At 37.8% G+C, this 72,089-nt stretch overlaps 5 protein-coding genes and 3 non-coding genes across 8 annotated transcripts; 2 read left to right on the forward strand and 6 right to left on the reverse strand.

Moving 5' to 3' along the window:
- Window positions 1–5,644: 5,644 nt before the first annotated feature.
- LOC110930424 (probable methyltransferase PMT14) lies at window positions 5,645–10,968 on the reverse strand. The gene is made up of 7 exons (XM_022173724.2): window positions 10,649–10,968; window positions 8,945–9,599; window positions 8,646–8,856; window positions 7,471–7,753; window positions 7,001–7,387; window positions 6,223–6,300; window positions 5,645–6,101 (listed from the first exon to the last, which is right to left on the reverse strand). Exons 2-7 carry the CDS (start codon window positions 9,581–9,583, stop codon window positions 5,876–5,878), a joined length of 1,824 nt encoding a protein of 607 aa, XP_022029416.1. The 5' UTR covers window positions 9,584–9,599; window positions 10,649–10,968; the 3' UTR covers window positions 5,645–5,875.
- Window positions 10,794–12,037, reverse strand: LOC110932429. The gene is made up of 2 exons (XM_022175764.1): window positions 11,277–12,037; window positions 10,794–10,965 (listed from the first exon to the last, which is right to left on the reverse strand). Exons 1-2 carry the CDS (start codon window positions 12,035–12,037, stop codon window positions 10,794–10,796), a joined length of 933 nt encoding a protein of 310 aa, XP_022031456.1.
- A 5,978-nt stretch (window positions 12,038–18,015) lies between these two features.
- LOC110930423 (S-norcoclaurine synthase 1) lies at window positions 18,016–20,778 on the reverse strand. Its single transcript, XM_022173722.2, has 4 exons — window positions 20,420–20,778; window positions 19,776–20,020; window positions 18,772–19,102; window positions 18,016–18,437 (listed from the first exon to the last, which is right to left on the reverse strand). The coding sequence occupies exons 1-4, from the start codon at window positions 20,738–20,740 to the stop codon at window positions 18,195–18,197; spliced, it is 1,140 nt and encodes a 379-aa protein (XP_022029414.1). The 5' UTR covers window positions 20,741–20,778; the 3' UTR covers window positions 18,016–18,194.
- A 2,796-nt stretch (window positions 20,779–23,574) lies between these two features.
- Window positions 23,575–23,973, forward strand: LOC110932428. Its single transcript, XM_022175763.1, has one exon. The coding sequence runs from the start codon at window positions 23,575–23,577 to the stop codon at window positions 23,971–23,973; it is 399 nt and encodes a 132-aa protein (XP_022031455.1).
- A 6,713-nt stretch (window positions 23,974–30,686) lies between these two features.
- On the forward strand, window positions 30,687–39,395 carry LOC110932426 (S-norcoclaurine synthase 1). Its single transcript, XM_035988259.1, has 5 exons — window positions 30,687–30,745; window positions 37,026–37,245; window positions 37,288–37,304; window positions 37,498–37,803; window positions 38,609–39,395. The coding sequence occupies exons 1-5, from the start codon at window positions 30,687–30,689 to the stop codon at window positions 38,976–38,978; spliced, it is 972 nt and encodes a 323-aa protein (XP_035844152.1). The 3' UTR covers window positions 38,979–39,395.
- A 1,839-nt stretch (window positions 39,396–41,234) lies between these two features.
- On the reverse strand, window positions 41,235–41,316 carry LOC118491041. The gene has a single exon (XR_004890266.1). It is a non-coding gene; the product is annotated as a small nucleolar RNA Z101 (small nucleolar RNA).
- Window positions 41,317–41,473: 157 nt separating this feature from the next.
- Window positions 41,474–41,568, reverse strand: LOC118491040. The gene has a single exon (XR_004890265.1). It is a non-coding gene; the product is annotated as a small nucleolar RNA Z101 (small nucleolar RNA).
- A 59-nt stretch (window positions 41,569–41,627) lies between these two features.
- On the reverse strand, window positions 41,628–41,716 carry LOC118491050. The gene has a single exon (XR_004890275.1). It is a non-coding gene; the product is annotated as a small nucleolar RNA snoR14 (small nucleolar RNA).
- Window positions 41,717–72,089: the final 30,373 nt, after the last annotated feature.

The following is a 72,089-nucleotide window of genomic DNA, read 5'->3' on the forward strand; positions in this document are numbered from 1 at the left end:
TTAAATATCCAGCGGATTCGCAACGAATGACAGAGTATAGCCCGGATTTGGGCGACACCCAAACATCCTGTCGGAATCACGACGAATAACAAAGTATAACCCTAATGCGGGCATCACTTAAACATCCGTTGGATAGTTTCAATCGATCGGATATTTAATCGTAGCAGCGATCGAGTTATTACCCTGTTTGTCGCGGCAGCGTTTCGTGCGGTGTGTGTTTTGTAGTAAACAGTGTATAACTCAGTGCATGAAGCGAGTTTTAATGTCGAAGTGAGCAAACAGTTCAAGTCCCAAGCCCCCTATTTATACCCGAAACTTGCACCTCCCGCGTGTCGCGGAAGAATCCACGACACTTGCCGCGTGTCGCGGGGCAAGTCCCCCTAGCCTAGAGTGGGCTTGTCACTAGTATAGCCCTGATGAGTCAACGTACGACGAAAATTCATTTTAGACAGCGAATTTTAATGATAATTATCAATTAGGGTTTAACCCCCTTGAGTTTTAGGGGCCCTGATCCTGATTCTGAAGGTTCTGAAAATTTTAGGGTTTATGCAGGATCACTTGGGGGTTTCAATTAGGGTTTTCTATTGGACGAATAAAATAATAAATTAATAGTTTTGGTGAGAGTTGTTACATCCTCCTCACCTTAAGAAAAATCTCGTCCTCGAGATTTACTGGAATAAATGAGGATATTTTTGCTTCATTTCTGATTCCAGCTCCCAGGTGTACTCTGGCCCTCTCTTCGAATCCCACTTGACTTTGATTAGCACAAGTCGTTTGTGTTTGAGAAATTTGACTTTTCTGTCCTCTATTTGCAGTGGTTTCTCTACAAATCTTAACTTTTCATTCACCTCTATATCTTGAACAGGTACTACCAGGGATTCGTCAGATAGACATTTCTTAAGGTTGGATACATGAAACACATCATGTACCCCAGCTAATTCCTGGTAGTTGTAGGCGATAGGCAACTGGTCCTATTTGTTGAATTACTTTGAAAGGTCCTACGTACCTTGGACTTAGCTTTCCTTTCTTTCCGAATCGTACCACTCCTTTCCATGGTGAAACTTTCAAGAGTACCTTGTCCCCGACTTGAAATTCTAGTGGTTTGCGTCGATTGTCTGCATAACTCTTCTGGCGATCTCGAGCCGTTTTTAATCTTTCTTTGATTTGAGTTATTTTGTCTGTGGTTTCTTGCACAATTTCAGGTCCTGATAATTGGCTTTCTCCTATTTCTGCCCAACAAACCGGAGTTCTACACTTTCGTCCCTACAGTGCTTCGAATGGGGCACCTTCGATGCTCGAATGATAACTATTGTTATAGGAGAATTCAATTAAGGGTAAATGATCATCCCAGTTTCCACCAAAATCTATTACACATGCCCTGAGCATGTCTTCTAAGGTTTGAATGGTTCTTTCACTTTGTCCGTCTGTTTGAGGATGATATGCAGTACTTAAATTTAGTCGGGTTCCCATTGCTTCCTGAAAACTAGTCCAGAAATGTGAAGTAAAATGACTATCCCTATCTGATACAATGGAGAGTGGAACTCCATGTAGGGATACTACTTCATCTACGTATAATTTTGCTAATCTTGCCATGCTGAAAGTTTCTTTCATGGGTAGGAAATGAGCTGACTTGGTTAATCGATCTACAATTACCCAAATCGCATCATTACTTTTTCTGGTTTTGGGTAACTTAGTAACAAAATCCATAGTTATCAGTTCCCATTTACAAACAGGCATTTCTAACTGTTGAAGTAACCCTGAAGGTTTCTGGTGTTCTACCTTAACTTGTGAACAAGTAAGGCACTTAGATACATAACTAGCTATATCCTTTTTCATACCTATCCACCAAAAATTATTTCTTAAATCTTGGTACATTTTATTATTTCCAGGATGCATGGTATATCTAGATTTATGGGCTTCTTCTAAAATCTTATTTCTTAAATCTCCCTGTTTAGGTACCCAAATTCTTTTCTTATGGAATCTCCAAATTCCATCAGCTCCTTGTTCCAATTCTTTTATTCGTCCTTTCATTTCTTCAGCATCATCCTTGATTGCTGTAGTTTGAACATTCTTTAATTGCCCCCATTAAATCTAATTGTTGATTTAATCTAAGAGCACGAACTCGCTTTTGTTTCTCATAATACTTACGACTTAAGGCATTTGCAACTACATTTGCCTTTCCTTCGTGATATTGAATATCACAGTCGTAATCACTTAGAATTTCCATCCATCTTCTTTGCCTCATGTTTAATTATTTTTGCGCAAATATGTACCTTAAGCTTTTATGATCTGTATAAACTGTAAACTTACTTCCATACAGATAATGTCTCCAAATCTTAAGGGCAAAAATTACCGCTCCTAATTCTAAGTCATGAGTCGTGTAGTTTTCCTCATGCCTTTTCAATTGCCTTGAGGCATACGCAATTACCTTTTTGCGTTGCATTAACACACATCCTAATCCTAGCATAGAAGCATCGAAATAGACTTCAAAATCTTCTGTTCCTTCTGGTAATGCTAAGATTGGGGCATTTGTTAACTTTTGTTTTAAAATCCTAAAAGCTTCCTCTTGTCTGGGTCCCCACTCAAATTTTACGGCTTTACAGGTTAGCTTAGTTAATGGAACTGCTATCTTAGAAAAATCCTTAATAAAGCGTCTATAGTATCCAGCTAATCCTATGAAACTTCTAACTTCTGTAGCTGATTGCGGGGCCTTCCATTTGGTGATCGCTTCTATCTTGGAGGGATCTACGTGAATACCCTTGTGATTCACCATGTGTCCTAGAAATTGCACTTCTTGGAGCCAGAATTCACACTTTGAGAATTTGGCGTAAAGCTTTTCCTTTCTTAACAAAGTTAAGAGTGCATGCAGGTGCTCACAATGTTCCTCCTGACTTTTGGAGTAAATAAGTATATCGTCGATGAATACGATTACAAATTTATCCAAATACGGTTTACAGATTCTATTCATCATGTCCATAAACGCTGTTGGAGCATTTGTTAATCCGAAGGGCATGACTATAAACTCGTAATGTCCATACCTAGTTCTGAAAGCAGTCTTAGGTATGTCTTCTTCTTGTACCTTCAATTGATGATATCCGGAGCGCAAGTCTATCTTAGAAAAATACCTAGCTCCTTGCAATTGATCAAAAAGATCATCAATCCTAGGTAATGGGTATCGATTCTTAATTGTAACCTTGTTTAATTCCCTATAGTCGATACGCATTCTCATTGATCTGTCTTTCTTCTTTACGAACAACACTGGAGCTCCCCATGGAGAGGAACTTGGTCGTATGAACCCTTTACTTAGTAATTCATCTAACTGTTTCTTTAATTCCAGCATTTTAGTAGGTGCTAACCGATAGGGTGCCTTGACTATCGGTATAGTTCCTGGAATTAAATGAATTCTAAATTCTACCTCCCTATCGGGTGGTAAACCTGGTAGGTCTTCTGGAAAGACGTCTGGGTATTCTGATACTATCGGGATGTCTTCCAGATTCTTACTTTTGGTGTTAGCAACTACCGAAACCATATATTTGCCACTCGACTCATTTCTGTGACTGTGGTCATATCACCCATTGGCTAACTCGTTGTCCAATGGTGAAGATTATCAAGTAATGTATACAAAACCCCACATACCGGCTGTAACTTGGTGATTACAAAGACTTAATCCCTGTTATTATAACTTTGAAATAAATAGAGTTTTGGAAATAATTTGATAAAAAGAGAATGACTCACATTGCAAGTTTAACGGGCAGAGTTTTAGCCTACTGATTAGCCTGATTAACCTAATTCAAATAACAATGCACACGAAAACTAGGTCAGTAACTAATACAACATTTACGATAACTCACGAGATACAACCCTCACAACGAATGACAAAGTGCGATACTTAAATATCCAGCGGATTCGCAACGAATGACAGAGTATAGCCCGGATTTGGGCGACACCCAAACATCCTGTCGGAATCACGACGAATAACAAAGTATAACCCTAATGCGGGCAGCACTTAAACATCCGTTGGATAGTTTCAATCGATCGGATATTTAATCGTAGCAGCGATCGAGTTATTACCCTGTTTGTCGCGGCAGCGTTTCGTGCGGTGTGTGTTTTGTAGTAAACAGTGTATAACTCAGTGCATAGTGCATGAAGCGAGTTTTAACGTCGAAGTGAGCAAACAGTTCAAGTCCCAAGCCCCCTATTTATACCCGAAACTTGCACCTCCCGCGTGTCGCGGAAGAATCCACGACACTTGCCGCGTGTCGCGGGGCAAGTCCCCCTAGCCTAGAGTAGGCTTGTCACTAGTATAGCCTGATGAGTCAACGTACGACGAAAATTCGATTTAGACAGCGAATTTTAATGATAATTATCAATTAGGGTTTAACCCCCTTGAGTTTTAGGGCCCCTGATCCTGATTCTGAAGGTTCTGAAAATTTTAGGGTTTATGCAGGATCACTTGGGGGTTTCAATTAGGGTTTTCTATTGGACGAATAAAATAATAAATTAATAGTTTTGGTGAGAGTTGTTACACAACACACACAAACGACACACACAAAACACTCCTCTCTCTCTGCCTTCATCTACCACCACCACCACAACCATCCGCCCCCACCTCCTCCACCGTCCACCTGCCACCACCACAACCAACAACCACCGTCAAGCACCATCGCTCCCTGTCTCCTGCCGCGAAGCCAAGTACCCCTGCAAACCTAGCCCCCACTCCAAGAACCCACCCCCGTCGCAACCACCACCACCGCCTTCGTCGTTCCACCACCGCCAAGAACATCAAAACCCACCACCGCCGTCGTCGTTCGATTTGGGGGTTTTGTTTGAAGATGAAGAACATCAAACCCACCACTGTCGATCTCTCTCTTCTTTGCATCTCCCTCTCTCTCCTGCCGCTCCCTCTCTCTCTCTCTAGGGTCTCTCTCTTCTTTCCCTCTTATGCAGGTCTGTGGAGAGTGGTGGTGGAGATGTGGTGGTGGAGGTGGTGGCGGAGATGTGGCGGTGGAGATGTGGTGGTGGAGGTGGTGGCGGGGATGCAGAGAGTGGCGGTGGAGAGTGGTGATGCAGAGATGTGGAGAGTGTCTGTGTTTTGAAAGAGAAAAGAGGTGAGAAGAGGTGGGCTTATGTCTGCGTGGGGAAGAGGTGGGGAAGAGGTAAAAGGTGAGAAGTGCTTCTGGAAAACAAACAAGCTGCAGGATCCAAAGGTCTGCTCGTATCTGCGCGACGCAGACATAAGTGGCCAGAAGTGCTTCTGGCCAAAAAACAAACAACACCTAACCCTATCTAACGAGACTCGACCGATTAGAAACGATTCAACCATCGATCGAGGAAAGAAGAGATTAACCCTATCTAACGAGACTCGACCCGTGGACTAACATCCTGGTTAACCACTGTGTCTTCAATATGGATTATAGAATGACTGATATGACAAGGGAGCGGATAAATTCAATAAAAACCCTAAAAAGGGGTGTCTGCATAGCATCACCCTAAGATTTTGGTTCAGTATGTCATCACTTATCGACTAGACGCTCATGTAAGATTGTTATTACACTTACTGGTCCTATAATCACTGCATTTTGTTGCCCTTCAACAATAATGGTCCTTGAGAAAAGAAGAAAACACATACATATACACAAATGCATGGTCCAAATCCAATAATGCAAAATTATTATGAATCTAAACAATAAAAATAACCCTGCTAGTGGAGGTAAAAAGTTTACAAGCACTTGAAATAATTTATGATCATCTACAATAACAGATCCATAAAGATATGCAAGTTCCATTTTGAACCTAGTGCAAATCTTGATTTTCTTGACTTTGACTTATATAAAAAGACTAGTTTGTTGACTAAAATGACTGATTAATTAATAAATTACTCGCTTGACGTGTCGTTGCCAACCCAGTATTGTTTAGAGGCGACAAAGATTTTCTTGGGGACAAAGGGTCCTTCTTCATGGTCCAATAACTTAACATCCCATCTCATGCCAGACGCAATCTTCATCACCTTCGTTAACACGTCTACTTCATCTCTCAGGAGCACTACACCTTCCGGTCTCAATATTCGATCCATTTCTAGAAGGATGCCTTCCAGATCACATCTGTTTAAATAGTGGGTTGGATTAAATGTCAAAACGGGTCTAGTGAAAACAGGTAGTTTTTTTTTTTTTTACATCTGTCACACGTATACTAATACTTCTAATTAACGACCGATATACTTACTTGTTTTCATACAAGCTGAATACGCCATTGCCATGAATAAGGTCATATGTCCTCGGGTAAGTTGAGAAGCCTTCACACCTACAAGACCGACAACAACAATTCGGTAACATCGCACACAACAAATTTAACAATGATTGTATCAATATGTAAATTATTGTACAGATTAAGTAAATAGTATCATATGTAAAGGTGGCAATTTCGAACAATTTCCTATTGGAGGGTCTATTTGGGTTTCGTTTTTTTCTATCTCAAACGGGGTTAATTGAGTCTAGAATATTTTTAAGAATATTGTTTTTTTTCTTCTTATTCATAACCAACACATTAGTTATTTTTAAAAATAGAGTGAAGTACACGGATGGTCCCTGTGGTTTACCGAACTTTTGGATTTGGTCCCTAGCTTTCCAAAAGTACATGGATGGTCCCAGTGGTTTGCACTTTGTACCACATTTAGTCCCCCAGCCAACAAATCTAAAGGTTTCAGCAGGTCCAAGTTAGGGACTAAATGCGTTACAAAGTGCAAACCACAGGACCATCCTTGTACTTTTGGCTAAGTCGAGAACTAAATGTGTTACAAAGTGCAAACCACTAGGACCATCCGTGTACTTTTGGAAAGTTAAAGACCAAATCCAAAATTTTGGTAAAACACAGGACCATCCGTGTATTTTACTCTTAAAAATATCATAAAAAATGGAAAAAAAAAGTGTACATGGGTCAACCCAACCCGGCCAACTACAACCCGTATTAAAGAACATAAGATTTACTATTTTACGATACTCACCAGTCATGATATATACCGATAAGACCTCGTTCATAAACAACACCCAATGTATCCGGAGCAATGGTAGGTACCACATTCATCACCCATAATTTATTCGAGTCAAGTGCTGCAGCAAAACCTCCAAGTCCAGCATTCATATCCATAATGTTTCTATATCTTGAAGTGCCAATTAACCGATTTGCCTTTTTGTAAGTGCCAACGTACGTTTTCCAAAGTTTACTATCTTCTTGATAAGACTCAACAGAAACATCTGGAACTAGTCCTTTAGATACCCGAGGTGGCACTGCTTGTAGCCTTGCTGGGAATTTCTTTAACTCCCCTCCTGCCACTTCATTCGCGTTCTTGACTTTAGGGTACGGAGTTACACATGTTTCCATTTCCTTGTACCTAAATTATATGTAACACAGGTTAACGACTTTTTTGTTAACTACCAAATAGAAAAAGAAAATCTAAGAAGCATGGTGACTCACCAGACGCTATCACCATCACTAGATTCACAGAAATCCGCTGAATTCATTTGGCAGGATTCAGCATTCACCTTTTTTCTCCAAATAGCAATATCTCCCTTCTCGTATTTCTTCTCCCAGCAAAGAGATTCCGCGAGTTTTTCAATCTTTCTTTGCTCTGCCTTCAAATCCTCTTTTGTCCGTTTCCATGTCTGATAATATGTCTTCCAATTGATTGGAGGACCCGACAAAATCCAAAATCCACCAGGTCTAAGAACTCGATCAACTTCCATTAAATACTTCCCATCTGCCCATAAGTTAAAATTCATCATTATAATGTGTATTATGCGACTTGCATACTTTTAACTAGTATACTCTTGGAATTTTCTTTATAACTACTAATAAGGCCCGGGTGCGTTGCGCCGTGGGTACATCGCAAATATTGAATGGATTAGTCCAAGTGTTAACAATACGAAAACGTGTGTTTCAACGTATTCGATTGAACTCAACGTAATGCATTGCGATTGCATCAAAACGTAAGGTAAATCAAATTTATACCGTCCAATCATAATGTATTATATGGGATTAATTAGAGCTTTTTTAAAAACAGAAATAAAAGAAACCACAATTTGACTTCACTCGGTTTGAAACAAAATTTACGAAAACGTACATAAAATAAGCACGAAAACGTATTATATTTGACCTGGCTCGTTTCCCAAAAAAAAAGTTTACGTCGAAACGTAGACCAACTTGAATTGATACAGACACGTACATAAAAATATACATGTAAAATACTAGTTTTTTTAAGAGAAAACGTATTATATTTGACCTGACTAGTTTCCAGAAAAAGTTGACGTCGAAACGTAGACACTCAAATTCATACTGACGCGTATATAAAAATATGCACATAAAAAATATTTTTTTAAAGTAAAAGAACGATAGTGGTAAACGAAAGAAATTAACGAACGGAAGTTATTCAAGGAAAGTTAAATTATTAAAAGGCTAGGGGCTAAAAATGCCAAGTGCTACAGTAGAGGGGTAGTAAAAATGGAGAAGGACTAAAGTTGACAACTCCAAAAGTGTAAGGGCAACCAAATTCGGTGGGAAACCCCACGGACTTTGGTTTTTAAGATAGTATAAATGTCAACAATTTAAAACTGTATATTAGATGTGCAATCACGAGCAGTTAAATTACTCACTGCTCTCGCCCCATGGTATTAAACATCGTGAACACTGAGCCATATCAAATGCTCTTGACGGAAACGGAAGTTTTATTGATCCAAGAACACCGATAATAGCAGGCACGCCACGTTCTAAAGCAAACTGCACTTGTGCTTCATGGTTATCCCTTGGTGCAAATGACATTGCCAACACATTTCTTTTCATCAAGTAAGCACCCCAGCTTGCCACCTATGTTAACATTGTAAATTCAGAACTGGTATCAAGAAAACAAACCCGTAAAAAGAAATTATGTCGAGACAGGTGATGAATAACCTACCCCACAACCAGTATCCAAAGCTGTTCTGACAGAGCCATCTTTAATCGGAATCACTGATGCAAGCTCATCGATATACGCATCTGCCCCTTGAGGGAACATCGTTCCACCACCAGGAAACTTAAAAACGTTGCCCTGATACTCAACCCAATGCTGATTTGCCTTCTCAACAGCTAAATGTTTAAAAGGCACATTAGCAAAGTGAACATAATCGCGCCCTTTTGGCCATGGGAACGGAGTTGTATACCCTTTTGGAGCTGGAATTAGACACTTTAACTTTTCCTCTTGGGGAGGACAGTGTCTTTCTCTATACACCATGTTTTCTCTAGGGAACTTCATGGCCCGGTCCTGTTCATGGCAAGGTGTGTAGTAAGAGTATTTCATATCACATGGTTTGAACATTTTGGCCTTTGGTTTGGAAGAATCGGGAATTGGAATGCTGTGATGAGAGCTGAAATCAAGGGTGGAAAAGTCTTCTTCACACTCGGTTTTCTTAGTTATGTCCATCGCTATACTGTCTCCCTTTCCAAAACCACTTTTCTGCCATGTTCCTAGCAAGTAAAAGAAACAGCAGAGCCCAAAAACAATGATTATAGATAACGGACTTCTTCGTCTATGCGCTGGATTGTTCTTAGACCCCATTATGTGCTTCAGGACCCTAAAATAAAATCAACCGTCAAAAAACATAGATGACAACATGATTTAATGACACATATGAGATCAAGCTAGGTTTCTAAATTCTAACGATATGCGTGTCAAACCAAGCTTGTATACTATGCAGTTAATATCGGTGAATCGGTGATATATCGGTCATATTTGTCCTCTAGTAAACTATCGGTGTCAAATATCGGTACCGATATTATTGGCGATATTGACCGATATAACCGATTTATCACTGAATTATTAGTGTTAAATTGCTATATATATATAAATTCTGCATTATATAAAAATTACTGATATCTCACCGAGATAACCTATATCTCAAATATCGGTCCTTGACCGATATCCGATATTTTACCGCATTAACTGCATAGCTTGTATAGAGTCTTAATATTATTCTCTCCAATCTCCTTCCTAATGCAAATAAAATGTTTGACTAGAAGTGCAGTAGTTTCGATACATGGTCACATAAAAACATTACAGTTACTTAAATATCTGAAATCTCCTTATAAAAAATAACAAAACATTGCATTCACAAACCGAAATCAATCGTGCAAATGTACAGTTAACATTACTAATGCAAATTTAAATCGTACCATAAACAAAAACATTACATTCATTACAACAGACCTAAACCTAACACTGCATTTATTTTAAAAGCATAATTTAAACTTATCAAATCTCTAACATACTTTGCTATACTGCATGCTAAAACAAAAACAGAGATCCAGATGACAAGTGATAACTATAGTAGATCCAGATGAAAAACAACTCAATTTAGATTACAGATCAAGCTGAACAAACCGATTTAGATCCTACTACAGTTTAACCTAATCCTAATTCCAAAAATCTCATCACAAACCACCATTGATGAATCAGAATATCAGATCACAACAACTGAAAACAAAAACTATTCAACAACACAAATCTCAGTTATCATCAATCCTACTGCACCAAAATATCACAAAATCAAATCAACAAACAAACACATAGCAACAACATATTACATATGCAATTGATTGATTAGCATATGCAATCAGAAAGTACCTGAGAGATTAGAAACACACAGATCTAAGTATGTAAAGGTTGAATCGAACTTTTGTGCATCAGAAAAAGATATTTTGAGAAAGAAGTAGCTCAGTAGGAGTGTGAAAGATTTGGAGATTTTATATTGTTTAGATGAATTGATAAGTTATATAATAATGATATTGGGGAAGAAAGTGAGGGAGTTGACGGAATCCGGAGACGGCGGTCGGTGGCGGTGGGAGATCTGGTGGACAGGCTGGACGTTTATATACTGCTTTTTGACGACGTTATTATCGCGGCCGTTATAACCATTTTGGACTCGTTTCCCTTTTACAGAGCTAAAAAGATATTGTAATAAACGATCTCAAGTTTATATGTTTAGTTTTAGAGAAAAATGCCCGGATAGTTCCTGTGGTTTCATCTTTTTTCACCTATAGTCCCTAACTTTCTAAAACTACTTGAATAGTCCCCAAGTTTTCGATTTTTGTTCTCGGATAGTCCCTGGGCCTAACTTCAGTTACTTTTCTCAGTTAAGTGGGTGTTGAAATGACCAAAATGCCCTTTCCTTAAAAGGCCAAACCATAGGGACTATCCGGGCATCTTCTTAATTTTTATTTATAAAACCCCACCACCACACTTCATCTTCAACCTCCACCCACCATCACCCTCCTCTCGTGTTGATTGTAAATTTCTTCTCAATGCTGGAACCCGTAAACCAAGCTGGCTTTGAAGACTGGATGAATTCGAATTCGAAATCGAATTCTCAACTGACAGGTTAAGTCTCAGAACCGAAACATCAGACTCCTGATTGTTATTATTACCCGGTAGCGGGTCAACATTTCTATGAGCGTTTTCACGAACAGAGTGCTCACCGATACTCAATCCAAGTCTCGGGATAGTCGGGTCAGAAGGGGGGTCTTCGGAAACTGTGCGCCACGAACTCGGACCACCCTCGGATCTTTGAAACAAGTTCGAACTTCCGACCCCTGAAGAAGATTGCCCAATGCTTAACTCGACTGCTTTTCTTTTACGAGAAACCTGACGGGCCTCTAACTCAAAAGGGTCAGAAGACGGTCCAAAGGGATCGGAAAACGATGAACTGGATGAACCACGATCACCCAAAGAAAGCGCGCTAGATGAAGGTTCAGGACAAGATTTCATCAAAGAAGGCCACCCACGGTCTGGTCGCGGTTCGTTATGACTCTGGTTTGATTGACTCGGGCCAGAACTTGAACCGGGTTCACCTACGGTCCACATAGTTAGATTCTCCTCTTCTTGACTTGCTGGGTTCAAAGACATGCAGTCGGGTAACCGGTTTGATGGAGAGTTAACGACATCACTTGATGTTGAACCGTGTTCGAACCCTAATGTTTCTGAAAAGGAACCCATAGCACCCCTCTGTTCTTGCATTTGAAACCTTGAAAATTTCCTGAATTTTAAAACAATAATATCAGTCGCAGACTCATTTAACGGATTGTTTGCCTCACGATTTATCCGTCAAAATTCATCTAATAAGAACAAAAATTTATCTTTAAACATTTTCTACAGACAAAAAATTCAATCATAAACAAATAAACACAAAAATTGTAGTTATATGTCTATCACATTGTCTAGTCTCGATATTCATTCGTCAAAATTCATCAAATTACCAACAAAAATCTATGTTTATACATGTTCTACACACAAATTTATAATAATAAACAAACAAACACAAAATTTACAGCTATTTATATCTTGCTTCCACATGAATACATCTGACATCTATATAAATTTCGATAAAATTCGATATTAATTTTTATTTATAAAACTGCTAGACATGTGAATCTGAGCTTGGTTGTTTTGCATTTCTTTATGATCTGAAAGCGGCAACCCACTTTTCTCTGCCAATGTCGAGCCACCATGTTTTCTGTGACGGTGATGGTGGAGGGTGGAGGAGGGTGATGGTGGGTGGAGGTTGAAGATGAAGTGTGGTGGTGGGGTTTTATAAATAAAAATTAAGAAGATGTCCGGATAGTCCCTATGGTTTGGCATTTTAAGGAAAGGGCATTTTGGTCATTTCAACACCCACTTAACTGAGAAAAGTAACTGAAGTTAGACCCAGGGACTATCCGAGAACAAAAATCGAAAACTTGAGGACTATTCAAGTAGTTTTAGAAAGTTAGGGACTATAGGTGAAAAAAGGTGAAACCACATGGACTATCCGGGCATTTTTCTCTTAGTTTTATATAAAGTTTAGAAATTTTTTTTTAAAAAACCGGTTCAAACTGGTAGGTATTATTGGCTGAAGAGGTTACCAGAGACATGACATCACTGGTACGATTGAGATTAGAGTCTGGTCTAATTAGGGTACCGGTTTAGTTTGCGAAGTGTCGGAAAATTTGATAATACCGATGCATACTGATGAACTGGTTTATACCAATGTTTAATTTTGAGTTTTGGTTTAAGCGATGATGGTGAATTTCGTCTTTTAAGTGAGTGTGAGCTTTTACTTATAAATACTTGGAAAATTGGTTTTTGATTATGGAATTATGTGGTTTTGGTTGTTTTTTTGAGTTGAAGTTTTGTTTTTATGGAATTATGGAGTTCACTAGTCGTCAAGTTGAACTCTTTGATGCAATCGGTTGAATCGTTTCTAAGCTCAACCTGATGCGGTATAAAAACTGGTTTTTAAAACATTGTCTCACCTTTTGTTACATACTTGCATAGTCGTTCCATCAACTCAAATTGCTTTTTACGATGGTATACGTATTTTCAAAAGTTTCATTCGGTTGTATACATAGAGTGTATTAAGCAAATAGATTTGTATGATCAGCTGGAGCCAGAAATATTTAACGTCAATGTGAGGTTAGCACACTTCATAGAGGGTATATGCCTCCTAGAGGAGAGATCCTTGGTTCAATTCTTGACAAAGGTGAATAATTTATAATTATTGGTGTAATAGAGTAAGAGTAAGTGTTGTCCTTCAAATAAAAAAAAAAGAAAGATTTAAATAATATTAATATATTTGTTCTTTAGTAACATCAACAATAAATCTTCACTCTTTATAAGAGGTTTATGATTTATAGTTACTTTTCTAAATTGTCTATTTACTATAAATTATATTTATTATATTTATATATATATATATATATTTTATTGAAAATCTATTATATATATATATATAATAAATTTGTGCTCAAATCCCTATTTTTGTTATGAGCTTGTAAATTTAGATTGTGATTCGATAACCTTGTTGGATTATTGAGTGCTATATAAAGAAATCATACCATATTCTAAATTTAAGGCAACTATTTTATTTTTATTTAATATGTTTACTGATAATAAGATTAGAAGTATTATCTAACAATAAAACGTGTACTACCAATGAGGGGGTTAATAATAAAACATGTACTGTGAATGAGAGAGGGGTAATAGAACAAGGGCACTAAGACCACCCGTAGTGGGGTGGTATTTTTAAAAAAAAATTGAAAAAAAAAAACGCTCAAAAACGCACCCCCCCATTACATGGGGCGTTTTTTTAAAAAAAAATTCAAAAAATTGAATCTGGCGTTTTTATAATAACGCTGAAAGAGAAGTGCATGTGGCCAATGGGAGTGGTCCAAGGTTTGACTGGCCAATGATAAATAGTTTGCTTTTTTTTTTGTTTAATGATTGGAAGGGGTATTATTAGGCATTATTCCCACTACGCCACTTTTACAATAACGCCCCATGCTGACTGGACTACCACGTGTCGAATAATGCCCCGTGGTGGAGCCATTATTTTGTTTAACCACTACACATGGTCTAAGAATGTACTATCTAAGAATAAGATTAAAAGTATTATCTAACAATAAAACGTATACCACCAATGGGGGGGGGGGGTTAACAATAAAACGTGTACTATACTATGAATGAGAGAGGGGTAATAGAAGAAGAGCACTAAGGATGTACTATCTAACAATAGATTAGAAGTATTATCTAACAATAAAACATGTACCACCAATGAAGGGGGTTAACAATAAAACGTATACTATGAATGAGAGGGGGGTAATACCACCAATGAGAGGGGTTAACAATAAAACGTGTACCACCAATCCAGCCTATAGACTCGGTACCAAATGTTGTTAAAAAATGCATATCATTTTTATTTAACTGATATAGAATAATAATAATAATAATAATAATAATAATAATAATAATAATAATAATAATAATAATAATAATAATAATAATAATAATAACAACGTGTACCATTATCAAATACTAAGACTATACAAAAGTGGTTACATTTTTCTCTACCGACATCATGGGCACATGGACATGAGAAATATAGAATTTATGAGGTAACGCGGTCCACATAAAGTGATGCTCCACCATTCCCATTAATTGCATGTGACTTTCCCACAAATGGGTTTAAACGTCAAAGTCAATTGAAAACTTCTTATTATGCTTTGATCTAAGATATTTGTGAACTAATATAATTTTTTATTTATGGGTAAAGGTGTTACAAAAATTAATCATGATTCGTTTCTTGAGATTTAAGAAAACTACCATTTTTTTCTTTTATCTAGTTGGGCTTTGATTTTACCTTGATTAACGAAAATTATAATAACTTATGAGAATGTTACATGTGTATTCAACTTTTTTTTTTAATTTATGTTTTTATTATTATACTTATACTAATGGTTTATAGTTTGTTGTTTATTTGCCTTGTATTTTGATATATGTATCTCATGTGTAAGAAAGATTAATTACAAGCAAATCATGTGATTCCACTTTGAGGCTAAGTTAATCATTAATATGAATCATAATGTTTTGAATATCAAGGAATATGTTAATGCAAAAAGGGCAGTTATTTATAGGTGACATATGGTAATGAAATCACATAATATTAGTGCAACATAACTATGGTAATTGAAGAGATATGGTGCCGGACTTTCTGCGGGTTCGGGCAAAACTCATATTCAACCTGCAAGTGCTGCAACATAGAGAGTTGGCCATAACAAGCTATCAAAGGGCCACACCCTCCACGTGGAGATATGCCAACACGTATGAGACAAAAGGGACAATGTGAAAGCGACGTGTAGCCAATGATGGTCCGCAGACCACTGTAACATGGGATCTCCTCTAGCGGCTATCGTAGGAGAGACAAGAAGTACAAGTGAAAACAACATCCGGCTAATCACACACCGTGGATTCACACCCTCTGAAACCTTCATTAGCGGTTGACAAGAGATATTAAGGATATCCTGAAAGCAACATGTGGCCAATGAGAGGCCGCGGACACACACCCTATGCATGTTTATTAAGTCTATGAATATCACTAAACTGATTTTGTTAATTGACCTAATACAATGAGATCCTTAAATCACACTAAATGTTAACGAGTTGATTGAAATCTAAGAGTTTCATGTCCTTTGTTTAGACAAAGTTATGTGACCTTGATTATGTGAGATACCATGATCTTGAAAGTTTAGCATATTTGTTGATGGATGGGCTTTGGAATGTGATTTGTATATGTTAAATCTTATGAATGTTAAGTGTGTGGAATAAGTTAACTATGAGATATTGATGTTCTGTAGGCTAAACGCGAAGATTGGATGCATTTAGGAAGACACAAGCAGGTTGGAAGTTAAGAAAAGAGAAGAAATCAAGAGTGGAAGCAGGGGCGGACGTGTAGTGTAAACGGGCGTAGCCCGGGCTACGGCTCAAGTTTTTACGAGTAGTGTAAAAAAATTTTTTTTTTCCGATTTTTATACACAGGACACCCCTGAACAAGTACGAGGACACCCCTAAAAAATTTTGGGATACCCCTGAGTTGAAGGTCTAGTTCCGCCACTGAGTGGAAGGTTAAACACGAAGTTATGGAAGCTTGGATGAAACAACAAGAGGTTGGAATGCAAGAAAAACAAGTAAAATCAATAATTTCCAGCAACTTCCTAGAGTAGCCTACGCTGGCTTGGGTTATTTTTTCAAATAGAATCGCATCAGCGTAGGCTACGCTCAGTCGATTTACGGATTTCCTTTAAAACACCCAAAATTAGGATTTTCCCCGGGTGGAGAATTTTTGCAAGTGGACGAGTTTTGTTTAGTTTCTTTGTATTTGGGATTGCAATCTAAGCATTTCATGCTTGTTGCATACGTATTTTATAGAATGGTTGTAAACTTTTGATTTTTAATTGAAACTTTGTTCTTGCGTCTTTCAACTCCCAATATTTCTAGCAATTGGGATATATTAAATAAAGTGTTGGGTTTGTTAAATTCCAATTGGCATTCACGACTTCACGTGATTTTTTTTTCTTTTTTTTTGGCAACCAAGGTAAATTGTCCTTGTCTATCACAATCAATTAGTTTTCATCATGTCTATGCGATTTTTTCCACTTGAACCTAACGATTGAATACACTCTGAATCCAAAATCTGGAAGGATCACTTTTTAGTATAATTGTTCGCAACTAGTTTTCTTAATCGTCAATTTAGTTCAAACAACTCTCAAACAATCAATTTTCCTTTTCGTACAATTTCATAATTACAAAAGAAGCAATTGAACAACAACCATTTCCATAGTAACCCCTGTGGTTCGATAACCAACTTACCTTATCTAATAAGGTAGTTGGGATTGAATTTTAACTCTTATTTTTTACTTACCCTTCGACATCGACAATTGTAGGTAATATGTTAATGTGAATATGTTATATGGATTATAAATATCTTAAAGTTTGCATATAATAATAAATATCTCTTATTTGATGTCTTAGAACATCACTCAACATAATTAGGATGTCGTTATATTGAAACCATGAGTGTGAAGATGGGGACAATGGTTTGAAAATTACTTACTCCATCAGTTTACTAGTCGGAATGGTTTTAAAGACCGAATAATATTATGGTTGATTTTAATTTTTTAAACTATAAAAGTACAACACAAAATGGGTTTTAAATGTTTTAATAAAAAGATAGAAACTTTAAATGCAACTTGAATGAAAAATAATGCATTGTTAGGGTGAAGGGGGTGCTCACCTAATAGGTGAGTCCCCTCTCTTACGCCAAACCAATCCCCGTGTGCCACGTCAACTCCCCTCTTAAACTCCCCTAACACCCCCATTTGATGGCGCCACTCCCCTCTTAGGTGAATTGGTTTTTTTTTTTAAAAAAAAAAAAAAAAAAAGGAAAGCTTGTGATTGGATGGCAGCTCCCTCTCTCCTCTCTCTCTCCTCCCCCCTCTTCGGCAGCCGCACACCGTTCTAGTCCCTCTCTCTCTTCACCGCTGGAGTTGGCGGTGCTTTGCCGATCGGGATTTGGACTCACCGAAGGGGTTGCCCGAAGGCACCCCGTATGCCCTTAGTGTGCTAACTTTACACTCATAAATACAACTTGAAAATGGTGTTTTTTAATCTTTTTTTCATCACTCTTTAAAATTGATATATATTATTTATTTCCTTTAGTATGAAGTTTGAACATCTGAAGAAAAACAAAACAAACATTGGAAATCATTAAACCTCTAACCAAATGAGAGGGAGGGCGTTTCAAAGTTTTTTAAACGTCAATAACTTTTCATATGTTTTTTTCCTTCTAAACAAACAAGAGACTCTATTGAATCTTCATATGATCAATTAGACTTTTGCCATCAAGTTTGCTGTTAATGGTTAACTTCACATACTCGTGTGCATCAATCGTCTTATACTTTGGTGTCTTCCCCTTAACGAGCTCGGGCAATGGTCCGACCATGGCTTCAAGGCCCGGACTATGAAAAGCCGCAATCGAGAGCCGCTCTTTTTCAAAGTCAACTACAGCCCTATGCTCGATACTACTGTACTCTCCATTACTCATTATCTGTTTTAATACAAAAATAATATAACCCCATTAAAATTCCAAAATGTTTATAAAATTGAGCCACAAAATCACCACTACTAGAGTTTACAATGTGGCAATTTTGTTTATTTTTTTAATAGGTCAATCCAAATTATGTTTTATACTTTATATGTTTATATCATTGAGTTAGTCAAAAATCGTTAATTCATTTTTATTGCATAAAACCTCTAGAATTACATTATTTAAAAGTATTTTCAAAATGTTCCACTTGTCTTGATTTTTAGAAACAACATGGAGAATTAACATACTTAAATCGATTATATGACACGCTATTGGTGATCTTTTGATTAATTACCTCCAAGACATCACCAACGTTGACGATAATCGATCCAGGAATGGGCTTGATAGGCACCCATTTTGAGTTCTTCTTGATTTGTAGCCCTTGGACTTCATTGACTTGAACCAAGAGGGTTAGACCGGTTGCATCTGAGTGTGGAGCCAATCCTAAAACCTTTCGTGCCTCCGGACATGGTGGATAGTAGTTCATTCTAATACCTTGTGTGCAGTTCTCTAAGTCAAAAATTTTGCTCATTGCTTCGGGTTCAATTCCAAGGTTTATAGATATTAACTTAAATAGTTTCATTGAAACGCCACATAACTTGTTCGAGTATTCGTCTAAGGTTTCCCTGATCAACATGAATACATTCGAAGATTTATAGATATTAACTTGAACAATTTCATTGGGACAACATATAACTTGTTCAAGTATTCGTCTAAGATTTTTGTTTTCTTCCATAAATGATTATTTTGAAAATGCTTGATGACAAATAGGGTCATTTGTTTGTTTTCAATATTGGGATATATAGGCATTGTGCTTTAGAGTTCACAAAACTTAAGACATTATACAAAAAAGGGGCATTTTGTCTTAGCAACTTCGTGGTATCGTCCAGTGGTGAACTCAGGATTTTTTCATTAGACGGAATCCCGGGGCTAAACCAAACTCTTATGAGGGCAATTGGGATTTTTAATAACACTAATATTTAACTATCAAGGTGAAGTGGTTATCTAAAAATCTGATCTCTTGTTTGATATTAGGCAATTGCATCATCATACTCAGTAAATTCAACCAATGACAAAGCCAAGGTAGGGTCTGAGGAGGGTAAGATGTAGACAGCCTACAGCCTTACCTCTACTCCATAGGAATAGAGAGGTTGCTTCTAATGAGACCCAGGCTCAATGGAAAACAAAAAGACATAGACCATTTAAAAGAAAAAATATATAGACCATTTAGAAAAATCCAAAAATAATTAGACTTTATTATGAATTTGAACATTTTAGGGTCAAGAAAATGAAATTTACCTGAAGGAATTGGGATTTTGAGGCCAAAATCTAAGGTTCCTTAGAGAGACTGGTAATGGCAAAAGGAAGAGCATGTCTCCCCAATCAAGCTTTTGTTCTTCAGAAAGAACAAAAGCTTGACCATAACCTTCAATGGTGTTTGGAAGCTGTGCATATTTCATCTTCTCCTCTAATGGCAGCTTGAAGAACTCCTCCGCAACCTTCTTCATTGCATCTATAGCTTCTGATATCCCATGATTCACCAACTGTTCACATTTTTTTAAACTGTTGATTAGTAACAATACTCATAATAATCACACCGATATTTGTTTGTCAAGGGCGGAACCTGAGGGGGGCAAGAGGGTCCGTTGACCCTAGTCACCGGAATTTGTTTGATTAATAGTAAATATAAAATCATTGTTTATCAGTGGCAGTGGCGGATCCAAAATTTTTTTTCACCGGGTTCCTTTTGGTAGATTCTCACTATTTTTTTCCAAATCATACAAGGTTTCCACTAATTTTTTGCCAAATGGAGGGGGTTCCTGGGAACCCCCAAAACACCCCTGGATCCGCCCCTGTTGTTTATAAAAGTAGAAAATAAAATAAAAACATTATGATGAACCCGACTAAAAAGTTCTGTTTTCGCCACTTTTACTACTCGTTACCTGGAAGAACCCCCAATCTCTACAAGCGACATGGAGTTTAGCCAGTTCATCATCATAGCCAAGTTGTCCAGCCGCGGCGAGTCTGCTGATGTCAATAACCGGAATCTGCAGTGACTCATCGACTAAAACCTCTTCCGATTCAATCTCTGATCGAATATATCGAACCGGAACGTCTTTGAGGTCCTTGGAAGCAAGCGCTTGCACGTTATCGACAGGAATCGAACCGCCATACTCGGATCTGTTGATTATTTCTTCGGTATTATCTTCCATGGCTATTGCTGGAACCTGTGATATGCGTTTATCTTCTTCATTTTGAAACATAGTTATATTCGTAGTAAAATGTTTTGTTTATTGCATTGTTGTTTGTTGTTTTGTCAATTTTGTTTCATTGATGTGACGTTTGGTTTGGAAATATTCAGAAAACAATGCTTGCACAAGCGGCAGGCCGGTACGTAACTTTGCATAGTTGCTACTTGACAAACGTAACAAACAAACAAACATAGAATGCTTGATGGCACATCCCAACTTGCAGCGGAATGGTACGGGGGACATGATGGTTGCCCAAAGTTTATGGCACTATCAAAATTTCATAATTAAACATATCATGATTAAATGTCACACTTTTCGTATAAGTTTCAAATATATTCAAATAATACATCAAACTTGTCTTTTTAATTACTAAGGCAAAGCTCCTATGTGATCTTGATCCAGTCTAGGTTTCAATGCTATATACCTGTATCATGTGTAAAATAGTATTTTTAGGTCAGCTACAAGAGCTGGTGAGTAAACATTGGTTAAGTAAAGCAGGTTTACCATTTTAAAATTTAAAACTCAAACTAATTTGTTTCACCTTTTTAATTACAAATATTAATTTAAATATTAAGCATGCAATCAGTCATATGGAAGCAATGCACAAGTAATATGAACATAGAATGGTAATTGAGTACTGACTAAGACTAAGACACCAAAAGAGTAAATTGTCATTTTAGTCCCTGAGTTTTGTCCAAATTTGTCATTTTAGTCCAAATAGTTTTTTTTTGCCTCTGGGTCCCTGACTTTTCCCTTTTGTTTCCATTTTGATCACATACACTAACTCCATCTTTAACCAGGGGTATTTTGGGAATTTTCATTTTAAATGTTTTCAATTGCCATTTTAATCCAAGTCCAAAAAATCAAAAAAATTCCAAAAAGTCAAAAAAATTCCAAAAAATTCTAAAAAATCATAAAAATTCTAAAAAATTCTAAAAAATCCAAAAAATCCAAAAAATCCGTTTCGGCGCGAACCGTTTCAAACCCGAACCGTTTCGAGCTGAACCGTTTCGATGCGAACCGTTTCGACCCGAACCGTTTCGACCCGAACCGTTTCGAGCTGAACCGTTTCGACTCATACTGTTTCTATCCGAATCGTTTCGAGCTGAACCGTTTCGACGCGAACCGTTTCGACCCGTACCGTTTCGAACCCGAACCGTTTCGAGCTGAACCGTTTCGACGCGAACCGTTTCGACCCGTACCGTTTCGACCCGAACGTTTCGAAACAGTACGAACCGGGTTCGAAATGGTACGGGTCGAAACGGTTCAGCTCGAAACGGGTCGGGTCGAGACGGTACGAACCGGGTTCGAAACGGTACGGCTCGAAACGGTTCAGCTCGAAACGGGTCGGGTCGAAACCGGGTTCGAAACGGTACGGGTCGAAACGGTTCGTGTCGAAACGGTTCAGCTCGAAACGGGTCGGGTCGAAACGGTGCGGGTGAAAACGGTTCGCGTCGAAACGGTTCAGCTCGAAACGGTTCGGGTCGAAACTGTACGGGTAGAAACGGTTCGCGTCGAAACGGTTCAGATCGAAACGGCTCGGGTTGGAAACTGTTCGCGCCGAAACAGATTTTTTGGATTTTTTAGAATTTTTATGATTTTTTAAAATTTTTTGGAATTTTTTTGATTTTTTGGAATTGGATCAAAATGGCAATTGAAAACATTTAAAATGAAAATCCCCAAAATACCCCTGTTAAAGATGGAGTTTTTAGATGGAGTTAGTGTATGTGATCAAAATGGCAACAAAAGAGAAAAGTTAGGGACCCAGAGGCAAAAAAAAAACTATTTGGACTAAAATGAAAAATTTGGACAAAACTTTGGGACTAAAATGGCAATTTACTCACACCAAAACCAAAACCAACTCCTTGCGTCCCACACCCATAAAGGGTGTGACTGTGGCCCACCACTCTTTGTATTAATAACTTATTTAATTATCTTCCAATATTCCGACCTAGTGGGATTTTATCCTTACTAACACAAACCACTAGGTTGAGAGTAACGTCGTCTTCACAAGAGGGGCCTACTACTATAACTAAGATATGTCTTAGAATGCCCAAAGTGTCGAAATTATCAAAAGGGTACATGAAAGATAAGTCGGATCCAAGTGATTCTTTCTTGTCTATCAGTTTTTAATTTTATTTTTATTTTATGTTTTTAATTTATCTTTTATTAAGTTTAAAGATCTTTTCTCAAAGTTTGATTCAATTAGACGTTGACGATAAGCAGGTATTAAAAGCTCTTGTGTCCTTGGACGACCTTGGTATTTTTCCCATCACTATACTACGTCCGCGATGGGTGCCCTTGCCCTAACGTGTGTGTAGAGTGATAGTAGAATATCATGTTTTATAACTTTAAAACTTGAATTGGCGAGTAAAAAGAGCTAAAAATATACTAAAAAATATATACACACCCGCACATGTCAATGCCATTACGAAAATATACAAGGAACAACTGTTAGTTACGTTATGAAAATAATAAGGATCCGTGATACTCAGACTTCTTATATCATACTTTAAGGATCAGTGATCCAGGCGAGTCTAAGGATAAGTGATCCATAAGTATTAAAATTTAACCCCTAACAGGAATTGAAACCAGAATTTACTTTACTGGTCCCTAAGTCTTATCCTACGCTAAGATGCCACTAGTCTATAATGGTGCTTGTAAGTTAAAGGAAATAAATAATATATCAATTTATTAGCTGTCAATTTATTTGTTTCCTCTTTGTCATGATTTGTTTCCTCTCTTTTGCTCCTTCTACTGTATTTATCCTCTGTTTCGTGAGGTTTTGTTTCACAATGAAAAACAATCAGAGCAAGGTTCTCAAGAACCAACGCTCATAATCCAAGATGGTCGGAGAGAAACCCAGTGGCAGTGGCAAAAATGATGCCACTGACGTCAACACACCCTATTATCTATCCCCTTCCGATTTACCTAAACAAATGCACGTCAACGAAGTCTTAACCGACAGAAACTATAGCGATTGGGCCAAGGAGATGGCTAACTTTCTGCTTGCGAAGAACAAGATGGGATTCGTGGACCGGAAGATTCCTAAACCCGAAAAGGCGGCGGATATCCATATGCAGTGGATGCGTTGTGACGCCATGATCATCGGATGGCTCACGATGGCGATGGATAAAGACATCATGGCTAGCGTAAAATACGCTAACGCCTCCTCTGAAATGTGGAAACAAATCATGACAACGAGTGATGAAGGAGCAAAAGAGAGAAAACAAATCATATATTAGCTGTCAATTTATGTCAGTTTATTTGTTTCCTCTTTGCCATGATTTGTTTCCTCTCTTTTGCTCCTTCTCATATATTTATCCTCTGTTTCGTGAGGTTTTGGTTTTCATTGTGAAACAAAACCTCACGAAACATAGGATAAATACAGGAGAAGGAGCAAAAGAGAGGAAACAAATCATGACAAAGAGGAAACAAATAAATTGACAGCTAACAAACTGACAGCTAATAAATTGATATATTATTTATTTCCTTTACATACTAGACCATATGTAATGGTTAATACCCCTTAGCGGCATTTTACATCACATCAATATCAAAACATCCTTTCAAAAAATTATATAATGGTTAACGCCCCTAATGCCCTTTCGATTATTAATTTCCAGTTTTTTTTTCTCATTTGGCATTATGGTAGAAATATCCATCCCTCTTCATACCCCTATAACACTCAGACGACTGTGTTGGGGATGTTATGCAAGCCCCTTCACGCCTTTATAACGCCAATTACACATGATCTTATTGCTTACATTTTTTTCAAAATATTCTTGAAGATTCAGATGTTCAAACTTTATACACTTGTGACAATTTTTAATAATTATTATAAATGGTATAAGAGTAAATCAGACAATTCTTCATTTATGGTAAAGATAATGCAGTTACTTGCAAAATAAAACACCATGAATCATTTGTTATATGTAAACAAAACACCATGTACCTTTTGTTAACTAAAAAAAAACACCATATATCTTCTACAAAGAAAACACCGCATAATGAACCCTTTCATACCTGCAAAATAAATACCATGTACCTGTTACGAATAAAACACCATTATATAACCAAAATAAAAAACACAATAGACTAATAACACCTAGTTGAAAACGTAATACACACACATAACAATATGGTACTCATACTAAAAATAAAGAACACTCGTTACTGTGATGTAATTTTTTTAAAATAAAATACATATAAAAAGTTATTGACGTTTAAAAAACATGGGAAAACATGCATGTGGTTCCCGAATTTAAAGCACCATGAATTTACCTTTAAACCCTTGATCCAAGAAACCAGGCAAACTAATTAAAGGAAGGGAAAGAAAAGAAGAAAGAGGAAGGGAAGTTTAAGGCGAAATTCATCCTTCTAAATTGGTAGGAAGTAGAGGAAGAGAAGAAAAGAAAATATGAAAGATAAGAGGAAAGAAAAGGAAAATAGAATATTTTCTTCTCTTTGATGTAGAAATTAGAAACGTATAGCAATCAAATGGCCAACAACACTCAAAGGATTCAAAAGCTTAAAAAACCTCAAAGGTTTATTCATAAACAATCAGGGCCGGCTCAACCTATTTGGTGGCCTAAAGCGAAAAAAAAACTCGAGGCCTTTTCTGAAAAAAAAAATTATAACATTTTCATATGTCCAAATTCATCCTTTCGATTTAGACTTAACATAGATATATGAGAAAATAAAAACAAGCAATTAACTTTTAAAGACTATGAGTTGAATAATACAATTTAAGATGAATGAGTAGAAGGGAACAATTTAAGATGAATGAGTACAAGGGAACAATTGATGCAGATGACAATAGCTTATTTCTTCTACCCAAAAAAAAATAAGATAACTTTTCTAGGCATAGAGTGTCTGCCCACTTAAAACAAAATAAAAAATATAAATTAAAAAACACAATGCTCTATGGAGTCGAACCATCAATCATTACGGACTCAGTTGCATTTACTTACCGCTACAATACAAGAAAATCATATTTATAGGTCATCAAATTAAATATTAACATTCATATTATCTTAACTTTTTTTTAAATGGAGGCCCTAAAATTTTGGTGGCCCAAAGCCGTTGCTTCATTTAAATGGCCCACGGGCCGGCCCTGTAAACAATCAACTAACTAAAACGTTTACAAGCCAACCTTATTTATAGTTTTCATAACCAAATAGATAAACAAACTAATAAAAGATAAATAGTAATCAAAACAGATTAAAAAAATAAGTTTTAACATTTCAAACTCATAGATAAACCCTGCATCACTTTTCCTTTGTTAAATAAACTCGGGAATACAATGTAAGTAAATCATTAAGGTGATACTTAAGTAAACCAACTTGAAGGAATATGGATGTTTGGCTACTGTATAGGGCTCACTCTTCCGGGACCCAAAATTTTAATTTTCTTTACATATATTGTATATATGTATAAAAAAAAAACTCGTAACTAAAGGAGTATAATCTCCGTGCCTCTTCTCATTGATAAACCCCAAATATATAATACAAGAGTATGGGATAATTATGGATACAGAATAATTACAATTATTTACTAATAATAATTTCTATAATTACGTGTGCTATTACACCCCCGCAGTCGAAGCGGGAGGTGACCGTATGCTGAGACTGGCACGAAAATCTTCAAATAAAACTCGCGGCAGGCCTTTAGTGAAGATATCTGCAATCTGGTATCGGGACGACACATGAAGAATACGAACATTACCCCGTTGAACCTGTTCACACACAAAATGAATATCCAACTCGATGTGCTTTGTGCGTTGATGCTGAACCGGATTGCCAGATAGATAAATGGCACTGACGTTATCACAATAAACCATGGTAGCGCGTGTGAGAGGCAGAGAGAGCTCGAGCAACAGGTTTCGGAGCCAACAAATCTCCGCAACCACGTTGGCGACTCCATGATATTCAGCTTCGGCACTTGAACGAGAAACAGTTGCCTGGCGTTTGGAGGACCAGGAGATCAAGTTATCGCCGCAGTAGACGCAATAGCCACTAGTAGACCGTCGGGTGTCAGGGCACCCAGCCCAATCAGCATCAGTATAGGCGACTAAGGAAGTAGCAGTGGTTGGACCAAGTGTGAGACCATAAGAAGAGGTGCCTTGAATATATCGTATAATCCTCTTGAGAGCATTCCAGTGATCCACACAAGGGGCGTGCATATGCATGCAAATTTGCTGCACCGCATAAGTAATATCAGGTCGTGTGAAGGTCAGATACTGCAGAGCCCCTGCTAAACTGCGGTACAGAGTGGGATCATGAAAGGAATCACTGGATGTGGTGCTGAGTTTAGCATTTGTGTCGACTGGAGTAGCTACTGGTTTGCAAGACTGCATCCCTGCACGGGCAATAATATCTGTGGCATAAGACTGCTGAGACAAGAACATGGTGTTCGCATTCCTAGAAACCGAGATGCCCAAGAAATAGCTGAGAGGACCGAGGTCTTTCATGGCAAACTCAGTTGCAAGGCTGACCAGAAGACGGTGACGAAGAGCGTCGGATGAGGTGACAAGAAGGATGTCATCAACGTATAAGAGGAGATAAGCAGTGTCATGCCCCTGTGTGTAGGCGAAAAGAGACGCATCGCATCTGCTGTGTCGAAACCCCATTGTAAGAACGTAATCGGTGAAGCGTTGGTACCATGCCCGTGGGGCCTGTTTTAGGCCATACAGCGATTTGCGCAAGAGGCAAACATAATCAGGGAAGTTTTTATCACGAAAACCCATAGGCTGATGCATGTAAACTGTCTCGTGTAGGTTCCCGTGTAAGAATGCATTCGTCACATCGAGTTGATGAACCGCCCACCCGTTTGATAAAGCAAGGGACAGAACAGTCCGGATGGTTGCTGGTTTAACCACCAGGCTGAACGTCTCACCACAATCAATACCCACCTGTTGCGACCTACCATCACATACTAATCTGGCCTTGTAGCGTTCCAAAGTACCGTCAGACCTGTATTTATGCTTAAATAACCACATGCTCCGTACAATATTCATGTCAGCTGAACGTGGTACTAATTCCCATGTACCATTTCTAATTAATGCATTATATTCTGTAGACATGGCGGAGTACCATACCGGGTCTCGTAAGGCATCGGTAGGGTTTTTGGGAATGGGTCGGACGGAGTTGGGTTTAGAGGTGACATGTAGGTTGAACGGTAATTTGGGTTTAGAAATTCCGCTCATGGAGCGGGTGTGGATGGTACGGACGGGTTGGGTTGGGTTGTGGGTTGGGAAGTCGGTGGGTTCGGGTGGGTAGCGGCAGGTTGTAATTGGGCTGGGATCGGCTGGGTAGTGGTTGGGTTCGGGTGGGCTGGTTGGGCCGAGAAGGGGATAGGTGGGGTAAACGGTGTGGGGTGAGCAGGTTGGGCCGAAGGTATAGGAGGCTGGATGTTAGATGAAGGGGAAGGAAATGGGCCACTGGGAACATGGTTTGGGCCGACTGGATGGTGACTAGGAGTGGGAGAATGGACAGTGGGTTTAGTGGGAGTGATATGTGGACACAAGTGGTGAGGAAAGGGGTCGGCTAGGAAATCATAAGCCGGGGCAGGACCAATGGTTTGATGAAACGGAAAAGTCGTTTCGTCAAATGCAACATGGCGAGAGTGAAATATCTGATTGGTAGAGAGGTCCAAACATCGGTAGCCGCGATGAGTGGGCGGGTATCCAAGGAACACGCAAGGTTGTGAGCGGTGTTTGAGCTTGTGAATGGTGGGGGAGGGTGTGAGCGGGTAGCAGAGGCACTCGAACACGCGGAGATGATCATAAGTGGGTGTGGTTCGGTATAGAAGTTCGGTGGGGGTGTTGTTTCGGGTTTGTTTAGAGGGTAGGATATTTAGTAAATAGGTGGCGGTCTCGAGTGCAAAGTGCCAGAAATGGGTGGGAAGATGAGCGTGGGCAAGTAAGGTCCGAACCATGTTGTTGATGGTGCGGATTTTTCTTTCGGCCTTACCGTTTTGGGAGGAGGTATAGGGACAGGAAAGGCGGTAAAGAATACCATTGGTAGTGAAAAAATTTTGAAACAGTGAATTGACGTATTCACGGCCATTGTCACATTGAAAGATTTTGATGGTTGATTCAAATTGAGTTTTAATTATAGATGCAAAGTGAGAAAAAGATGAGAAGACGTGGGATTTATTAGTTATTGGGTAAGTCCACAAAAAATCAGTAAAGTCATCCAAAAATAACACATAATATTTGTGACCAGAGGAGCTGATGATTGGGGATGTCCAAACATCGCTATGAACTATATCAAAAGGCTTAATAGTCATATTATTAGAAGGGAAAAATGGTAAACGTACACTTTTACCAAAAACACAAGACTGGCATACATTATTATGAAGTTTATCAAAGGAAATTAAACTAGAGGTTTTTAATTTATTTAAAGGGGGCCGTCCTGGGTGTCCAAGCCGGTGATGCCAGAGTTGTAAGGAGATAGCAGCAAGAGCAGTGGGTTGAGTTGTGGATGACCCGAGCACCAGAGGGTAGAGATCACCGCTGCTGTTGCACCAAAGGAGTGGGGTCTTGGTATTGAGATCCTTCACAAGAAAACCAAATGGGTCAAATTCCACAGAAACAGAATTGTCCGTAGTGAATCTACGGACAGAGATAAGGTTTTTAACAAGTTTAGGAGAATAAAGAACATTTTTGAGTATAAAGGGAGGGAAGGGTTTGGGTAGGTATTTGGTGCCTTGGCCAAGAACCGGTATGGTATCGCCGTTACCTACAAGAATGTTAGTAGAAATGCAAGAATTAGAAAAAGTATGGAAATCACCTTATTCGTGAGACATGGTAGATGTGGCGCCCGTGTCCATGTATTGAGTCGGGTCCGGTTGTTGCAGGCACATGGTGTATAGAGCCTGTTCAATGTCGGTGGGGCTGTAGGCCATGTGGGCTTGATGTGGGCGTGGGCCTAGAAGGCCGGGCTGCTGGGCTTGATTAGTGGGGTGTGTGGGCCGGTTTGTAGATGGGTAAGGGCAAGGTGGGGCAGGCCAAAAAGGTGGCTGAGATAACGGACTGTAAGTGGGGTGTTGGGCCGAGGATGTGAGAGGTGTAGGGGCCAAGTAGGAAGCCCAAGGGTAGTAGGGTTGGTTAGGATAGTAAGGCGGTTGGGAATGGCGGCCACGGCCGGAGGAGCCTCGGCCACGGCCTCGGCGTCCCGAGCGGCCCCGGCCACGGGTGGGCTCGGACGGTGTGCGAGAGTACTCGGGGTTGGAGAAACGAGTGGTTTGTGCGGTGAGGGCGGTCGAGGCAGTTTTAGAGGCTAAAAGAGCTTGTTCATTCTTGCGGGTCTCAACTTGAACCAACTGTGAGCGGGCGACATAGAAGGATGGTAGAGGTGACTGTTGGGTAAGGATAGTTCCAATGCCTTCATATTGCTCATTAAGGCCAGCAATAAGTTGTAGCACCAGCCGATCATCAGTAACCGGTGCGTCGACATTAGCGAGTTGATCGGCTAGGGTTTTGAGGGCTTGACAGTATGAGGAGACATTGGGAAATCCATCTAGCCGGGTATTCGAAAATTTTTGCATAAGGTATATGGCTCGTGAGGCTTTATTGTCATGAAACAAGGCTTCAATCGCCACCCATGCATCATGAGCGGTGGAAGTTTTGTTGATGATGGTATGAAGAAGGTCGTTAGAAATCGTACTATAGAGCCATTGTAGCACAATAGCATCCAAGCGATTCCATTCAGCAGTGGCATAAGAGGATTCAGCGGTGGTGGTTTCGGGTTTCGGCTTGAGATGGTCTTCCACAAGATAAGCACGACAGTGGAGAGTGAAAAGTGTTGCCCAAGATGAATACTGGCTGGATTCAATCTCAAGGGTGAAGGGGATCACAGTTTTGATGTTTGAAACAGTAGTGGCGGGATGGATCTCAGATTTGATAGTGATGGGAGATGTTGTGTTTGGGGTGAGTTGGTCGTCATCACCAGCCATGAGGACGAGGCTGGAGGCAGACGACAGAAAGAAGAGGGAATTGGGTGGTCGACGGCGGTAGGGTTAGGAGAAGAGAACCCAATCTCTTGATACCATAAAGGAGTATAATCCGTGCCTCTTCTCATTGATAAACCCCAAATATATAATACAAGAGTATGTCGATAATTATGGATACAGAATAATTACAATTATTTACTAATAATAATTTCTATAATTACGTGTGCTATTAGTAACTAAATCTAAAATCCAATTAAAAATAGTAAAACAATAGCCTATTTAATTTTGGTCCATTTAGAGGCCCATGTATCGTCATATAATTACTTTTTTTGTGTATATGTTTATGTTCACGAGCTTATGTTTTGTTCTCGCACATATTTTTAAAGACGACCGTAAAGACTAAGGGGGTGTTTGGGGTTGAGTTTTAAAAATAGATTATGCGTTTTGAATAATCAGAATCAGATAATTAGCTGTAACAAAACGTGCTGCAGAAAGATAGTGTTTGGATTTGATTATGTTGTTTGATATCACAATAATCAGATAATCAACATTGTTTGGATTTGATTATGTTGTTTGATATCACAATAATCAGATAATCAACTATTTGAGTGTTTGGCAAGTATATATATTTCAAAAAAATAAATAAGTGAAAACGTAAAAAATCAGTTTTTGGATTATCACGTTTTCCTGCAGCAAGGGGTGACCTACTTATGGATTATCACGTTTTGAACTCTACAAAACGTAAAAAATCACTTTTTATTAATTTTTTACCAAACACTCAAAATAGATTTTTTGCGATTTCAAAACACAATAATCAAATAATCAGGTTGAAAACGCAATCCCAAACACCCCCTAAGAGTATCACTAGAATCATTTTGTTAAATATTAACGGGTCAAGTTTTGTTGATTGATTGAAATCCAAAACATTCATGTCCTTTGTTTAGACTACATTATGTGACTATGATTACCAGAATGTGATATACCAAAATGCCATATGAGTTCGATCCTTGAGCCAGGTGTCCTGAGAGTGAGGCATTGGTGGACAGTGATAGGAGACCCAGGGAAACCTGAGTTCGATCCTTGAGTCAAACAGGTTTTACTGGTAATTCACCGTCGTGCCTACGGACGGGTGGGTCAATGAGTTTTCCCCGGAATTGGTGGTGGATGACTCGGGTTACTCTTGGAGTACTCCGTTTATCCAGTGGGTGCCCCGAGAGTGGTCGGGATTGATTTATTGGCCGTTAAAAAAAAATGACATATGATTTGAAAAAGTGTACTATGAATGTGGATGTGTTTATTGGTTTATATATATCTTAAAGTTTGTATATAATCATAGTTGATGTCTTAATTTAGGTAGGATGCAATTATTATATTGAAACCACAAATTTCACTAGAATTGTGTAATTATGTTGATCCACATGAGATTAATTCTTCATATATTTCTTAAATAGGTTTAACTCAGTGGCGGAGCTTAACCAAAAGTTTCTAGAGGGCGTAAAGTGATTGGACCCAAAAAAATTTTTCCTATCGTCATGTTTCGGGTCAGGTCGGGTCGGCTATTCGATTCAGGTCGGGTCAAATAATAATAGTTTCAGATAAAACTAAAAAAATTCATTCATTCAAAGGACCTGTTTTTCCACATAGAAAAACTAAATATTGTATAACAAAGAAAAGACCTATATATATATATATATATATATAGTGGAGAGTTCAAATGAGAAGAATCACAAATTAAGAATAAAAAGAATAAAAGGGTACAAAGGTAATTTAAACCAATCATTTAATTAGTCTACCCTTTATTTTTGCTATTTAAATTAATAAACATTAATCATTTAATCAGTATATCCTATAAATTAGTTGTGCACCTTACACAATAAAAACATTCATGCACATGATCCTACATATTCAACGTTTTCTACACCATAATAACAATGTTTCCTATACCAATAAAACAATGTTTTGGTGTAGGGTACAAAATGTGTAGGTTCCCAACACTTTTAAATAATTTTACAACAAATAATAATATATGTGTAGGACACAACACTTTAAATAATTTAGTCGTTCCTTATAAAATTGGTGTAGGACCCAACACATTAATAATAGTGAAGGAGAAAATTATGGTGGTATTAATGAGATTGGAGTAACCCTTTATAATATTTAATAGTGTTATACATCAAATTGTCTATTCTACCCTTATTAATTAAAACATTAATTGAAAGTGGACAACAATAATATCTTGATTCACAACCATTGATCAAAAAAATATAGGGTCTAGATTAATTTAGTTTTCTTCTTTCAAGAATATTCTTCTCAAATGAACCTTCCTCTATATATATATATATATATATATATATAGGGGAAGGATGCATAGAAAACCCACTTTAATTTAGAAAACCCAGGAAACTCAAAGCTCCCGATGTTTTTTTTTTTAAAAAATTTATACATGTTATATACATGTTTTTAAGGGTTTTGGGCAAAAAAAGTCAAAAAAGCGCCGAGTAGATATTTTTAAAAAAAATAAACAAGTTTTGGTGTAACACATGTTACATTCATCTGACATATTTGTAACATGTGTTACACCAAAACTTGTTTATTTTTTTTAAAAATATCTACTCGGCGCTTTTTTGATTTTTTTTTGCCCAAAACCCTTAAAAACATGTATATAATATGTGTAAATTTTTTCCAAAAAAAAAAAAAAACATCGGGAGCTTTGAGTTTCCCGGGTTTTCTAAATTAAAGTGGGTTTTCTATAGATACTTACATTATATATATATATAGAATGATACGAGATATATGGAACCTGGACGAAGAATTACAACTCAGACCGATGACCTTTAAGATTTTTGAATTCATCAATTATGTCTTCCGAATCAAACTTATCAACAATTTCTTTTTCTATGTAAATCATCGAGCTGTTTGTGAGATATTAAGTTTATTGTGTGGTGGGTAATCTAAGGTTAAACAAATAAAATAAGAGTTAAAATATATTTACCAAACTACACATCATTTAGGAAAAATAATCGGGGGGCGATCCTATATAATTTTAAAATTTTTCGGACGAAAAACCGGACTATATACACTTCTAACCGAAACATTGGGGTGGACGTATGCACCCCCGGCATCCATTATACTTCGCCCCTGGTTTAACTTATGTAAGAAGTTTGAAGTGCTTGAATTTCATGAAATTTGTTCGGAAGATTAGGTTATACATATTGCCTTCATAAATACAAATATTGAAGTAATAATTACACGTAAAAGCACTATGTTATTTTAAATTAGATTAGAATTAAGTTATGTAACAATCACGTCCAAAAGTTGTTGGCGACTTGGCGGTGTACCAGGCACCAATAGGTGCCAGAAGAAAAGGTGCACATTGAAAGTTGCTGCGGTACGTCGGTCGGTTGGGCGAAAACACGGTAGCATAACATACGACAACGGCGTATGGTATGCAGTGGCGGACCTACCCTTTGGCCAGGATGGGCGGCCGCACCCCTTGAAAATAAAAATTTAGTGTATATTTTAAGCAAAAAACCCGACCGCACTCTTTGAAAATATGATTGAACACCTCATCCGCACCCCAAGTAAATAATTTCTGGGTCGGCCACTAATAGTATGACGGGTATGAAATTTTTGAACAAGTTTGGTAATAAAAAAATGTTTTGAAGGAATTTTTAAATATGGTTTGTGGATAATGCTTATGTGAACTCACTTAAAATTACGATAATCTTTTAAGATAGACGTTTTTCAGATAAATAATTATGAATTGATAAATTACTGCTCAAGCTTCCCAGGATTGACTATGAGCACATTATATTATATTATATTATATATATATATATATATTAATTTGCAACAATTGTTGGCATTCTTATTTGTAATATGATGCTTAGTGGCTTGTACCACTAAAGACAAATTGTTATATCATTTAAAAACTATAAATAATCTTGCGAGTTAACACGACGCAACGTGCGTGTGTGGGTAAATGTTTCTACGTCGTCTGTTTTTTCCGTTTCACAGGTTCATCGTAACGCTCGAGTCCTAGATCGACTTAGTTATTTTTTCTATGTTTTACGTTTCGATTTAATTTTTTCGCATTAACATGCTGCAACTTCAGTGTTGGTTGTTGCTGATAGTAGTGTGACGTTGGTGTTCGCCCCCACCGCAACGCGGGGGTGCTTAATACTAGTTTTGGGTTTATTTTGTAAGGCCACCTAAGCCTTTAAGTCATGATCGAATCAATAAACACTAGGTATCGTGATGTGCGGAATCCATCATGATACATGTATGTACTGTAAACACTAACAGAAAGGAGTAGAAACAAAAGATTCTCTCAAATAAACTAAGACTAGAAGGTATGGGGGCTGGCTGAGGCCCGGCTAGGACCGGCGCCGGTCCCCCACACCGCCCCCTGGGGCTAGGCTCGGCACAACCGGCACCCCACAGCCGGGGTAGCCGGTCCTCTCTCCTCCTTCCTTCTCTCACATATATCTATACATACATACATATATATACACAAAGGGGTTCATCCCCCACCCCCTAGGTCCATACTCTCCAAACCACTCCTACGTGGCGCCTACGTGGCGGCTCATCCCCTCCAAGCCCATCCTCTCCATACCCTTTAGTCTAACAGAAAGGAGTAGAAACATAAGATTCTCTCAAATATTGCACTTGTATTCAAACAGGTAAACACAGAGTTCAACTCGATTACAAAATGCCAAAAAGTCTACTAAATACATTGCCTATCTCGTATTAATATAGATAATCGACAAATCCGCAACTTCTACATCTAATCTGCATTGCATACTCCATATATCAAATATACACTTGATATTATCATTCTACTAGTTAGCGGTCACTAATGTCTTTCAAATATAAGTGTCAATATGGGGACATTGGTTTGAAAACTGATTGTTCCACAGGTTTACTTTTCGAATTGGTTTTAAAAACCAAAAAATATTTGACTGAACTTGAATGAAATATATTTCACTCACTCCTCTTAAGTTTTCATCTTTTAATCTTTTTATTATCACTCCAATTTCCTACAAGCACTATATATTATTTAATTTTAGATCCATGACATCCACCACCATCATCATCTTGTTATTTAATGTTTAGATCCATGAGCAGGGGCGAAGCATTGAGGGGGGACCCTCCGAACTTTTTCGCTCAGTAGTGGTATCTATGTACATTTTGTATAGAATTTTTTAGGTATATACGTTTTCGACCCCCCGGTTTTATAGAAATAAAAAATTTTAGGTATATACTTTTAGGTCAATTGACTTCCGGCCCCCCGGTGGAAATTTTCAAGCTTCGCCACTGTCCATGAGATCCACACCTATTCACCAGGTCAACCATCACCGAAGAACCATCGGATCATCTATCAGGGGGGAAGCTAATGTGTTAGCAGGGATAACACGGGCTACGGCTCAACCCCGTCTTGGTACTGTAAAAATACCCCTCAACTCTGTCTTCTTTATACAAAGGATACCCCTGATCCCAAAAAAAGTTTTTGAGATACCCCTAAATTTTTGCTAGTTCCGCCACTGTCATCTACCATCCTCTTCATCACCCGCTTCACATACTAATTTTGTTCTAAAAGTGACGGTCCAATCCAAGAAAAAAGAAATACATCGAGAATTTCGACAACAACTAATAATGCATTTGTACATGTTGCTTTAAACGCGGTGTACAATGTAAAATAACCGCGCATCTCATGGTTCTGAACATTATACTTAGTTCTGAAAAACTTTATAACTACTTATCAACGAACCATTTTGTGAACATCCAACATATGTGGAATGGATAGCATGGTCGCTAATTATTCAATGTGTTTGATTATATGTTTGTCAAGTAGCACCATGCCGGCTGCCGTTTGTGCAAGCATAATTTTTTAAATGTTTCCAAACAAAATGTCACATGAATGAAATACAATTGACAAAACAACAAACAACAATGCAATAAACAAAACATTTTATAACGAATATATCTCGTTTCAAAATGAAGAAAGTAAACACATATCACAAGTTCCAGCAATGGCCATGGAAGATAATCATGGGAGGCTTTGATAGTGTGCTGGGAGGACCTCCGCACAAGTCCCACGATTTTGAGGGGCATGCGATTTAAAAAAAAATCCGATACGTATATGTCATTTTTTTTAAATAGTAAACACATACCACTTCCAATATAGGCCCATTTACAAATAATTTTTTATGGTTTAGAATTTAGCCCACTTAGAATTAGGTTTATTGAATCCAATACTAATTTGATTTTTTTTAAAATAATAAAAACATAATGGAAGGGCACATTTTTTCAAGCTCGAACAGGGTATGTGAATTCTCAGAGACGCCTCTGAAGATAATACTGACGAGGTGATCAACAGAACCGAGTATGGCGGTTCGATTCCTGTCGATAACGTTCAAGCGCTTGCTTCCAAGGACCCGAAAGACGTTCCGGTTCGATATATTCGACCAGAGATTGAATCGGAAGAGGTTTTAGCTGATGAGTCGCTGCAGATTCCGGTTATCGACATTAGCAAAAACTCGCCGCGTCTGGACAACCTGGCTATGATGAAGAGCTAGCTAAACTTCATGTCGCTTGTGGAGATTCGGGGTTCTTCCAGGTAACCAGTGGCGGAATCAGAACTTTTTAGTCGGGGTCATTATAAGACTCTTTTCTCCACCAGTTATTAGTTATTATTACGGTCAAACTCATGTTTTTGTTAAAAAAATGATTTTATATTTAAAAATCAAACAAAGTCTGGTGATAGGGTCAACGGACCCTCTTGACCTCCTCTGGTTCTGTCTTTGACCAAGACATATTAGCGCGATTATTATGAGTTTTGTTATTAATCAAAGGTTTGAAAAATGTGAACAGTTGGTGAATCATGGGATATCAGAAGCCATAGATGCAATGAAGAAGGTTACAGAGGAATTCTTCAAGCTGCCATTAGATGAGAAGATGAAATATGCACAGCTTCCAAACACCATTGAAGGTTATGGTCAAGCTTTTGTTCTTTCTGAAGAACAAAAGCTTGATTGGGGAGACATGCTCTTCCTTATACCCTTGCCAGTTCCTTTAAGGAACCTCAGATTTTGGCCTCAAAATCCCAATTCCTTCAGGTAAGTTCCATTTTCTAGATCCTAAAATCACTTTTTTGGGAAAAATTTTTTTTGACCATTTCTTTTTGTTTTCCTTTCTAGTTTACTCGTTACCTAAGATGATGACGTCTTATGTGTTTTTGAGTTGACGAATATCAAATAAGCGTTTTAGATTTTTAAATAGCGACTTCACTTGATAGTTCATTTTAATTGCAAGGGCATTATAGTCATTTCACATCAACTTAACTGAGAAAACTAACCCTCATCCGAGCCAGGGACTATCCGGGAACGAAATTGCAAAAGTTAGGGACTATAGCTGTAATTTTAGAAAGTTAGGGACTAAAGGTGAAAAAAGAGCAAACCACAGGGACTATCTGGGCATTTAACTCTAGTTTTATATTAGGGTTATCAGATATCAATACCATAAACACTTTACCCGTGATGGTGGAATATTCGTCGTCGATGTGGTCAAGCACTTTATATCAGCGTGCATGACGCTCATGAGTAGGTAACTTTGGTTCCGTCTAGGATTCGAACTTTTTTTGAATGTTCGTATTCGTGCGGCGAAGGCATAAGGTTTTAGGTTATTAGGCTCTGATACCATAAAAGTGTTAATAGTACATTTATAAGGTACAATAGAAAGAGAGATTATCTCTAAATATGGTTAGAGATAGTCATAATGATATAAATATTATAGATTTATAGGCTAATATATCCCAGGATTTAAAACAAAAAATACCCTATTTGTCATCAAGCATTTTCAAAATAACTAATTTTTGGAAGAAAAAAATGTCCTTTGGTACTCATTTGTATCCATGGTGACCAGGGATACCTTCGACGAATACTCGAACAAGTTATATGGCGTTTCAAAGAAACTATTCGAGTTAATATCTATAAACCTTGGAATCGAACCTGAAACAATTTGCAAAATGATTGACTTTGAGAATTGCACACAAGGTATCAGAATGAACTACTATCCAGTGTATCCACCATGTCCTGAAGCGCGAAAGGTTTTAGGAAAGACACCGCACTCAGATGCAACCGGGCTGACCCTCTTGGTTCAAGTGAATGAAGTTCAAGGGCTACAAATGAAGAAGAACTCAAAATGGGTGCCTATTAAACCCATTCCCGGATCGATTATCGTCAACATTGGTGATGTCCTAGAGGTAATCAATTACCAAAAACATGTAGTATAAACGATTTAAGTTTGTTGCTTCTGGATGGGTTAGGTTGGGTTGACCCAAAATACTTTTTAAATAAAGCTATTCTAGAGGTTTTTATGCAATAAAAATACAAGGTATTGTTTGATTCAAAATTAAGGTATTGCTTGTTTTAAAAAAGGAAAAACTTTGAAACCCCCTTTAACTCATATGTTTTGTATTTCTTGAAGATTCAGATGTTCAAACTTCTTACCATTGCACATGTTTTTTAAATATTACTTTACATTTTAAGATAATAAAAGACCACTTTGCTCCTAGATGTTGTTTACTGTCTAGAATACATGTTAATAACAAGTTTTGTGTTGCAAAGCAAATCTCAATCTGACCTTGCAAAGGATTCTATAAATCAGCAAGCAAGTTAGACTATCTCCATGCTAAGGGCCCCTTAGACGTCCTTAGTTGCCTAATCAGCTGTCACGTCATATTCTTACAAATCCTTAGACCATCTCCATGGAGCTCTACCAACCTTAGGCTATGGGGTATGGTGGGCGTGGGTTTGGGGCATGAGTTGACATGTGGAAAGCAAACTCAAACTCACGCCCATGGGGTATGGCGGGGCTTGGGTTGGGGGCATGAGTTTGGTTTGGCCATTGAGAGTCCGTCATGTCACCTTGCTAGCCCGCCCCACGCCCGACTTCAAACCCAAGCCCTAAGGGCCACGCCCAAACCGAAGCCCCCGGGGTGGTGGCTTGGGCGTTTTCAGCCAACCCACGCCCCAACCCAAGCCCCATACCCCATAGCCTTAGAAGCCCTTAGGTGAGATGCCCTTGCACAAGGGCATGAGCATGCCTCGGTTTATGCGATGTGGTGGGCCCAAAGTAGAAAAAAAGAAAAGTTTTATTCAAATATTGTGTGTAAGTGGTAGGTAATGAGATGGAAATTAAGGAGTGTAAGGATATTATGTGACAGATGACATGCCCTTACCAGAATAGTCAAGTTGTGTATGGTGAATGGGAACAAAATGGTTTACAATGAATTTTATGTCAATCGGTTTGCGGAGTCAAGGACTAGAGGAAAGTAGCTTGGGTTAGGGGTTAAAAACATCTTATAGTGTACACTTTTTAGTAGTTCAAGAAACAAAGTTGGGTGGGGGCGTCTTGGAAACAAGTGGGCAACGATTCTACGCGCCCACGCACGTTTTGGAAACAAGTGGGCGACGACTGCACGGTTGTTGAACGGCCGGACTGATAAGGCGATTAAAAACCACTGGAACTCGACGTTGAAGAGGAAGTGTTGTTCGGTGACGAACGAAGAGTTTAACGACGTTAAATTGAGATGGTTTGAACATATTAGAAAAAGGAGGCAAGCAAAGACGTTCGTTAGGGGGTAAGGGTGCTTCACTTTCCATCACTCACCACACTCAATCATGTTCCGCCACGTCATCGAATTTGGTTCCATCTCTAGTGATGGATTTTAGTGGGGTGCCCATCAATCACCACAACCAACAATTTCCCTCAAAGGTAGCATTCTGCAACTTTTCACATGTTATGGCTACAACTTGTTATGAGTTTAACAAGTGATGTAATTAAGTGGCGGCAGTGTTCCACGTTCTTCCATGTGTGGCTCGTCTACCACCACATAGTGCCTCATCTCCCCTTAGGTCTAATCTTATGTGTCTATATATTCAACTCAACATCCTCATATATCTCCAAAATGATGGTTTTCCATCACTCACAACATCCTAATAAATCTTCCTTACAACTTTTGTGCTGTATTTGTAGTTGTTTTAATTTCAATTTGTTTTACGGCCATTTTCAATACATTCTGGATCCAATAAACGCATTTTTTCATCTTATACAAGTATTATAGTTTCAAAAAAAATCGTCAAATAAATAAGATTGATTACATAATATCCATTATACTAATATATTATAGTTTCAAAAAAAATTGGTAGTCATAAAGCACGTATAGTTTGTTCTAGCATAACTGTTGTTTTAGCATATTTAAACACTAACGGGTGTTTGTGTGCCTCTTAATGAAGTTCTTAATAATTTAGATCTCTTCCTAGTTGAGGACATAATGGTTTAGACCGTTTTCTTCACGAACAAATGTCTAACATTTCCGTCTGAATGATTAACCATTATACTGAGTCTAAATAGTTAAAACCCTAATCTGAATTGGTGAAACATTGACTCTTAATGGTTCAAAAGTTGTCAAACATCCCCTAAGATTTGTGCTAACTTATTAACCCAATTGTGTTTTCTATAGTTCATTATTTTCAAATTTTAATTTTTTTGGCATCAGTTCTCCAAGGTGATTTAGCATCAAAGAAAAAAATCAGACTTTGTTAATAGAGATTCATCATATGCCAAGTGAACTTCAAAAATCTGTGTACATCACAAGGTTAAACCTAAAAATTAAATTAAATACACTAAAAATAAAAATTAACCACTTTTAACAAGCTTGATAGAACATCAAAAACTTAATGAAAATGTCACAAAACCTTAATTGAAAAATAGCAAAAATAATATTTTTGGCATCAGTTCTCCAAGGTGATGTAGCATCAAGGAAATGCATTCAGACGCAAATTACCCATTTGTTTATATAGATTCATCATATGCCATTTGTTAATTAAAATTAAAAAAAAATTCACGAAAATTTAATTAAAAAAGAAAAAAGAAAAAAGCGATCGGAACCTGTCGGGATTCAATGTTTAACATCAATCAAAATTTGTCAGTGGATTGACAGACCATTGAATTTTATCGTCACCTCGCTTTTATTCATTGATTTGTAATATTTTGTATCAATCAAAACAAAAAAATAAAATAAAAAAAAACGTTTAAAAATAAGATAAAAGTAGTTTAAAAAGATCACTCAGAACTTCTTAGAGGTTTGCTGCCATCACCGACAGGATTAAATCCTGTATCTGGAGCAGTTATATTTTCCTCATAATGATCTTAATATTTTGAAAAAAAAAAAAAAGATGCAGAACAACAGTGAAGTTTGCAGAAAAACTTAACTTAAAGTCGATAGTGGAATTGGAGTTTGAAGCCGTGGAGTTTGAGATGAAATACTCAACATAAGATGAGACATAAATAGAGGCAACATGATGGTCGGCAAAACCCTAAATTCCTCATTTGATAACATGTATGTTGTTTGGGCCGAATTAGGGTACACGGCCCATTAAGGATTTTCATTTTGATCTATACTACTAAAAACCTTGGCAAGTGTGTGTGTTTTTTTTTTCATCGATTTTTTTTTTTTCTATTGACTATAAAAAGTTGGATCACTTTTAGGTTTGTTTTAAAAAATGATTTGGAACACAAATACAAATGCTTGGAAATAATTTAGTTTTGTGTTAATGAATGTAATATGTTGTGTTTTAGTTTTAGGGTAAATTACTTTTTGAGTCCCTGTGTTTTGGTGGTTTTAACTAGTTGAGTCCAAAATCAAAAAGTTTAACGACCTGAGTCCCTATAAGCATTTTCATTAACCATTTGAGTCCAATTTTCTAACTCCATCCACTAAGTCTGTTAACTATAAGGGTAATTTGGTCATTTACACACAAAGTACAAGTCTTATATGCACATGAGTACAAGGAACAAGTCTTTAATGCATAAACTTATAATATATAATATATATGATAAAACACACACAGAGCCACCATCCCCACCACTGCCCCACCATCATCCCCACCACTGCCACCACCATCGCACTACCGCCACCTCCAAACACCACCGACGCTGGCTAACTTCAAACCTCATATGCATAGCTAAAACACAGAATTTACATTTATCACCTTTTTGATCATGAAGTGGTACAACGCGAATTCCTGGTCGTAGTTCAAATACCGGAAGACAAGTTTGTCCTCTAAAATCATCTTTTTCGGTCATATCGTATTCATGTACCTTTACGCGAAGCAATGCAAGCTCTGGAAACTGTTAACGGGAACTCAGAATCTTCTTCCCATTTTGGTGTCCAGTCATCTTGTAGAATCTTTGTTTTCTTCATAACTGAGTTGTAAGATTAAATATATTTATTTTATATTTAATCTAATAGCCATTATAATCATTTACATTATATGGATCAAAATATATAACAATCCTATTAAATAATTAGTTGGTAATTGTTGATGGGCCTAATTACCCTTATTAACTAATTAGGGTTTCCTCCTGGGTGCTTATATAAGGAGACTTATGTGGAGGTTAAGGGGTTACTCAGTTACACAATCAGACACCCTATTAGCCATAACATCATAATGTTCGACCTCCCTCTCCTACGGCCGATACCCATTTCGGTTTTCTTAGTCACCATCATTAGATTGCACCCTAAGGAGGAACCAGACCAAACTGACAACTATGTCAAACACTATTGCTGCATCTACATCTGGATTCTTTGCTGGCCTGTACCGATGCAATCAAAGGTATGTTTTTTCATGTTTTCCTTCATGTATAAACAGAACTGAACCAACATGTGGTATCAGAGCATATGTTGATTAGTCAGTTCTGTTTTCATATCCATAATTTCTGGGATTGAAACTTGGAAAACGGATTTTTTATAACTTCAAAACCGTCACAGCCGGTTTCGAGTCATAAAGGTCGACTCGAGATCATTGTTTTCGGAAAAGATTAATCATATGTTCATTCGAAATTAACTGGGTTATGTTTTAGCTGAAATCTGTTTAGAAAAACTATTAATATTCAGGATTCGGGTTCCAGAATTTATGTTTTATGTTTTTAGGGTTCATCATGTTCTTGAGAAAATTCCAAAAATTCTGTTATGTTTTGGAATGTTTTGGGATTAATGAGTGTTTTTTCCATGTTTGATCCAATTTTATTTTTTAACTTTATTCGAAAACTGTTATTAGATAAACAGTTACTATTTTCGAAATATGTTGATAAAATTAGATCATCTTAAAACAGGAAATAATATCTCATAATCCCTTAGATTTCGAATTTTCGGTTATGTTATCACAATTAACAGCTGTTGACAGGAAGCTTCGAGATCATCAGACTACGACTCGAGACCATCAGTCTCGACTCGAGACCATAGGGTCTCGACTCGAAATCATCAGGTCCTTAAACCTTATATAACTCGAGACAAAGGTCTCGACTCGAGACCATACGTCATAACTCGAGACCATAAGGTTGCGACTCGAGACCTCATCATGACTCGAGATCTCATAAGATATAGTAGTTGAGACCATGGTTCCGACTCGAGACAACAAGGTTGCGACTCGAGACCTCATAACTGACTCGAGATGTCATAACTCAGTCGAAACCTGACTCGAAACCTCATTATTTTAGGCTGTTTAATGTGAACTAAGATTTAGCTCGGGGCTCCGCCCCGAACCCCGTGCGGGGGCACGCTGTTCCCCTGCACCCCCCAGCGAACTCACCGCGGAGTTCGATCCGCGCTAACGGGTGGTTTGCTATTAAACAATTGGTTTTGTAATCACTTAGTTAATTAATGAGGATCAAATAATGTTTTACAAAACCAAAATGGCTTTACTTGAATGAGTTTTTGATATATCATTTCTGGCCAAAGCTGACTTGATACATCTACTTATCGTTCAAGTATTACGAAAGCTATGTTAAGTATGCATCATAAGCATGAATGTTTTAATATCTGGCCAAAGCTGATTTAATTCCTTCATAGATGGCATACTTAACAAGTGCATAACTAAAGTGATTGTCTCAATTTCTGGCCAAAGCTGATTTGTTACAACCACTTTGCACACATGCTTAAATGATTACACTTCTGGCCAAAGCTGTTTTGTCTTCGTTTAAGTAGAACTTTAAGTAGTCTATTATTTTGATGTTAGTAATAGACATATCACAACCTCTTCACATAATGATCCTTATATTAATGATCCTTAATTAATTTTTGTGATCATTTTGTCTGCCTTATACTTAGTACCCATAATTTTACTCACTATAATTTTCTTCTATAAATCTATATCTCATCCACTCTAATTCCTAAACCTAATATGTTTTGCTTAAAGTTTCTATAAGAATTAGCTCTTAAATTAAATCCTTGATTATCTCTTAAGACACGATAACCTTATTGCTCTCTTCTGATAAGGCACTACAGAAGAAAAGTAGAGCATGATGATTAGGATAATCGAACATGATGTCTCTTATGATAATCAAGAACTCTCAAACATAATTGCTATCACTAAAGTTATTCCAAATTAAGTTTTTCCTAAGACTAATCTATAATTGTGGAATAATCACAAGAACTCCTAAAACGCATGTCTTCATTTAAAATTATAAATTATAAGGTTAAGTGGTATATGTGAATATATTATAATGTACAATACCATGACCCATAAAGTTAAGGGCTTACGCATGGAAATAAGTACATTTTCCAGTACATTACATACTAAGTTTTCATTTGTACAATTTGATGCATTATAAATCAGCTATAACACTCAAAAGTACCAAAGTATAACGAGTATGTTGATAAGCAACATATGTACATAGAAATAAATGTTTGAAACTGGAAAATAAGATGTTATTCACCTTACAACCACTAAAACTTTAAAAGAGGATTGTTCTAAGGTCCATAGACAAATTACAAGTGCTAATCCCAACGTTAAGGTTCTTCGAGGGAAAATCTCACTGCATAATTATGTCATTAGACTAGGCATAAGCAACGAGACTATCCATTATTCTAAAGAACAGTTGGATAAATTAATTAGATAGTAACTTACTAATGATTTTTAAGTCTGATAATTTTAATATTCCAATTAACACATGATTAGTTGACTCTAGTTCCATACGTTTCCTTACCAGAACTCGACAAATAACTAACATGAGAGTTAGTGACAAAATTAAATGTTAAGACTATAAGAACCATAATGAAGAGTCTTCCAACAACGCTTTTCGATACCTTATATATTCTGAAGATTAATCAGAATATAGTATCATGATTAAGCAATGTTATGAAGGTTGTGAGGTTTGCATAGTCAACATAAAGTCACACTTATCTTAAACTCTCCTCTTATTTGTTCTAAATATCTGGATAGAAACATTACTAAGATGAAACTAGATGATACCTTACTTTTTCACAACTTTTGTCATCATGATAATGAGAATTTGACAAAAGGTAAATGAGACTTATAAATTTCATCCATTAGAACCAAAATTCATGAGAAATCATGACATAGTTAATGAGGATGATTTTTTCATCTAATCTCATTTTAAGTGATTTTAAATCATGACGTTAAAGCCCTAAAATATGCCTTGGCTTAAAGAATAAGCATGGGTCCATCATAAGTCATTCATTGACATTCGTGGAACTTATTCCAAATGGAATATTCAGACATAATTCATTTATCATTTAACAGACTATCAACTTGTATCTAAATTTTGTCACATATGGCCCACGGTCTTAGAAGAAATTCAATCATACATATACTTTATAAGATTTCTATTAAAAATGTCCCTAAGTTTCTTATGACATCTGGACGTTAAAGAAATCAAATAAAGTCTAATATATATGTGATAGGTTCCCACATCACGAAGCTCATTGAAACTTTTCTTGTAGCATTTTAGAGATATTAAAGATCAGTGGGAGCATTAAGTGTCTTAATAATAACTTGCAATAGTTGCAAGAGGTAAGGGAGTGAAAATTTTACATTACCTTATAAGTTTGCACCTCTTGTACACGACACCGCTCCATCATGTCACTGTTCTATCATCACCTGTCTCCTTAAAATCTAATGCTACTCTTACAAAAGTTTCATTGTTGCTTAATTGTGGGCACACTTAGATTTCTTACCTAAACTAACTTAATCCTCAACAAGAGAAATCACAACGACTAACGTCATTAACTTGTTTCTCTATTAGAATTTGTTGGTCGTTACATATTGACCCTACGCATGCTGAGTTCCTAAAGATTTCTAAGGTCGGTGGGAGCAGTCAAAGTCTTTATCATGATTTGCAAGGAATACAAGAGGCGGGGGGAAGAGTGTCATTAAATTTCACTCAGAATTTAACTCCGATTACACCTCTTGTACACCATACTGCACCAACCCTTACAAACTTAGAATGAAACTGATAGAAACCTAACCAAGAGCTAATCCATAAAACTTAAACTTCTAATGAACCCAATAATCAACTCAGGAGGTCATCCAGGTTTACAAGCCTACTAACTTTGATGATTACATAACCTCCCTAATTGAAGTTGAAATGGATTTTGGAAATGTTTACTGATCCTATCACTTCAAATTAAGCCATTAGTGTAAATCAATCATCTGAATGAAATAAAATTGTTTTCTAGTAAAACTGATTTTATGTGTTCTTATAACGTTTGGGATTTGATTGAATTACCTAAGAGTGTTCATAACTAAACCAAATCCTAATATAAGCGTTAAGAACACAAAGAGGCATGATTGGTTGTCAAAGGTTATACTCAGGAAGAGATAAATTATTAAAGAATCTTTATTACATATCTAACAAAAGATTTCTTTGAGGATCATCATTGTTCTAGTAGCTTATAATAATTAAAGCTACATTAGATGAACATTATAAATAATTTTCCATGACAAATGGCTGACACATTTACATGTTCATTAGATAACAACCTAAAGTTTCAAACTGAAGGTTAAAGAACAATTTATTTGTAAGCCAATAATATCCATGTATGGGTTAATGCAAACATTTATAATGTGATGAATTCTTAACGTAATTATTTTCATCAAGAATCAAGTGGATTAATGTACCTACCTCAAAATGAGTGGGAGCAACTAAGATAAACTTGTCTATATAGATGACATTCTTTTGACAAGTATATGTTACATAAGTCAAAGCATTGTTAACACAAACTTTGATATAATAAACCTCAGAGATATCTCTTACGTGATTGATATCATAACATAATGAGATAGACCCAATGGGATATTAGTTCCGTTCCATAAGTTTAACATTAAATGGGTCCTTACATATGTAATAATCAATATTGCTCTCCTTTAAGAGGATAATAGGACAAATGATATTTTTATTTACGCTTCATTAATTAGAAGCCTTATGTAAGTTTAAGTCTATACTCGTTTAGATATTACTCACATTGCAACACACTAGATATGTCTAGATTAATGTGTAGCATCTAATGGAGTATTGCAATATCTTTAAAAGAAACGAGAGACTACAATTTAAAGAAGAAGTGAGAATTAAAACCGATTTATTACTCTAACTTTGTGATATTCAAAGATTATAAAATGTAATTTCGGGTATATCTTTATGTCAGCAGACAAAACCTATTTCATGGAGGAGCCATAATGCACTGATATTAACAACCTAAGTTATAACGACATAATATAGTCACTAAATGTTGTTGGAAATTTATCAGTGGACTCATAAGTTTATTAACTCCATATAATTAATGTTTTGAAGAATTAGTGTGATAAAGTCAGCTGCCATAACTCCTTGAACACTAACAGTTCAAGAGGTGCTGCATTAAGTTTCGATACGCAATTAATTATTCGTTTATGAACGAATTGAGGAAACTAAGTTTTGTATCGAATACATTCATGATATGCTTAAGGATCCTATAACTGAAGGGCTATTACCCATAAGTCTTATTAAGAGAGCTCATAGACGGGTATTAATTAATAGTCGTGCGCAATTGCATATCGTACTATGAATGACTAAGTATTAGTTAATTTTCCTCATCAGTTTGATTTTGTATGTCTCTAAGAATATGTCAAGCTAGCATAATGGCATATAGACAAATATAGTTACAAATCAAACAAAGGGCTTACGCGTATTTTGATCATGACGGTTAGGTCTTAAATTAAGGCTATAGTATGATTAATGGGGGTCCTGAGTCGCATAATGATTCAACGGCTGTATTTTTCTGCTATAGTACTTGTTTAAGGCTAAAATGAGTGTTAACTCCTGATCAGGCTTATCTAACACTCATAGTAAATGATTACTCGGCTAAGTGGGAGAATGTAAGATTAAATATATTTATTTTATATTTAATCTAGTAGCCATTATAATCATTTACATTATATGGATCAAAATATATAACAATCCTATTAAATAATTAGTTGGTAATTGTTGATGGGCCTAATTACCCTTATTAACTAATTAGGGTTTCCTCCTGGCTGCTTATATAAGGAGACTTATGTGGAGGTTAAGGGGTTACTCAGTTACACAATCAGACACCCTATTAGCCATAACATCATAATGTTCGACCTCCTTCTCCTACGGCCGATACCCTTTTCGGTTTTCTTAGTCACCATCATTAGATTGCACCCTAAGGAGGAACCAGACCAAACTGACAACTATGCCAAACACTATTGCTGCATCTACATCTGGATTCTTTGCTGGCCTGTACCGATGCAATCAAAGGTATGTTTTTTCATGTTTTCCTTCATGTATAAACAGAACTGAACCAACATGAGTCACCTTGAACTCCAGCAATTCCAACCTAAAACAAAAGTTTGACTCATCTGTTATGAAAGTCAACATAAAAAGTTTGACTCATCTGTTATAAAATGTGTTTCTTTAAAATCCAAGTGCCACCCAGCTTTACTAAAACTTTACATCTTTACCAACATAAAAATATCATATCCAAAAATAAGTGATAAAAGAGGGTAGGAACCTGATCAGAACCTGAACCCGATCGGAACGCTGGCCCGTCGTAATGCAACTCAACCCGATCGGAACCTGAACCCGAACCTCCTCCACCGTCTCATCTTCAGACACCAAATGCACCCACTTCCCTCCATACCCACCTTCTAATCATCATCAAAATCACAATTTTTCACTTAAATAACTCGATCAGCACCCCTAACCCACAAAAAAAAAAGAATGATTTAAAGTTACCCCCTTTTCACAACCCTAACTAACTTTCACTATTACTTATACTTATACATGGCTGATGTTAGCTCTCCAGATTTTGACAGAACTGACATCTCTCCACTGGTATAATGTCTGCCGCCACTAACAACCATCTTACTTATACATGTCTGCCGCCGCTAACAACCATCTCTCATCCCTATCTCGCTGCCGATCTGTTGTGGTAGTGTTGATGGAGGTGCAGTGGTGATGGTCGAGGTGTAGCGGTGTTGGGTGTTGTGGTGGTGACGGTGGAGGTGCAGTGGCGACGGTGGTGTTGATGATGGAGGTGTGGTGGTGGGATGGAGGTGGTTTAGGTTTAGAGAGAGAGAATGAAAGATGAGAGAGAGAGAGAGAGAGAGCAGATCTGGTGTGAAATGAAAGAGATAGAGTATAAGAGCATTCACATCCATTCCACTAAATTGTGTGAGTGGGGTTTTTATAATATGAAGAGTATAAAAAGTGGTTGTGAGTAGAGGAGAGAGAAAATGTTACTGTTCATCTGTATATTTGAAAAGTCACTGTTCACACCCTATAATTTTTTAATATATTTTGAAAGTGGTTGTTAGTGAAGGAGAGAGAAAAGATAATGATAAAGGTATAAAAATATATTATTTAATTGAAAAGGAGAGAGAAAATGTAGTGTATTTTAGTGTAATTTAGGGTGAAAAAAATGGTGGAATGGATGTGAATGCTCTAAGAGAGAGAAAAAGAAAACTAAAAATAAATTAGTTTTTTATTTATTTTTTTAATTATAGGGGTAATTTGGTCATTTAACAAAATTTAACAAAAAAATTCTAACAGAGTTAGAAATTTGGACTCAAATGGTTAAAGAAAATGCTTATAGGGACTCAGGTCGTTAAACTTTTTGCTTTTGGACTCAACTAGTTAAAACCCATAAAACACAGGGACTCAAAAAGTAATTTACCCTTAGTTTTATATAGGCTTGTAAACGAACCGAACATTAGATGTTTATAAACTGTTCGTGAACTTGTTTGGCTGGAAGTTCGTTTATGTTCATTTATTTGATAAATGAATGAACATGAACACACATTTTGTTCGTTCATTTATGTTCGTGAACTTTCTTTTATGTTGTTCATTTGTGTTCATTTATCTTTGTTTGTTTACATTTGTTTATGTTCGTTCGTTCATTTATGTTCGTTCGTTTATATTCATTTCAAATTAAATACACAAGTAGTTATATTTATATAAATATAAAACAAAAAAGAACTTTCTAACTACCTATATAGATACAACAAATTAGTAATTAAGCTTTCTAGCAATAAAAATGGGGTTTCCAATGGAATTTATCATGACTAATCACTAATTTATGTAAACAAAATTACTTTATGTTTGTTTATGTTTAGTAAATTATGCTCGTTTATATTTCTTCAGTTATGTTTGTTTGTGTTGTTTGTTATTTGTTAAATTATGTCCATTCAAGTTTGTTTGTCTATGTTCGTTTACGTACGTGAACTGATCATTTAGGTTTTTAACGAACGAACATAAACGAACACGAAAATGCCCATATTCTTAATAAACGAACATGAACATGCCTTTGTTCATGTTCGTTGGGTTCATTTATAGGCCTATCGGTCTACCCCATTTAATAGTTGGTTTTGTATAGTCTGTATGTATTGTATTGTATGTACTGATATTGTGTAGGCTTTTGTTTCTTATTCTAAAGGGATCTCTTTGGTAAGTCAAGGGATTATCAAGGGTATGAGCACTTTTAGTATGGTATGATCCCCATATTCAGAGATTGCTTAAGGTTATTATTGTGATTGTATACTTGATGATTCACCAATTAGCGGATTTCCCAATTTATATGATACAAATGACTACATGAAAGGATTACATAAATGTACACATAAATGAATACATAGATGAAACATATACACGAACGATAGAATTAATGTCTAGAAAGGTAAAGCGTTGATATCCCAACTCAAGCGATATCGTGGTGGTCGGAAACGAAGCTCGTTTTGAAAAAAAGTTGTAACACCTCGAAATTTTGTGTCCAATAATGTGTTAACACGTGTCATGAGTTTACACGTGGCATTAAATATTAAATAAAGGACTAAGTTGACAAACCTTGAAAGTATGTAAATTCGAGGGTTATAAACGTCAGCAAAGGGTAAATATACTGTATAGTAACCCTAAATGATGCTCGTACCTTCAAACGAATAAATCATGGATCGTACGGAGCGAAACGCGGGAGAAAGTGAGAGGTTACAAGCTACAGAGGTCAATCGTGTCAACATTTTTAATTTATACCTCTGAGTGACCCTTTGACAAACCTGAGGCTTTGTAACAGTAAAATACGCTCACTAGAATATACGATATAAATTTCGCGAAGTTCCGTTTTAAAACGAGAAAGTTATGATCAAATTCGTATGCGAGGGGTTAAAAGCGTCAACAATAAAAGTTAAGGCTTTTCGGATAGTAATTAAACTAACCGGGGACTTAACAATGCGGGTAAAAGTCACGAGGCCCTTAATTGTAAATAATCGAGGGCCAAATCGCAAAGTTACCCCTTCGAAACCGAAAGGTCAGGTTAATGATTACAAAAGATTTGAAAATCTTGGAAATCAGACCTCAGGCGTGCCGCGTTGATGAAATAAGCAAGCTAATGCGGGCCGCGAGCCACCTGTTGATTCGTTTACTGACATGAAGATCCAGGCGGCCCGCGTCCAAGTGACCAAAATCCTAATGCGGGTCGCGTACGAGTCCCAGATGCAGAAACTTTGGACATATTCAATGTTTGAGCTTGTGAACAATCATTTAAGCATTTATTGAAGCATGGGCGCCCTCTACTTGCCCCCTAGCACCCAGGGCCACCTGCTGATCATCCATGATCCAATGTAGGGTGAGTTGTAATGATCTTGAGCCCAATCTTTCACTATAAAAGGCACTACAATGCACATAAGTGAAACACACCTCAAACCTGCTCTCTTGATCATCTCTGGAGCTTTCAAGCATTCTTCTATCATCCTTAGTCGTGCACCAAGCTTCTGTAAGTTGCCTAACCCTTTGTGGTTTCGTTTTTCCATAGTTTTAGCTTGAAAGTCAATCCGTCGTAATTAACGATTGACTTTGCGATAAATCACAAATGGTCCAGTGGTTTGTCGAATCAAAGATAGTTATATGATGGTAATCATGTGGGCATTAAACCCCTAAAAGGGCACCCTCTGATTCCCACTCTAACTAGTCCGAATGTCGAGTCAAACGTGCTTAGAAAAAGTCAACAGAAATGCCATTTTGCGATTTCATGCATAATCTGTAATGTAGATGATATGTAACCTGTTTAAACACTTATAAAACATGATAATAAGTATATTAACTAGTCTAAGCTTGTTTGATCCGACCATTTATTGTTTTGACCCGGTTCGGAGCCGAAAGTCGCAAAGCTTTGACTTTTGCTTTGACTTCAGTTCTGACCCGTTAAAGTATGATATAGATATGCCTTAGGACTCTCTTAGGACCAGGTTACATGATGGTATAACCCTCTGTGACCGGTTCGTTGTTTGTCCGAGTCTTTTACACCTTTCCGTTAAATGCTTAAAAGTTGACCGTAACGCCCTTTTTAATTTAAAACGAGAATTTCGGACACGTGAACGGATCATAACCTTGGTCACTGATTTCTAAGCATGTCCCTAAAATTTCACGTCAATCCGAGGTCCAGAATAGGAGTTATGCTAAATAGCGCAAATTACGGAAACCTTAGTAATTTAGTAGCGCAATTAGCATAACGCCTATCAAAACCCGGATTTCGACACCAAACCTTTTACACACTAATGTAAAATAATATTTTGGGATTTTTAAAGATTTTTAATTATTTTTAACCTGCTCATAACCTGCGGTTATGGCAACGGTTCGGTAAATACCGAATATACCCTTTTCGGCCATAACTTGAGTTCTACAAGGTCTTTTGACCCGATTCCAGTTGCTACTGATTTTAAATAATAAGTAAAGTATTTTGGACTTTATAAACTGTTCGGGAAACTCAGATTTCCTGTAGAACTCAGAAACCTCTTTTATAATCTTTAAAAAGGCCGAAATACCCCTACTGGGCATAAAACGAACTTAAACTCGTTACGGGCATTATGGAAGGTATCCTACTGATACCACAACCTCTTTAAATTAGGAAACCAGTGTAGGACTCTTACGGTTACCCGTTGCGCCTTTTGCGCGCACGGTTCGGCTTATGTAACTAGTTTACATAAATTAGCCGATACGGGTCAAACCATATTGTTTTGACCCCAAAATCCAGAGTGTGGTTAGTAGACCCATATAAAACAAGTCTTCAAACTTGTTGGGTCAAATCACATTCCATTCACGGTTTTCGCCTTTCACGCGATTAAACCGTACCTATCCGTTGAAACTGACCGGTCTAAGCTACAGCTAATTTAAAGACCCGTTAGGATTCTAATATGCTATTTTTAAACCTTCGTTCCAGAATAGGAGACCAGTAAAAGCTATCTGTGACTTATTCAATTAAGGATTTATACTTACAAAGGTAAATACTTTTAACTTATTTTCCGTTATACGGGCTTGGGTTACGGTATTTAAAATACCGCTTGGTCGGGCAATTGACCCCAACTCATTAGTAGTTGGGTATTATCAATGTGACCCGTTTAAAAATTTGTTTTGTTGGCTTTACGCCTTTGGGGGCTTAATGACCATGTCCCGGATATCCTTGGCAACATTTTACGAAATGGCCACGACCCTGACATCCGGGTGTAGGCGTACACCCGGCATTATGTCCATGACTATAAAGGTATAGCCGTTGGTTTCCCGCCACGGTTTTATGCTATGTGGTGTGTCTATTAAACTTTAACCCGGCACGACCCGGGCGACCGAACGCATAGTAAACATGTAATTCTTTACAAGATTTAGTTATAAATTATCCCAAGTTATAAAAGAGTTTGTGCCTTGTGCATTCAAATCAATTTTAATAAACATTTTTCAAAAGTGTCGGTTGAATGTATTTACCAGTGTAAACTGACGTATTTTCCCAAAAAGATTAAATGCAGGTACTAAACGTAATTGGCTGGCTATATCTCCTTAGCATCTTAAAGAGTCTCGCAAGCTTAAGGATGCCTTGTCTGTTGAACAATACTTTTATTATTATACTGATCCCCTGTGGATTTTATTTCAACAATGGTGATACTTTGATATTACAAATAATGTTGAAATATAATTATCTTTATGCTTCTGCTGTGCATTCATATAATTGTGTGGTTTGACTATATTGTTGCCAACTACGTCACGATAATCCCCCACCGGGCCCACCGGTGAGACACGTGGAAATCGGGGTGTGACAGGTTGGTATCAGAGCCAACGTTGAGTGAATTAAACACTATCCTTAAGTGTTTAATCTCAATGACACAATTGCACATACTTGAGTCTAGACAAGAACATAGGACAAATTCGAACTTGTTATTCCATTTTGTCTTTTTATTGTTTATTGTTATTTAAAGTTTTGAAAGCAAGAAATATGCCACCAGCAATCAGACGAGGAAGAGGAGGAAGAGGCAAAGGGACGATCATTACTCACAATGATCACGAGGCTGGACCTTCGAACATGCGAGCTCCTTCCAGTACAAGTAGTGAGGAACCACAGAGACGAAGAAGAAACCTCTTTGAACCTACGAGACATTCTACCTCGCATAGCTCAACACCCTCATAACGTCATTCTTTCGGACCAAACTCAGAGAATGACCCCAATAACCCTCAACCATCATTTATACCTCTCCAGCGATCTGCTTCGCACCGTTCTTACGGCGATCCTTCACCTTTCTTCGTAGGACAGTTTAACCCGGCGGATTATGTCCAAGAGCCCATAGGGTATAACCCTTTAGGACCAGAGGATCACTTTTCTGAGGATAATGCAGTGGATATGGACGAGGATACAGACCCCGTCGAACCTGCAAGGGGTACTCCCAATCATCCAATCGAGATCTCTGATGGGTCATCCTTTCATGGGACACCCTATCAAGGTCCCGACAGTTATCAGGCAAGATTTGACCAATGTGATTAGTACTTCACACCATCTCATCACTTCTCGCCTCATGATCAACAGCAGCATCAGGATCCTTCTGAGGATTCGCGGTTTGTGGCAGTTACGCCACCGCCACCGCCACCGGTTCAACCAGTAATTCCAGATCCGCCAAGGCGTAGAAGATCAGGCGCACAGATGTCCACCCGAGGAGGGGAATTCCATTTCAGCACCCCTCGCCACTCGAGTGCGAGTCACTTTCCGTCAGTGCCTGAAGAAGAACCACAATTAGGTGAACTTTCGGGTCACCCTGCAGAGGTGAATTCTGCACCAGTTGCACCACCTCCGCCACCATTCGGATACGATAATCCGATACCAGCGTACGGCGGCTCCACCGCATATAATCCGTTTGAGCAGCCGACTCACACGCACTACAACTATAACTATGATGCCGATCCATATGTGGTAGCGGCTAATTATAATGCCCTACATGGAACCTCTTGGAGACCCGATTACTCAGCTCATGGGTATCCTATACCTCCTAGACCTCCGGTTCAACAACCGTCGCAACAGCCACGTTTCTCTCCACCGGAGCAAGAAGAAATACTCCACCGTCTAAACCGTGTGGAACGAGACTTCGAACAAGAACGAAAGAGTAATCGTGGATTTCTCAAGGGCTTAGCAAACCTACTAAAAGGGAGGAAGAAACGAGACCATTAGTCTCCTTATGTATTGTTGTATTTACGATTACAATTTAGTCCCTGCGTGGACATTTATCTTATTTCAGTCCGTACGTGGACTTATCTTTTAGTCCCTGTGCGGACATCTATCTTGTATTGGTCCCTGCGTGGACTTGTTTTTCTATAAACCTCTGCGTAGGTATTTACTTATTTGGAAAATCCAGTTTAGGGCAGCGTGTAATCATTACTATAAGTAATGGAATGTTATGTTATGAATTTCATGTTGTTATTATTATATATGAAATAAATCAAAATACATTTCCTTTTAAATTAATCTGCCTAAATAAAGAATCTTAAAGAGTGAAACCTAGCCAGGTGTCTTTTTTTAGACCCGGCCAAGATGGTAAGACCTGATTAAAAGATTCAGATTTCCAGTTAACATCTGTAAACATGTTAACGTTCATGGCAGATGTGATTCGTTAAAAATCGCACGCGTCATTCTTATATAAGAATCCTTTTAAGGATTCCAGAGCCCAAATTAATGATTTGTAAATCATGGGTTAAATCGTCAATAAAAATGATCATTTGTTAAACATCCATTAGTGATGTAATGCCTATGGGCCAAACTTATAAACATCCATTAGTGATGTGGTGCCTACGGGCCAAACTTATAAACATCCATTAGCGATGTAGTGCCTGCGGGCCATACTTATTGTCATATAAGACAAAAGGCAGTGGTGGTCTAGGACTCCCTGTCAGAAAAGGTAAAAGGACTACGGTTCAAACCTTCATGCCTTGATTCTCTGTAATCCCGGCTAATATTATAAAAACGTCCTCGTGACTAGGCTATATGCCACTAACAATATTGTTGTAATTAGGATAAGTTAGATTCAAATCCTAAATAAATGTGAGTAACAAATTAACCAGATATGGTCTCTGTTACCATGGTTAATGAATTGCCATAAAAGACAATTCCATAATAAACTCCTAAATAAAACTTTTTCGTTATCTTCTGTAGCAGATACAAGTTACGATGGCTGATTCCAATGAAGTGAATAGTCACTCCAAAGAAGATGAAAATGACAACGCCCAGATTCATATCACGGGCGCGGAATTAAAAGCTCTTGTCGACGGTGCTGTCAAGGCAGCCTTGGATCGACAGTATGAAGAGTACTCTGAGTCCCGGAGCAGAACCATATCCAAACCACACTCAAAGCTGAAAACCCACTCAAAATCTCACAGCAAACCACCGTCTAAGCCCAAAAAGGACGATGATAAACACTCATCTAATGAAGACAGTGTCCGTCCAGAAAAAGTGTATACTGATGCATCTCGCGCCATGGGCTGCACCTACAAGTATTTTGTATCTTGTAAACCCCGAGATTTCACTGGGGATAAAGGCGCGGTAGATTGTATGACGTGGCTAGACGAGATGGACACCGTGGTGGACATCAGTGGTTGCGCGGAGAAAGATGTGGTAAAGTTTGTTTCACAATCATTCAAGGGCGAGGCCCTGGCTTGGTGGAGGTCTCTGGTTCAGGCCTCGGGGAAGGCTGTTTTATACGGCATGACATGGGGGGAATTCATTTATCTCATCAAGGAGAATTTCTGCCCTCAACATGTGGTTGAAAAGATCGAGTCCGACTTCCTATCGTTGGTAATGACAAACCTTGATTGTCAAGCTTACCTCACGAGCTTCAACACGATGTCCCGGTTGGTTCCGTATCTGGTAACCCCGGAGCCAAAGAGAATAGCTTGTTTTATCGGTGGGTTGGCCCCCGAAATAAAGGCAAGCGTGAAGGCCTCTCGGCCAGCGACCTTTAGATCTGTAGCCGACATATCTTTGTCCCTTACTCTGGATGCGGTCCGACAAAGATCGTTGAGGAACAAAGAGGCTGAGAAGAGGGAGCGTGAAGATGATACTTCACGAAGGTCAAACAAGAAACACCGTGGAAACGATGACAACAAGAGAGGGTCCGAGTCAAGGAAGGATGGGCAGCAGTCTGGTGAGAAGCCCAAGTGCAAAAATTGCAAGAGACACCACTATGGAAAGTGCAGACTCGAATCAAACTCACAGACCCAGTCAAAGTCATTTGCTTGCGGGTTATGCAAATCCAAGGACCACAAGACCGTGGATTGCAAAAAGATAAAGGATGCAACTTGCTACAGTTGCAATGAGAAGGGGCACATTAGAACCAACTGCCCTAAATACGCCAAGAAGCCTGAAGAAACCAAAAAGAGCAATGCAAGAGTCTTCAAAATGGATGTGAAGGAAGCTTTGCAAGATGATAACGTGATCACAGGTACTTTCCTCGTAAATGATATCTTTGCAAGAGTACTTTTTGATTCGGGCGCTGATAAGTCTTTCGTAGATCATAAATTTTGCAAATTGCTGAATGTGCCTGTCAAAACCTTAAATGTGAATTATGAGGTAGAGCTAGCAGATGGCACCATAGAAACCGTCTCCACTGTGTTAGATGGATGTGTGATATCCATTAAGAACCACTCTTTTCCTCTATCTCTACTTCCCTTTAAATTGGCTTGTTTTGACATAGTTCTGGGTATGGACTGGTTATCTCACAACCAGGCCCAAATCGCCTGCAACAGAAAGCAAGTGATGATAAAGACTCCGTCTGGTGAATCGCTTACTATTCGGGGAGATACCTAGTACGGATTGCCTGAGCAAGTGACTATGCTCAAGGCTTCAAAATGTTTAAAGAGAGGTTGTGTCATCTACATGGCACAAGTGATTATCGAGGAGCCTAAACCGAAGATAGAAGACATTCCAGTCATTTCGGAATATTCAGAAGTTTTCCCTGAAGATCTACCTGGTTTACCACCAGATAGGCAAGTGGAATTCAGGATCGATATCATCCCTGGAGCAGCACTGGTTGCTCGAGCGCCTTACAGGCTAGCGCCAACCGAAATGAAGGAGTTGAGGACCCAACTGGATGAACTGCTAGCTAAAGGTTTCATCAAACCTAGTTCGTCTCCCTGGGGAGCACCTGTCCTGTTTGTCAAGAAGAAGGACGGATCGATGCGTCTGTGCATCGATTATCGCGAACTTAATAAGGTCACGATAAAGAATAGATATCCCTTGCCGAGGATCGACGATTTGTTCGATCAGTTACAAGGGGCAAGTTATTTCTCGAAGATTGACTTGAGGTCAGGCTACCATCAACTGAAAGTCAGAGATGAAGACGTACATAAAACCGCATTTAGAACTCGGTATGGTCACTATGAGTTCCTAGTGATGCCTTTTGGGCTCACTAATGCACCGGCTGCGTTCATGGATCTCATGAATCGCGTTTGCAAGCCGTACTTAGACAAATTCGTCATCGTTTTCATCGACGACATTCTTATCTACTCGAAGAATCGAGCTGACCATGAGAAACACCTTCGTTGTATTCTCAAACTCCTACATCATGAGAAACTCTATGCCAAATTCTCTAAGTGCGAATTCTGGCTTCGAGAAGTCCAATTTCTTGGACATGTCATCAGCGAGCGTGGTATCCAGGTGGATCCCGCTAAAGTAGAGGCTGTCATGAATTGGCAAGAGCCAAAGACGCCTACAGAGATTCGTAGTTTCCTGGGGTTAGCAGGATACTACAGGCGATTCATTGAAAATTTTTCAAGGATTGTTGCGTCCTTAACTTCCTTGACCAAGAAGAAAGTAAAGTTCGTTTGGGGCCCTAAGCAGCAAGAGTCCTTTGATATTCTGAAGCAAAAGTTGAGCAACGCTCCTGTACTGACATTGCCTGAAGGTACCGAAGAGTTCGTAGTTTACTGCTGTTGGTACATTAATGTCTATCGCCTCCGTCATCTCAGTTCGTAGCTGAAACAGAAGAACTATAGTGTTTACAATGTAATATCTTGTTACTAAAGGCAAGGTGGCATTATTGTAAATAAGGAAAGATTCCTTATCACCTTTGGCCTATAAATAGAAGCCTTAGGCTTTTAGTTAGAAACTTTTGCCATTTTGATCTTTGGAGCTTAGAGGTTAGAGAGAGAAGCTAGAGAGAGAAAGTAGAGAGAGAAAGGCAAAAGGTGATTCACGGTTCTTGTATCTTTTCAGATCTATCAAAGAATCACGTTAATAGTACGTCTTGTGTGTTTCGGTTATTCACGTTCACGGTTTCCGCACGTCGAACGTGTCATACGCAATCGTTTCGGAGTCAAACCGGTCCTAACAAGTGGTATCAGAGCAGGTGCTCGGTTGCGAAGATCAAACGCACAGATTCGTACTGGATTTCATCAGAAACAGATTCGAATTTCATTCAGATTTGTCAATTTTCTTCATTTTTACTTGTTCTTCACGTTATTAACTGAATTTTGACAATTTGAACAGGTTTTCACGGTTGAAAATTGCTGATTTTCGGATATGTTGTGCGAAAGTGATTGATCTATAAGCCTACAAATTTTCAGATCTTAATTCGAAGCCGTTTGAGAGAAATCTTGGATTTTCTGTTCGAAAAAATTGGGATATGTTGACTGTTGCTGCATTTGTTCATGTTGAATGCCAACCGATCGGTTAGCCTAACCGATCGGCTAGGCTACTCGTTCCAAAGCATAACATTCATTAAAAAAAAAAACGTTGACTTGTTGACCTACTCGAACGGCTAGCAAAGTGCTAACTGTTCGAACAGAAAAATCTCACTCGAACAGCATATTTTTCTATTCGATCGGACAGCTCTCTTGTTTTGGATCGAACAGCTTATTAGTTCACTTCAATCGAACAGCTGTTCGATCGGCTAGAAACTCTTGATCGAACAGCATATTAGTGCACTTCAATCGAACAGCTGTTCGATCGGCTAGAAAGTCATTCAATCGAACAGCTGGTTTAAATTGGTTCGAACAGGAAATTATCACTCGAACAGCAACTACACTCAGCCGAACGAACAGAATAAGCATACCTTTGAATCGAACAGCTGTTCGATCGGTTGGCCTAATCGAACGGCTAGCATCTCCTGTTCGATCGAACAGCAGCAGGTGTAGCATTTCTAGCCGAACGGCTAGCACCTCCAAGTCGTTCGAACAGCAGCATTCATTAAAAGCCATTGACTTTTTGACTCTGTTCGATCGAACAGCACAACATTCCTAGCCGAACGACTAGGATAACCCCTCTACTCGATCGGCTAGCACCACCTCCCATTCGATCGGCTAGCACTACCTCCTAACCGATCGGCTAGCATCCATTACTACTCGATCGGCTAGTAACCATCCCCATCCATTCGGTTGACAAAAATCAAATTGAATAAATATTTTAGAATTGATTTGCATCATAAAAATTTTTAATCATATCAAATCAATTAACTTTCAAAATTAAGTTTGTTAAAAGTCTTTGAACTAATCGGTTGTTTACAAAATTCATTCAGGTGATTCGAGGTAATTCAAAGAAAAAAAACATCATGGATGAAGAATTTTATAACACGTTTTTCAACGCATTCACATCTGAATCATCCGAAGTTACAACTGTTACACCAAAAACCATCACAAAGGCAATCAATGAGAACATCAAGCATGATAACTTTTACGGAACGCATTCTAAACCACCAACGCTTGAAAGCATTGAAGATTACACTTGGTGGAAAGAAAGATTTATTAATTGGGCAAAAGCGTATGCACATGAAAGTTGGTTTTGTCTTGAGTACGGATACGAAAAGCCAAAAGATGACAAAGGTGAAGATTTACAGTTCAAAAAATTCTCTAGAGACGACAGAGCAGAATTTGCCGCCGAACAAAGGATGATCGCATTGATACAGTCAGCAATTAGAAACGATATATTTGCATTATTAAATCATAGCGGGACATCCAAATCGGTTTGGGAAGCTCTACGTATTAAAGCTGAGGGTGGCAAACAAATTAAAAAGAACAAAATCGCGCTAATTAAAAAGGAATTTGATCTTTTTGATAGTTTAAAAGGAGAATCGGTGAGACAAATGATAGAAAGATTTTGTCACCTAAAAATCGAACTCGAAAGATTTGAAATTGCTAAAACAAGAGAAGAAATCATCGATAAAGTGATTGAAGCGTTACCACGAGTTGATCAGTGGCAAACGTTTGTGTTTATTTTGAAAAATGATGATTCATATGATACAATTTCTCTTGATACATTATTTGAAAAGATTGAGAGTCATGATCTAGAGCTGCAGAAACAAAGCAAGATGACAGAGTCTTCACGTCAACAGAATGTTGGCTTGTATTACAAAAGTAGTGTACTTTCAGAGAAAGGCGTTGGTTCACCAAAGACAGCATTCATTGGTGAAAAGATGAATGAATCTCAAACAACGTCAACAAGTCATCAGTCTGGATATCATTCATCTTCAAAAACAAATTCTGAAGACACAGATGAAATTTTGTGCAACATTGCTCTTAAACTGAAGAATTCTCCAGCAATGAGTATCAATGCAGCGAAGCAGCAAATGAGCTTTCTTGCATCTGTCCTGGAATCATATGAAGGTCTGGTAGCTGGAAAAATCGGTAATTCTGAACTGACGAAAGAAGACTACGACCAGATTGATCCAGAGGAGATGGAACTTATTGATATTCGTTGGTGTTTAGCAAGCTGCATTCGGAGAGCTCAAAGATACATGGAAATTACTGGGAAACAATCTCTTGGTGGTCCATCAACAAAGCTCGGTTTTGACAAGTCAAAAGTGACCTGTTTCAAATGCAAGCAAAAGGGTCATTTCAAAAGAGAGTGTAAGAATGCAGAAGTTGCTGAAAGAAATGAACGTCCTTTCAACGATGATTATTATCAAAAGGCGATATACCATCGAAGCAGAGAAGAGCCAAAGTTGATTGAAGATAGACCAAAAACAGCTTCAAGAGCTTGTCCTGTCATATATCCTGATGAAGGATATGATTGGTCTCAAATTTGTCCAGAAGAAGATCGAAATGATATTGTTCGCAAAACAGCTCATGGGAAAACTACGACAGCACCAAGAAAGTTTGCGAATGTTGCTGAAATTAAAGAAGAAAAAGAACCTGCTAAAAACCATGAAGAAAAGTTTGAGAACAAAGAGAAAACTCGAGAAGAGATCTTGAGTGAGAAAACACATAAAGAAAGAGATGTGGTTTATAGAAGAATGGATGAGATGCAGGAAGAATATGAGAATGCTGTCAGCAACAAACGATGGGACAAGAAGAGAGAGTGTTATTACAACAGAGAAGGAGAACCAGTTGTTCCAAAGAAAGATATAATCTTTGATGATGTTCTTCTTGCTGTCCCGTTGAGAGCTGAATATTACAGAAGAGTGACGAAAGATGATGCATATGTTAAACAATACGAGAAAGATATCCGATATGCTATGCTGTCATGCTTGAGAAAAAGGGATGAAGAGAAAATGAAGAAGAGTGTTGAAGAGATGGTAGTTAATCTGAAGAAGGTTGCTGAAGAAGTCGAAACAGAAGCTGTAAAAGTTGAAGCTGTGAAAGAAGTTGAAGAACAGCAAATTGAAGAAGAAGAAATGAAGGATGTCAAGTCAGATGCTGGTGATGTTGGCGAAGAAGTCAGTGTTGAACAAAAGCTGAATGATGCTGAGATGAAGCAGCCAGAGGAAGCTGAAAACACCGAAGTGCCAAACACTGAGGTACATTCTGATTTTGAATTCTTAAAACCAGCTGAACAGTGCAAGAAATGCATGGAACAGTGCAGAGCTTGTACTGAAAAAGATGAGCAATTCAGAACAAAAGAACTTGAATTCACAAAAATCGAAAACATTTTCAAAAATAAATGCAAAGAAATGTTAGAAAAAGAAAAGGTTTTTAAAGAAAATGATGAAAAACTTTCTGAAAGATGTAACAAATTGGAAAAAGAAAATAAAGTTTTGAAAGAAAACGTTTTGAAAATAACAAATGAATGTGAACAAAAAGAAATTGCTTGTCAAGAAATGAAAAAGGAATATGATTCAATGAAATTATCATATGAGGTTATAAAAGAGTCATATGAAAAAGTGAAAGATGAAATGAAATATGCTCAATCAAGAATGAATTATATGTCTGAAACAACAAAAGAGCTAAAACGAATGTATGCTATAAAACAAGATGTTGTTAATTCCTATATTGAGGATGTTGCTAAGCTAAAGCAACAGATTGTTGATTTAGAACAGGAAAACAACAAGTTAAAAAGTTACCATGTGTCGTCATATGTGCTTGAACAAATTTTCAATATAAAACCGGGTGATGGTGAGTCTGAGCAGAACAAGAAAGGCATTGGCTCAGAGTTTCATCAAGTTCCACCACCGGAAAAGTTTGCATTCTATGATGAGGAAAAGGTCGAAAAAGCTTTTAACATGGTAGACAAATTGCCAGACAACATTGACATAACCTATTCCAAATCTGATGATATTCATGATTCAGAGGTGGTAGGTAAAGTCGTTGAAAGTGTCTTGAACGAAGAATCGGTTCATACAGGTAAATCTGAATCACATGATGAAGATGAAGGAAATCTTCATGATGCATATCTGAAGAACACAAAATCTGAGAAAAGTTTGAATGATGATTCAAAGGGATTGGTTTATACCATGATTGGATCGGACAAATTATTCTTAGACGTTGTATTCCCGATTCAGAATGTGATTTCAGAAAAGATTGACAAAGTTTTCAAGATGGTTGAGATTGAAAAATCTGAAATTCCAAAATTTGCTGGTAAAGGTCACAAAACTTTTTATAACAAACCTGGTTACAAGAAGAAAAACATGAAGGCTGGGTTGGGTTATAAGAAGAAACAAAATTGGAATAAAAATAAAACTCCGAATTTTCAGGCAAAAATGAACTTCGTTCACGGAACAAGTTCAGAAGAAGAGAAAGAACTCAAATTTAGACAACAGTCAAATGAAGAGTTTCAGGCCCAGAAAAAGCAACAACAACAGGTCAAAGATGTTTCAAAGAGAACATGCTTTAAATGTGATCAAACAGGACATCTTGCTCGCAAATGTCCAAATCTGAAACCTGTTGGTGTTAAGATGGAAAAGAAGTCTGTTTATGTTCAAAAACAGAAATATGAAGTTGTGAATCAAAAGTCGACCAAGTTTGAATCAAAGCAAACTTGGAAACCGAAATTGTCAAAGGCTGACTCACAACAAACTTGGAAACCAGTGACACTCGAACTTAGAACAACACAAAGTTGGAAAACAACTGTTGATGCAACAAAACCAAACCAATTTTGGAAACCAAAAGATGTTGTTCAGAGTCCAAATGTTCAAAAAGAGTCACATTTTTACAAACGTGGGACTCCAAAAGGTCAAACATGGAGTGTTAAGAAACATGTTGATTTGGTTAAAAATGAGAAACAAAAACAAATCTGGAAATCGAAAACAGATACAGAAAGTTCAACTTATGAGGTGAAAAAGGCTGAGGAGTCAATTTCGATTGATTATGATGCAAATTTTCCACCACTTAAGGCTGAAAACTTTAAAATTCAGATTGCTAGAGTCAAGGTTACACCCAAGGCTGATGAGGCTTGGGTGGATACAATGTTTGATTGAACAATTTGATTTGCCGGAGCTTCCTTTATCGCGAAGCATGAATCGGCATCCTTCTTTAATAAAAAATTATTGGGTCGTATTTGATAAAATTTGAATGTGCAGGTGTTTCTGAAGAAAACTGAATGTCAACCAAAGGAGAAACGAAGCAGCCTGGCACCGGAGGCTGCTGATCCCTGCAACGGTTAAACAGGGAGTTTGTTTGATTTCTGTACATAAATAAACAATATTTTCAAAAACTCTAAAAATTGAAAATTTAAAAAAAAAAACCAAAAATATGTTTTCATTTTGTCAAAAATTTGAAAATCAAAAATATGTTTGTTTTTAAATTTGTCAAAAATGCAAAAATTCAAAAATATGTTACTTGAATTTGCCGGAACTCCCAGGTTGGTAATTGAGGAGTAGGAATCGGCATCTTTCTTGAGAAATGTTTTATCAAGGACATTAAATTGTACTTGATTTAACTTTCGAATTAGTTGATGAAAGAACAAGGTGATGAATAAACCCCGTGTGTGAATTAAACAAAACTTATTTTCCGGAAAAACCATTTTGATTAAAACAAACTTAAGTGTTTTGAAATCATAATGAGAAAATAGTTTGTTATCAGGGGATGTTCTGATTGAATACGCCGAAACCCTCACGGCTGAACAAACATGATTAATTTCACAAGATTGAAAAACGGTTTTCAAACTGTAAAAGATCAATGTGTTGTAAATCATGGGGGTACAATATGTTTTCTGTAAATCAGTGTATGAGAAGCAGAAAATGGATGGCGAGACAAAGCTATCAGTATCAGGTTGTCAAATTTTCTTTAAATGGTTTTGAATTTTAGGGGGAGTAAGAGATATTATTGTCAGAAAATCCAAAAACATTAGAAAATTTGAAAAAGCCAAAAACATGATAAAATTCAAAAATTTGAGTTTTTGTTGATAAAAGAGGAAATGATAGTACATCAGTGGACTATCACAGCACGCTAAAGAAATGTAATGTCAAATGTGATAAATGGTCTCACTGATGATGTGACGATAGGTTTTCGTACATTTAGTAGATTTATTCGGGATATAAACCTAAAATTTCAAACTTGCGAAATTTGTGGGGAACACTACTTGGATATATAGGTAACCCCTGAAATCTCGTTTGAAAGGTCTCGTATTCTGATATACTAGGTATTAATACTCTATGATGTCTGGGGTATTATTCCGGGACTTCTGCTGAACGGTAGTTCTGACCTAGTCCTTGGATAATGCTTTGCAGTAAATGCTTGAAACATAGCATTCTAGCCCTCAGTGATTAGACAATAAAATTGATAATCATCTGTTGTAGCTAAAAGATTCTCTAAAGGGGACACACCGCAAAGTCGAAATTGATATCTCTCTGCTGAACGGAAGTTCTGACCTGAGATCCCTCAATTCTCGCATTAAACCCCTAATTTATGTACAGACATCATTGTAGTACTTTTGCCTGTAAGACTGAATATTGAGATTCTGGATACGGGAGTATATTCAAGAGGTGGGACACATAAATCGAGCTAAGTTCCTAAAACATCTAAAGCATATCCTGAATAGATTGAAAATTGTGTGAAAATTTAAGAGGACAACTATATCGTTAATCGAGGTGAATCGTTTAGAACTTAAAATGATTAAAGCTTAACGGTGCTAGTGATTTGTTTAAAAAAAAAAAAACTGATATGATCCTCTTACATGATCTCAAACAAAAATATTGTCTGTAAATATGTTTGTACATATGTCTTTACTGCTTTATATTTTCAGAAAAATACAAAAAGATTTTGATTTCCGTTTTATTTTCGACAACCGATGTCTGAATGTTGTGTTTCAAAATCTAAGTATGCTAATCGTGTTTCTGGAAATAAATCAAGTTCATTAATTTGAAACTTGAAGTTTTTATAGATTAAAATCAAAATTCAAAAACAGTTTGTGATATCTCCAAGGTCATTAATTTGGACTTGGATGATCAATCGTGAAAGATTTGAAAGCTCATATTGTTAAAATCTTAAAAGAGTCAGTTTTTCGATTTGGATTCTTTAACGCTGTCAAATCTTTGAAGTATTTTGATAGGGGGAGAGAGAGTCAAGATAATCCTGGATATTTTCATATTATTATATCTTAAAGCCAGAATCGTGATTTAGAAAGTTTAAAGAGCCAGATTACGATTTCTGGACAATTTCAAAACACTGTCACTTATAGACGTATGAGTGTTGCAGATGTTATTCCAGACTACGATCCTGACAGCCGAGTCTGAGGGGGAGTCTGAAGACAAGCTCAATTCCAACGGAAGCGTGTAAGGAGCCAGGTATCGTTCCTGAAAGAGCTTGTATCTGGAAAGCCAGGTGTCGATCCCAAAGCACGGAAGCTTGTCGAAAGGGGGAGCCTGAAGAGTTTACCGAAAGGGGGAGCTGAAGCTGAAGACAGATCCACCGGGATTCTATTCAAGCTAAAGAGAGAGAAAGAAAAGAAGCTACGAGTCTGAAGATTTGAGATTGACTACGGCAATATCCAAGGGGGAGTCTGTTGGTACATTAATGTCTATCGCCTCCGTCATCTCAGTTCGTAGCTGAAACAGAAGAACTATAGTGTTTACAATGTAATATCTTGTTACTAAAGGCAAGGTGGCATTATTGTAAATAAGGAAAGATTCCTTATCACCTTTGGCCTATAAATAGAAGCCTTAGGCTTTTAGTTAGAAACTTTTGCCATTTTGATCTTTGGAGCTTAGAGGTTAGAGAGAGAAGCTAGAGAGAGAAAGTAGAGAGAGAAAGGCAAAAGGTGATTCACGGTTCTTGTATCTTTTCAGATCTATCAAAGAATCACGTTAATAGTACGTCTTGTGTGTTTCGGTTATTCACGTTCACGGTTTCCGCACGTCGAACGTGTCATACGCAATCGTTTCGGAGTCAAACCGGTCCTAACAACTGCGACGCATCACACACTGGCATGGGATGTGTGCTCATGCAGAAAGGCAAGGTTATTGCCTATGCTTCGAGACAGTTAAAGGTGCATGAAAAGAATTACACCACCCATGACTTGGAGTTGGGTGCCGTTGTGTTCGCACTAAAACTGTGGAGGTATTATCTGTATGGTATCAAGTTTGTGATCTATTCGGATCACAAGAGCCTTCAACATCTGTTTAATCAGAAGGAATTAAACATGAGGCAACGCCGTTGGATGGAGACACTAAATGATTATGATTGTGAAATCAGATATCATCCCGGCAAGGCGAATGTAGTCGCTGATGCCTTAAGTAGAAAGGAAAGGGTGAAACCCATCTGAATCAATGCCAAGAGCATTGAAGTGAAGAATAATTTGATTGAAAGGCTGTTAGCTGCACAGAGAGAAGCTGTGTTGGAAGCTAACTATCCTAAAGAAAAGTTAGGAGTAACTAAGGAGCAGTTAACTCTTAGCAAGGACGGAATTTTACGATTAAATGGACGAATATGGGTTCCTATTTATGGAGGACTACGAGATGTTATCCTCCAGGAAGCCCATAGTTCCAAATATTCTGTCCATCCTGGAGCAGATAAAATGTATCAGGAACTAAAGGCAAATTATTGGTGGATAGGCTTGAAAAAGTCTGTAGCCGCTTATGTAGCCAAATGCTTGACTTGTGCGCAAGTCAAAGCTGAGCATCAAAAGCCGTCAGACTTGCTACAACAGCCTGAACTTCCTGAATGGAAGTGGGAATGTGTAACTATGGATTTTATTACCAAGTTACCCAAGACGAGAAAAGGAAATGATACAATATGGGTTATAGTTGATCAACTGACTAAGTCAGCACATTTCTTACCCATCAAGGAGACTTATAGCTCCGACATGTTAGCCCAGTTATACGTTGACAAGATTGTAGCCTTACATGGCATACCTGTGTCTATTATCTCTGACCGAGATACTAGATACACGTCTCATTTCTGGAAAAGCTTCCAGCAATCTTTGGGCACACGTTTGAATTTTAGTACGGCTTACCATCCTCAGACAGACGGTCAAAGTGAGCGTACTATTCAAACGTTGGAAGACATGCTACGTGCATGTGCTATCGATTTGGGTGGTAGTTGGGATAAGAACCTACCATTAATCGAATTCTCCTACAACAATAGCTACCATACCAGCATTAAGGCTGCGCCCTTTGAGGCATTATACGGTAGAAAGTGTAGATCGCCTGTTTGTTGGGAGGAAGTTGGAGATGTCCAATTATTAGGACCAGAGATAATCTTCGAAACGACGGACAAGATTGTCCAGATTCGAGACCGTCTCAAGGCTGCCCGAGATAGGCAGAAGAGTTACGCGGATCTAAAGCGTAAAGATTTTCACTTCGAAGTAGGTGAAAAAGTGTTACTTAAAATATCACCCTGGAAGGGGGTGATGCGTTTCGGTAAGAAAGGCAAACTAAGCCCGAGATACATAGGACCTTACGAGGTTATCGAACGTGTCGGGTCAGTTGCCTACAAGTTAAACTTACCGGAGGAGCTCAATGGAATTCACAATGTGTTCCACATCTGCAATCTAAAGAAGTGCTTCGCTGATGAATCACGGGTAATACCACATACAGATGTGCATATAGATGAGAGCTTGAAATTTGTGGAAAAACCTTTGACGATTGAAAATCGACAGGTGAAGAAGCTTCGAAGGAAGCATGTACCTATTGTTAAGGTCAAATGGGATGCGCGTAGAGGTCCCGAATTCACGTGGGAGGTTGAAGCCACGATGAAAGAAAAATACCCTTATTTATTTCAGTAAATCTCGGGTCAAGATTTATTTTAAGGGGGTGAGGATGTAACACCTCGAAATTTTGTGTCCAATAATGTGTTAACACGTGTCATGAGTTTACACGTGGCATTAAATATTAAATAAAGGACTAAGTTGACAAACCTTGAAAGTATGTAAATTCGAGGGTTATAAACGTCAGCAAAGGGTAAATATACTGTATAGTAACCCTAAATGATGCTCGTACCTTCAAACGAATAAATCATGGATCGTACGGAGCGAAACGCGGGAGAAAGTGAGAGGTTACAAGCTACAGAGGTCAATCGTGTCAACATTTTTAATTTATACCTCTGAGTGACCCTTTGACAAACCTGAGGCTTTGTAACAGTAAAATACGCTCACTAGAATATACGATATAAATTTCGCGAAGTTCCGTTTTAAAACGAGAAAGTTATGATCAAATTCGTATGCGAGGGGTTAAAAGCGTCAACAATAAAAGTTAAGGCTTTTCGGATAGTAATTAAACTAACCGGGGACTTAACAATGCGGGTAAAAGTCACGAGGCCCTTAATTGTAAATAATCGAGGGCCAAATCGCAAAGTTACCCCTTCGAAACCGAAAGGTCAGGTTAATGATTACAAAAGATTTGAAAATCTTGGAAATCAGACCTCAGGCGTGCCGCGTTGATGAAATAAGCAAGCTAATGCGGGCCGCGAGCCACCTGTTGATTCGTTTACTGACATGAAGATCCAGGCGGCCCGCGTCCAAGTGACCAAAATCCTAATGCGGGCCGCGTACGAGTCCCAGATGCAGAAACTTTGAACATATTCAATGTTTGAGCTTGTGAACGATCATTTAAGCATTTATTGAAGCATGGGCGCCCTCTACTTGCCCCCTAGCACCCAGGGCCACCTGCTGATCATCCATGATCCAATGTAGGGTGAGTTGTAATGATCTTGAGCCCAATCTTTCACTATAAAAGGCACTACATTGCACATAAGTGAAACACACCTCAAACCTGCTCTCTTGATCATCTCTGGAGCTTTCAAGCATTCTTCTATCATCCTTAGTCGTGCACCAAGCTTCTGTAAGTTGCCTAACCCTTTGTGGTTTCGTTTTTCCATAGTTTTAGCTTGAAAGTCAATCCGTCGTAATTAACGATTGACTTTGCGATAAATCACAAATGGTCCAGTGGTTTGTCGAATCAAAGATAGTTATATGATGGTAATCATGTGGGCATTAAACCCCTAAAAGGGCACCCTCTGATTCCCACTCTAACTAGTCCGAATGTCGAGTCAAACGTGCTTAGAAAAAGTCAACAGAAATGCCATTTTGCGATTTCATGCATAATCTGTAATGTAGACGATATGTAACGTGTTTAAACACTTATAAAACATGATAATAAGTATATTAACT

This window comes from Helianthus annuus, chromosome 3 (genome assembly GCF_002127325.2).
Source record: "Helianthus annuus cultivar XRQ/B chromosome 3, HanXRQr2.0-SUNRISE, whole genome shotgun sequence".
In the NCBI taxonomy this organism is placed as follows: domain Eukaryota; kingdom Viridiplantae; phylum Streptophyta; class Magnoliopsida; order Asterales; family Asteraceae; genus Helianthus; species Helianthus annuus.

Bases quoted from the DNA above. Each gene is read 5' to 3' on its own strand.
- LOC110930424 (XM_022173724.2), bottom strand. From the start codon at position 9,583: ATGGGGTCTAAGAACAATCCAGCGCATAGACGAAGAAGTCCGTTATCT. The intron at 7,754-8,645 runs GTGAGTAATTTA...ACTTATGGGCAG, and splicing joins AATACCATGGGGCGAGAGCA to ATGGGAAGTATTTAATGGAA. The intron at 6,102-6,222 runs GTAAGTATATCG...CTATTTAAACAG, and splicing joins TTCAGCTTGTATGAAAACAA to ATGTGATCTGGAAGGCATCC.
- LOC110932429 (XM_022175764.1), bottom strand. From the start codon at position 12,037: ATGCAAGAACAGAGGGGTGCTATGGGTTCCTTTTCAGAAACATTAGGG. The intron at 10,966-11,276 runs GTTGAAGATGAA...ATATCTTTTTAG, and splicing joins GAGGGTGATGGTGGGTGGAG to CTCTGTAAAAGGGAAACGAG.
- LOC110932426 (XM_035988259.1), top strand. From the start codon at position 30,687: ATGAGGACGAGGCTGGAGGCAGACGACAGAAAGAAGAGGGAATTGGGT. The intron at 30,746-37,025 runs GTAGGGTTAGGA...GTGAATTCTCAG, and splicing joins GAATTGGGTGGTCGACGGCG to AGACGCCTCTGAAGATAATA. The intron at 37,804-38,608 runs GTAAGTTCCATT...CATGGTGACCAG, and splicing joins CAAAATCCCAATTCCTTCAG to GGATACCTTCGACGAATACT.
- LOC110932428 (XM_022175763.1), top strand. From the start codon at position 23,575: ATGGTCGGAGAGAAACCCAGTGGCAGTGGCAAAAATGATGCCACTGAC.
- LOC110930423 (XM_022173722.2), bottom strand. From the start codon at position 20,740: ATGTTTCAAAATGAAGAAGATAAACGCATATCACAGGTTCCAGCAATA. The intron at 20,021-20,419 runs GTAACGAGTAGT...AAATGTGAACAG, and splicing joins GAGATTGGGGGTTCTTCCAG to TTGGTGAATCATGGGATATC. The intron at 18,438-18,771 runs GTAATTAATCAA...GTATTAAAACAG, and splicing joins ACGTTGGTGATGTCTTGGAG to ATAATGAGTAATGGAGAGTA.